This window comes from Carassius gibelio, chromosome B8 (assembly GCF_023724105.1).
Source record: "Carassius gibelio isolate Cgi1373 ecotype wild population from Czech Republic chromosome B8, carGib1.2-hapl.c, whole genome shotgun sequence".
Taxonomy (NCBI): domain Eukaryota; kingdom Metazoa; phylum Chordata; class Actinopteri; order Cypriniformes; family Cyprinidae; genus Carassius; species Carassius gibelio.
In genome coordinates, this window is record NC_068403.1 from 30594444 (window position 1) to 30666008 (window position 71565).

General features: G+C 41.2%; 4 protein-coding genes across 10 annotated transcripts; 2 read left to right on the forward strand and 2 right to left on the reverse strand.

The window, feature by feature from the left end:
* The first annotated feature begins 17625 nt into the window (after positions 1-17625).
* Positions 17626-19676, forward strand: LOC127963209 (pro-thyrotropin-releasing hormone-like). 3 transcript variants are annotated; one of them, XM_052562979.1, is made up of 4 exons: positions 17626-17699; positions 17955-18170; positions 18591-18901; positions 19394-19676. In XM_052562979.1, exons 2-3 carry the CDS (start codon positions 17966-17968, stop codon positions 18854-18856), a joined length of 471 nt encoding a protein of 156 aa, XP_052418939.1. In that variant the 5' UTR covers positions 17626-17699; positions 17955-17965; the 3' UTR covers positions 18857-18901; positions 19394-19676. The 3 variants fall into 3 exon arrangements, with proteins under 3 accessions (XP_052418939.1, XP_052418940.1, XP_052418941.1); XM_052562980.1 differs by having other exon boundaries at positions 17641-17699; positions 17992-18170; XM_052562981.1 differs by having other exon boundaries at positions 17653-17699; positions 17995-18170.
* A 4961-nt stretch (positions 19677-24637) lies between these two features.
* On the forward strand, positions 24638-30059 carry mbd4 (methyl-CpG binding domain protein 4). Of its 4 annotated transcripts, none has more exons than XM_052562969.1 (7): positions 24638-24756; positions 25563-25704; positions 26354-26413; positions 26605-26739; positions 27251-27400; positions 29608-29711; positions 29794-30059. In XM_052562969.1, exons 2-7 carry the CDS (start codon positions 25617-25619, stop codon positions 29866-29868), a joined length of 612 nt encoding a protein of 203 aa, XP_052418929.1. In that variant the 5' UTR covers positions 24638-24756; positions 25563-25616; the 3' UTR covers positions 29869-30059. The 4 variants fall into 4 exon arrangements, with proteins under 4 accessions (XP_052418929.1, XP_052418931.1, XP_052418930.1 ...); XM_052562971.1 differs by having other exon boundaries at positions 25569-25704; XM_052562970.1 differs by having other exon boundaries at positions 24706-24871; positions 25569-25704.
* A 343-nt stretch (positions 30060-30402) lies between these two features.
* LOC127963171 (protein disulfide isomerase Creld1) lies at positions 30403-40754 on the reverse strand. The gene is made up of 11 exons (XM_052562932.1): positions 40599-40754; positions 39171-39292; positions 37380-37462; positions 37144-37254; positions 35982-36073; positions 33718-33897; positions 33417-33512; positions 32697-32780; positions 32533-32628; positions 32322-32462; positions 30403-31538 (listed from the first exon to the last, which is right to left on the reverse strand). Exons 2-11 carry the CDS (start codon positions 39285-39287, stop codon positions 31318-31320), a joined length of 1221 nt encoding a protein of 406 aa, XP_052418892.1. The 5' UTR covers positions 39288-39292; positions 40599-40754; the 3' UTR covers positions 30403-31317.
* A 351-nt stretch (positions 40755-41105) lies between these two features.
* Positions 41106-51320, reverse strand: wu:fl23c11 (interleukin-17 receptor C). 2 transcript variants are annotated; one of them, XM_052562913.1, is made up of 16 exons: positions 51274-51320; positions 50537-50722; positions 49334-49361; positions 49129-49254; positions 48893-49056; positions 48459-48573; positions 48311-48346; positions 45222-45364; positions 45074-45136; positions 44604-44655; positions 44129-44352; positions 43909-43962; positions 43767-43818; positions 43564-43659; positions 43163-43201; positions 41106-43084 (listed from the first exon to the last, which is right to left on the reverse strand). In XM_052562913.1, the coding sequence occupies exons 2-16, from the start codon at positions 50639-50641 to the stop codon at positions 42372-42374; spliced, it is 2010 nt and encodes a 669-aa protein (XP_052418873.1). In that variant the 5' UTR covers positions 50642-50722; positions 51274-51320; the 3' UTR covers positions 41106-42371. The 2 variants fall into 2 exon arrangements, with proteins under 2 accessions (XP_052418873.1, XP_052418874.1); XM_052562914.1 differs by having other exon boundaries at positions 41107-43084; positions 45222-45361.
* Between the last annotated feature and the right edge of the window lie 20245 nt (positions 51321-71565).

A 71565-nucleotide genomic window follows, 5' to 3' on the forward strand; every position in this document is an offset into this window, starting at 1 on the left:
GCCGCTGGCAGATGATTTTGATATCATAGGTATTATCGAATTGCCTGAATTTTGAGAACATAGCGGACGTAGAGGAGTATAATGTAAAAGGAGCTCATTCAAATACTGAGGTGCTAAATCATTCAGGGCTTTATAAGTAATAAGGAATATTTTAAAATCTATACAATGTTTGATAGGGAGCCAGTGCAGCAATGACAGGACCGGGCTAATATGGTCATACTTCCTGGTTCTAGTAAGAACTCTTGCTGCTGCATTTTGGACTAGCTGTAGTTTGTTTACTAAGCATGCAGAACAACCACCCAATAAAGCATTACAATAATCTAACTTTGAAGTCATAAATGCATGGATTAACATTTCTGCATTTGACATTGAGAGCATAGGCCGTAATTTAGATATATTTTTGAGATGGAAAAATGCAGTTTTACAGATGCTAGAACGTGGCTTTCTAAGGAAAGATTGCGATCAAATAGCACACCTAGGTTCCTAACTGATGACGAAGAATTGACAGAGCAACCATCAAGTCGCGAAGAAATATAGAGCTGAGTATCATCAACATAACAGTGAAAGCTAACACCATGTTTCCTGATGATATCTCCCAAGGATAACATATAAAGCGTGAAGAGTAGCGGCCCTAGTACTGAGCCTTGAGGTACTCCATATTGTGATCGATATGATACATCTTCATTCACTGCTACGAACTGATGGCGATCATATAAGTATGATTTAAACCATGCTAATGCACTTCCACTGATGCCAACAAAGTGTTCAAGTCTATGCAAAAGAATGCTGTGGTCAATTGTTTCAAACGCAGCACTAAGATCCAATAAAACGAATAGAGAGATACACCCACGATCAGATGATAAGAGCAGATCATTTGTAACTCTAAAGAGAGCAGTCTCAGTACTATGATATGGTCTAAATCCTGACTGGAAATCCTCACATATACCATTTTTTCTCTAAGAAGGAATATAATTGTGAGGATACCACCTTTTCTAGTATCTTCCGGGTCCCGGAAGCTTGTCGGCAGGCTATTGAGGAAGAGGTCCAACAAAGGCTGAAGTTGGGGGTAATAGAACCATCCTGGAGTCCGTGGTCCAGCCCCATTGTGATGAACCCCGGCGAAAGACCCAGATACGAGCCTTCTTGGGTTATTACCGATGTTTTATCACCAACTTCTCCTCTTTAGCCGCCCCCCTGACAGACCTGACCAGGAAGGGGCAGCCAGAGAAAGTATGTTGGACTCCGTCGGCGGAAGAGGCCTTTGCCCAGGTCAAAGCGGCACTCACGTCCTTGCCAGTACTCCGTGCCCCGGACTTTAGCTGCCCCTTCCTGCTGCAGACGGATGCCTCCGACACGGGACTGGGAGCGGTCCTCTCCCAAATTCAGGAAGGTGAGGAGCATCCGATCATTTTAAATCAGCAGGAAGCTGTCCCCAGCTGAGAGGAAGTACGCCTCCGTGGAGAGGGAAGCCATGGCCATCAGGTGGGCAGTCCTGGAGCTCCGCTACTACCTCCTGGGCCGCAAGTTCACCCTGGTAACCGACCACGCGCCCCTACAGTGGATGGCCCGTGCCAAGGACACCAACGCCAGGGTGACTCGCTGGTTCCCAGCGCTCCAGGACTTCCACTTTGAAGTTCGCCATCGAGTCGGGGCCGCCAACGCGAACGCCGATGGCCTCTCCCGAATCTTGACAGCTTATGCAGATCTGTCGGGGGTCATTCCCCACCCTCCCCTAACTTCACCCCTACTCTCTACATATAGTCACAGGACCAGAACAACGCTTGGGGGGGGGGATGTGACGAGCATTCCCGGAGGAATCAGCATCACCCTGGCAACCAACGGAAAACACCTGCACATCCTCATCACCGGCTGATCGATCACAGCTGCTCCCCATCAGCCTGCACCCTCTTAAGCAGCACATGCGGCACTCAGAAAAGGTTCTCGAACCAAATGCAATGCTGGTCTAATCCCTCTCTCATTTCTTCGCAGAAAGCAGTGAGTGACCCGCAGCCCACCCACTTTGGAGCACGTCAGGACACCCACTTTCACCTTGATTGGCACCGAAGAGCACGGAGAGCACACGGGAAGCACCAGCCACCAGAAAGCGGATCAGCTCACTTCACCAGGCACCCTACACTTATAAATAAATCCACCCTCTGGGGAATTTAATTCACGCACCCTTTGTCGAGTGATTCTTCACCCCGTGACAATATATATAAGAAAATACAGGAGAGAAAGAAAATACAATTTGTACTTCTCAAAAAAAAAATAATAATAATAATTTCTTTAAATACCTCTTTTTTTCAAATACATTAAATGACTCAAAAGGGAAGTATAATCACATTTCTTTTAAAGGGGGGGTGAAATGCTTGTTTTCACTCAATATCCTGTTAATCTTGAGTACTTATAGAGTAGTACTGCATCCTTCATAACTCCAAAAAGTCTTTAGTTTTATTATATTCATAAGAGAAAGATATTCTGTACCAATTTTTCCCGGAAAAACACGACCGGCTGGAGGCGTGACATGTGGGCGGAGCTAAAGAATCACGAGCGCTGAGAGCGTTTGGAAGCTGTGACACCGTGAGGACAAAACAAACCATGGCTAACAGTCAGATTCAGCGTATATTTATGATCCAGAATCAGATCCCGAGGCTGAAACTGAACGAGAGCAGCAGCAGCAACGACTCGCTCTGAGTGGGGCTCGAACCCGGGTCTCGGCATGGGAGGCGGACGCACTAACAAGGAGGCAGAGATATTTTAAGAAGTTTTACTCACCGCCTGCGGTTCCAACACTCTATCGTGACCCTTTTTCGTTGGGATTGCATCATCCTTAAGAAATAAACGATACGCAAATCCGTCGTCAAACTGGGCCATGTTTGTAAAACAAGCATCTTCGAAATGCAGGGAACAAACACTTGCACAACTCCGTTGATGCTCTGTAAAAAATAAACTCCATTCACTGGTCCCTTAATGCTGTTTTTTTTGGTAATCTGTGCAGGGTTGTCTTGTCCTGGCAACCAAAAATACACTTCTTTTGTGACATTTCGCGACGCTCTCGTTCTGATCACTGAATGCCTCTGCTCTCAGTGCTCTGCTATACGGGAGCGCGCGCTCTTCCGGCAAACGTGCCCTCAGGACTCATATAAGGAAATTCCGCTCCATCTAACGTCACACAGAGCCATACTCGAAAAAAAAACTTTCCGAAACTTGTTACAAACTGGAAGGAGTATTTTTGGACAAGAAATACTCCTTCAAACGTACAACTTAATTTTTGAAACTTTGTCCATGTTTAGCATGGGAATCCAACTCTTTAACAGTGTAAAAAACTCAGTATGCATGAAATAGCATTTCACCCCCCCTTTAAACACCATTTATACAAATTTATGCATTACCCTTTTTGTTTGTTCCCTTCTAGGTTTCACTCGAATTTGATTGTTTCTTTGAAAAAAAAAAAAAAAAAAAACTTTTAGTCACCACCATGCTGAATTCACCTTATGGCTGAAAATCTTAAATTTCATATCATCCAAATCTGCAACGATACTCAGTTCCAAGCAATCACGACTCGCTGTAAGGTCTGTGCGGCTCGCCAGTCCTGACTCCATCCACAAACACGAGAATTAGAACAAAAACCAGGACTCCAATCCAGAAAGCATTAATTCAAAGCCAGCACTGGTTGATGAAATAATCAAAGAAGATAACAAACAAAAAAAAGAAGAAAAACAGGGACAAGAAAAAAAAACCTGATAAAAAAATACTTGTTAAATACTTGTTAGTTTTCTCCATAAAATACACGTCATTTAACATTGTTTGTAATGGTATCAAAAATGGCGATCACGTTTTACATACAACATGCAAGCATTCGTTCACCACATGTGGTCATAATGAAAAATACATTAAAAATAACTCAAACAGATTTCTCATTTACATTTCACTTATATGAGCATTTCATGAACATTTCACCCAGATGAAATAAAAGTGTAACTCACCAAGACCAGATGAACTTGAACATATAATCTGTTTTAGGTTATAAAACAGGTCTGAGGAACTCTGTTACCACTCTATCTTTTGCTCATCCTTCTTGCAAAAATTAAGTCTAATAAGAATAAGAATATCAAAATCAACTGCGGGCGGCAGATCCTTTTTCTATTTGGTGCCTAAACTCTGGAATAACCTACCTAACATTGTTCGGGAGGCAGACACACTCTTGCAGTTTAAATCTAGATTAAAGTCAAAGCAACTGAACAATATTAATTAGAAAAACATTGTGTCAATAATGCAAAATGACAGTTAAAGGCAGTTTACCATTGAATTAAAGACCCTCCTCTTTAGCCTGGGTTACACATAACACACTTAATACACTTCTAATATCCAAATCTGTTAAAGGATTTTTAGGCTGCATTAAGTAGGTAAACTGGAACCGGGAACACTTCCTATAACACCCGATATATTTGCTACATCTTTAAAAGTATGGAATCAGATGGTGGATCAGCACCTAGAAAGGACCTCTATTGCCCTGAAAGACAGCGGAGACCAGGACAACTAGAGCCCAGATACAGATCCCCTGTAAAGACCTTGTCTCAGAGGAGCACCAGGACAAGACCACAGGAAACAGATGATTCTTCTGCACAATCTGACTTTGCTGCAGTCTGGAATTGAACTACTGGTTTCGTCTGGTCAGAAACCCGCACTGTTTCTGCTTCTTATTTAGTCAGCCTGAATTGTGATGCTATTATCTCTCAATATCCTCACAAGACCAAGGCTTGCTCCGCTTGCTGGAGCAAATGATTACAGTGTGTGGCCTTACCTCACCATTTGTGGCACACACTATAACACCCACACAAGCTTACACATGTACACTCACAAACATTTTGTCTGGGCTTCCTCCCACTCAACAACACACACACAAATTCTCCCTAAAAACCAAAGATATTTGCCCATGCTTTTTGGAATTCTCACCTATTCTCTCTGTTGGACTCGCATTTGCTCAGAGCTTCCACTACAGTCTGATGCTCTATTGCTCTGAGCTTCTGTGTGTAACAGACAGATTGATCATGCATTCAAAAATAAAATTCTATGCATTTGTCTACAGCGTGTGTGTAAAGAACAAAATCTTGAAGTTCATATTTGTCTGCATAGCTTTGTATAGAAAAAGGAAAGTATAGGAAAAGATGCATCTGGCAAAAGATATGGTTCTTTTGCCAGATTTCCTTAGCATTTATTACCTTAGGTGCACACTATAGGGCTACTAACTAGTAACGTAACATGGTTACATATGATGTTTGAATATATCAGTGTCACAATACCATATCGTCACTGTTTTTTTTTTCTGAAGTCAAGCAATGTAGCAACATTACCACATTCATTTAGAATTTAGAGTAAGAACTTTCTGTTTTCTGAGTTTCACATTTTATTGTTTTCCCAAAAGAAATATTGAGAGTTTGCAGCTCAATTCATGTTTGTAATTGATAAGCATGGTTAACATTTAACACGCACCTCATATGATAAAGGAATTAGGTAGTTGTTTGAACATTACACTCTTGAAGCACAAAAAGATTTGAAACTGTTTCCCTGAAGAAACAAGTATTAGCAACTTCATAGCAACCCGTACCCCCGTGTCCATGCTGTCGTCATGGAGACGACCCCATGCTTCTGCTGGAACACAGTGCTGATGGGAGAGACGCTTACGCACACAGACTATTGCATGTGTGTGTGTGAGTGTTATCTTCAGGGCTGGAGCGTATGTGGGAGGGTTATACGTTTAAGCCTGTACCATGTTGAGTGTTTAGGCATCGTTTCTGGGAGTGAAGTGATATTCACTGTGCAGAGGTTCATTTTAGATTGGAAACTGTGAGGTGAGAGGTTTTTTTTCATGTCAGCAGAATAATATCACTGTTTGAAGCTCTGAAGCCTGGTTTCATCTCAGATGATCTGATCACCAGTGTTTAGGCCACGCAGGTCACAGTTTGATTGTGATTCTAGGAGATGGGCTCTGATTTGTGACTAAATTTCTTAAATGTACAAGTCATATAAAACACAAAATGCAGTTGAAAAAATCTGTAAAAAGTGTGTGAATTTAGTCCCAAGAAGTATTGAAGTAAAAACTGTAAAAATGCTACAGTAAAAACTAGGGCTGGGCGATAAATCTAACAATATGATCATGCGCATCTAGTCAGTAAATCTGGATCCGTAATTACCGCTAAATCGCCATCACCTGCTTTCAAATGGAGTGGAATGTAATAGACAGAGCAGTAGATTAATGACAAGCTACACAATATCGTGTTCATTATCTAAGGGGATTCATCTGGGATAATGAACATGATTGGGAAAGCAGGTGATGGCGGTTTAGCGGTAATTACAGAACCAGATTCACTGACTAGAGGCACATGATCATATCGTTAGATATATCGCCCAGCCCTAGTAAAAACTATTAATTGGTTAACGGTAAATTCATGTACTATATACGGTGAAAAACTGCATTTGACATTCCACTTATACATATAATGTATAATTTACAGTCAATAACCGTAAATTGACATTCCCAGAATTCCCTGCATACATTTCACATTTGATGTTTTTATTTGTTTAATTGTTTTTTAAATAACTGTTTCTTAGTTTTTTGTCAGTTGTGTTAATTAGGGTTGTATGTTACATCTAATGTTGTTAAAGTAATGTTTATTGCATTATTTTAGTTTCATGTGTGTCACCATGATGGTGTTTAGTGTTTGTGTGAATGACACTGTGCATCTTCTATATATGTTGGTATTTAAAATCTGCTTGTAATGAGCTTTTATCTTCAATAGGTTGTTATATTAACATTATATCAGTTAGAGAAATAAAAAAAAATTTAAATGTAAATTTAGGTGAATGTTTTTTTTTTTTTGTTTGTTTTTTTTTGTGGAAAAAAAATGTTTGGAAAGTATAGTATATTTATGACATTTTGGAGAGTATTTGTCAGGCTGTCAATGAAGTCCAAATTATTGCTACTAAAATCATTGTTAAAGAGCCAGTAAGATGAAAATTCTAAGCTTCCTATCACTGTTTATAAGTCCTGTACATTAGGTTTAAATCCATCCAAGGTTAAAAAACATTGTCATTTTGTCTAAATATCATATTAAAATTACCTCAATTCTCAGAGATCCCCAAACGGTTCGAGCGAAGCTGTTCAAAAGATTCAGTTTCCTTAAACCCCACCTTTCGGTAGCATACTGTGTTCTGATTGGTCAACTGACATAGTCAGGTTTGATTGGTTGTTCCGTATTCAAGCCGCGCTTCAGTTTGAATCTGAATAGCGTGTTCAGCGCGGGGGCGTGGTCACATTAGATATAATGATGGGAGACGTGAAAAACAGACATCGCGTTGTTTTCATATGGATTACTTTATCTCAGAATATCTGTTAGCAGCACTTGTTTAGTTTTAAAGAAGACATGTCAAGCTTTCTATAGATATCTCTCTCATGTCTCTTCGTTGAGTATTCACGGAGTTACACTTCATTTTAATGACGTGTTTGTAAATGACGATCAGCGCAGACAGCACACATACTGATAAGACGCTCGGGAGAAAACAAACACATAACTTCATAATCATACTTCGCGTTGTGATTCGGAGATGCTCGTTGGTCTAAATAAAGTTGTTAATGAACCCTCTTTTATGGCCAAACGCTTAGAAAATCCCGCTGTACTCACCGAGATTAGAAAAGCAGTCATCAGTGAAATGTTGTGAACACAACAAAAGGGATTTGTTGTACTGCTCTGGTATTGTGGTGAAAATGAATTTTAGCCATTGGTTCTTCTGATCTTCATTCATTGGCAGTGAAAATAAAACACACTGTCTCCTCGACATGATGCTCTCACACCAAACAGAGCGTCTGTGTGTGTGTGTGGGGGGGGGGGGGGGGGGGGGGCAGGTCAGAGGTCAGTTTCTCCCAAGACGGTAGGCGGAGATTATTATGCAAAGTGTTCTAGTGACGTACATAGAGATGGGCAAAAGATTTGAAATCTATAACGACTCGTTTCAGCGATTCAGAGTCGACTCCTTACTTTAGAAGCCAATAACTTTATAAATCGTGTACTTTTTGGTTTAATTACTTTGCACATTGTTTACACTGATGGACAGCTACATCATACACTGTAATACATGTCAGTTTTGATTTCCCATCTGTGTGGCTCTTTAATGAAATAGCATGCCGAATGAAATCCAGAGCAATAGCTGTTGCTTTGAAATGCATTAATATACATGAATTTGTTTTGTGGAATTTAAACTTCTATATCTACCATAACGTCATGCTTTCATAGTCTCCTCTTTTTCAGACACAAATTGTTGTCTTTGACTGAGGCAGTGGATCTGTGGTTGGGTCACGACTCTTATTGGAATGTGTGTGGTGAAGGCTGGCTTTGACTCAACTCATGTCACAGTACATCACCTCCTGACCTCTGCAGAAACAGCATCCAGACCCCGCCTTGCAGGTGTCAATCACACATCACCATGGTGACCCCTGTCAGGGAAGTGTCAGGGAAAATCACAGGAGAGTGGCTTATGCTGGTGATGGCAGGGTTTGAATCAGTCAAAGGCATATATTTAAACACTGTGTTAATGCAAATTTATTGAAGGGTGTATGCATCTCACCTGGAGAGAAATCTCCTGGATAACAAGCAGTTTAGACTAAGAGTGTGTGTCAGCCGGCATGGTCTGTCAGTCAGGCAGGGCTGTTTTAGTCCAAGCTGTCTTCTCTTGTCCTTGTATCTTAACGCATGTGGAGTGTCTGGTGACGTCTAGAAACTTCCAGAGAACTTACTGCGGTCCCTTAAGGAATCAACATTTACACTTCTGTCTTCTCCATATAGAAATATATACACACACTGGAAATAGTCATCATTTACAACATTTTCACATTAGAGGTCAATTCATTATTTTATTTATATATTTATTGCTCATTAAAAGTTGTGTACGTAAAGGGATTACAATTTTTTTTTTTTAAAACGTCATTCAAATATCATTAAAACTCACAACAGATGTAAGTGTAAGAGTACAAAGTCTAAACACACTGTTACTGCTGGAAGAAACATACTGCAGCTCCCACACACAGATCAAGGATCAAGCATGAACACATACAAGTCACCGCTGCAGGGAGACCACTCACCCATCCAGTCACAAACAGCCAGCCTCGTAACAACACAATTAACTGAACGCCTGTAATATAAAACAGAGGAAAAGATAAACAAATAGCTTTTCTGTGAAGCGGCAGTGGTTAGTAAATACTCTTCATTCAGACTGACAGGTGTCAGTACAGAGTCTAAGATCAAGGGCATTATTGGGAGGAATAATCCAGCTAAACTTAAGCAAAATCGAACTGAGTGAACCTTGAAGAAGCCATTTTTATCTGGATCTGACTATTATCATCTATTATCATGGGGTAATTTTCATTTGTGGGTGAAAAAGTCTCAGCAGTTAACAATGTTTAGACCGCAGCTACCTTCATCTTTCTTGTAGCTGCTGTTCAACTTGTACAGATGTCTCTGAATAAAGATATGTCCTTCTCCTTCTTTTTAAGTTGCTGGAATATGCAATGCTTTATAATAAGGTCTACCAGAACTTGATTGCATCAAAATATCCTGGGTCCTTCTGTGCATCTTTCTCATAATGAACGGTGACTTCTTACTTCTTACACACTTGAGTAAAAGAGTTCTGTGGTTTACTGACTGATGATTTATTGGGCCAATTTTCCTCACCAACATAGGTGAGATATGAAGATATCAGACGTAAAAAACTGAAGAAAAAAAACTAATGAACATGATTACAAAAAACAGCTTTTCTTCTTAGCATTCACACTGCTGCCACAATCAATAAAGAGGATTCTTTCTGTCTTTGTTCTGCAGGTGTTCTGGTCTTCATCAGCTGTGGTCTGATGAGATTGGATGCTGGAGTGAAGAAGCATGGATATAACCCCTGTTGTTCACACAGACATTAAAGGGGTCATATGATGCTTTTTTTAAAGATCATTATTTGGTGTATTTGGTGTAACAGAATATGTTGACATGCTTTAACATGATTTTTCAGATACTGTACATTATTGTAGGTCCTCTTTGCCCCGCCTCTCTCAAACGAGTCCCTCCCTCTGAAAAGCGCAGTCTGTTCTGATTGGCCAACTGACCCAGTGCATTGTGATTGGCCAACCACCGCAAGCATTAGCTTTTCTATAGTAAATGTAACCCCTCCGGTTCTACTCCTCTCACTCACTCCTAGCAGGATTCGAACCAGCGTTTCCAGCGAGCAAGACCAGGATTGAAAAACCACTGTTTGAGATCCCTTAATCCGACCCTTTACTAAACTTAACAACTACCTTACTAACTATTAATAAGCAGCAAATTAACGTGTCTAGTGGTAGAGAACTTTAATCCTAGAGCCTTAGTGTACTCCACCAAGAAATTATAAGAGAGATTCCTTTCTATTTGCGAGATTGTGATATTTGAAAAAAGTTTAGCGTCCCTGCATTTTTATTCAGCAAATCAGTTTGGCAGAACAGAGACAAGTTTAATATTCATGAGTCCAACAACCTCAAACGCAGCTGACAGCTCAGACAAGACAGAGAAGTATTCAGTAACAGTCACATTTAGCAAACTATATCAGACCTATTTATTGCTAGTCTTTTTACAGGAACAGTGAATAACCAATAATGTTTCGTGCTTAACTGTTAAATTATACGATAATTCTTCTCTTTTTTTTCTTTTATGAAAATTTTTAATTTTTGGATTCCATTATTTAACCCTTACTGTTGTCAAGTCAAGTCAACTCTCCTTTATTTATACAGTGCTTTTAACAATAAAGACTTTTCCAAAGCAGCTTTACACTATCAAAATAGAAAAAAAGTGTGTCAATGTAAAAGGACAATAATATGCACTCAGTTTTTGGTTAAAGGCAGTCCATCATTTAATTCAGTGATGTCATCATCTAGCTCAGTTCAGTTTAAATAGTTCAGTTTAAATAGTATCTGTACAATCAAGTTGATGATATCGCTGGAAATTAAGTTTACCAAACTAAGCAAGCCAGAGGCAACAGCGGCAAGGAACCAAAACTCCTGCTGCAGTCTGGAATTGAACTGCTGGTTTCGTCTGGTCTGAGGAGAACTGACCCCAACTGAGCCTGGTTTCTCCCAAGGACCTCTACAGCCCTGAGACCAGGACACCTAGATGAGCCACAGATACAGATCCCCTCTAAAGACCTTGTCTCCTAAGACAACAGTCTGACTTGACAACAGTTTTGGTTCTAAATAGGAAAAGGATCTGCCGCCCGCAGTTGATTTTGATATTCTAGGTATTATCAAATTGCCTGAGTTTTGAGAAAGTAGCGGACGTGGAGGATTATAATGTAAAAGGAGCTCATTCAAATACTGAGGTGCTAAACCATTCAGGGCTTTATAAGTAATAAGCAATACGATGTTTGATAGGGAGCCAGTGCAGTGTGGACAGGACCGGGCTAATATGGTCATACTTCCTGGTTCTAGTAAGAACTCTTGCTGCTGCATTTTGGACTAGCTGTAGTTTGTTTACTAAGCGTGCAGAGCAACCACCCAATAAAGCATTACAATAATCTAACCTTGAGCTCATAAATTCATGGATTAACATTTCTGCATTTGACATTGAGATCATAGGCTGTAATTTAGATATATTTTTGAGATGGAAAAATGCAGTTTTACAAATGCTAGAAACGTGGCTTTCTAAGGAAAGATTGCGATCAAGTAGCACACCTAGGTTCCTAACTGATGACGAAGAATTGACAGAGCAACCATCAAGTCTTAGACAGTGTTCTAGATTATTACATGCAGAGTTTTTAAACCATGCTAATGCACTTCCACTGATGCCAACAAAGTGTTCAAGTCTATGCAAAAGAATGTTGTGGTCAATTGTGTCAAACACAGCACTAAGATCCAATAAAACTAATAGAGAGATACACCCACGATCAGATGATAAGAGCAGATCATTTGTAACTCTAAGGAGAGCAGTCTCAGTACTATGATACGGTCTAAATCCTGACTGTTAATCCTCACATATACCATTATTCTCTAAGAAGGAATATAATTGTGAGGATACCACCTTTTCTAGTATCTTGGACAGAAAAGGGAGATTCGAGATTGGTTTATAATTAACTAGTTCTTTGGGGTCAAGTTGTGGCTTTTTTATGAGAGGCTTAATAACAGCCAGTTTGAAGGTTTTGGGTACATATCCTAATGACAATGAGGAATTAATAATAGTCAGAAGAGGATCTATGACTTCTGGAAGCACCTCTTTTAGGAGCTTAGATGGTATAGGGTCTGACATACATGTTGTTGGTTTAGATGATTTAACAAGTTTATACAATTCTTCCTCTCCTATAGTAGAGAATGAGTGGAACTGTTCCTCAGGGGGTCTATAGTGCACTGTCTGATGCGATACTGTAGCTGACGGCTGAATGGTTGCAATTTTATCTCTAATAGTATCGATTTTAGAAGTAAAGTAGCTCATAAAGTCATTACTGCTGTGGTGTTGGGAAATGTCAACACTTGTTGAGGCTTTATTTTTCGTTAATTTAGCCACTGTATTGAATAAATACCTAGGGTTATGTTTGTTTTCTTCTAAAAGAGAAAACCTACCCTTTTCTGTAGGATAGGTTACTTTCCCGCCAAGCAATACGAAATACCTCTAGTTTTGTTTTCCTCCAACTGCGCTCCATTTTTCGGGCTTCTCTCTTTAGGGTGCGAGTATGCTCATTATACCATGGTGTCAAACTGTTTTCCTTAAGCGTAAAGGAGCAACTGTATTTAAAGTGCTAGAAAAGAGAGAGTCCATAGTTTCTGTTACATCATCAAGTTGTTCTGAGGTTTTGGATATGCTAAGGAATTTGGATACATCAGGAAGATAACTTAAAAAGCAGTCTTTTGTGGTAGAAGTGATGGTTCTTCGATACTTGTAACAAGAAGTAGAATTTACAGTTTCAGTTATATGAAGTTTACACAGAACTAAATAATGATCTGAGATATCATCACTTGGCTGCATAATTTCAACACTATCAACATCAATGCCATGTGACAGTATTAAATCTAGAGTATGATTTCGACAATGAGTAGGTCCTGAAACATGTTGTCTAACACCAATAGAGTTCAGAATGTCTATAAATGCTGATCCCAATGCATCTTTTTCATTATCAACATGGATATTAAAATCTACAACTATTAAAACTTTATCTCGGATGTAAAATCACCAAACTCTTTAATAAAGTATGTATGGTGCCCTGGTGGCCTGTATAGCCAGTACAAAATACACCCATATAATAAGACTCGTTTCTCTGGATAGAGGAAGGCCCAAATACAAGGAGTTGCAATAATCTAAACATGATGTGATAAAAGCATGAAATACCTTAATGATTTAAGTATAGAAATAATCCATAGCTGATAAAAACTATTTTTAACAACAGAATTTATTTGCTTGGTTAAGCATAATTCAGAGTCTAAGATGACACCTAGGTTCCTGGGACCTAAGGAAGACTCGGCAGCATTTAATATAGATAATTCAACAGCATTAGCTAGATAACATTCACTAAACTGAGAAGCAGTAAGTGAGTTTATAAAACGGGAGTAGTAGCCAATAGGTGTAGTTAACACAGCAGAGCTTACAGCAGGGACATTAAAAACAATCAGCTTGTGATCAGAGAAGGAAGCATTTTCAATATTAACATTATCAATGCATGTCCCATATGACAATATAAGGTCGAGAGTATGACCAAGGACATGTGTTGCTCGATTTATGTGTTGACTTAGACCAAAGGAATCCAAGACATTACAAAATTCAGCAACAAAGGGTCGACCTGGGCAGCATAAATGTACATTAAAGTCACATAAAATTAACATATGATCATACAGAGGCAAGATGAAAGTTATAATTCTGAAAAATCGCTAATAAAAGCACTGTTCAGGTTAGGTGGCCTATAAATCAAGGCACAGAATAAAGTTGAAGTAGTAGATTTTAACACTGAACCTAAAATGACGAATAGGCTTTAACGGAAACAGTCATTTATGATGTATGCATTAATATAATGCTATATATAAATGATATGTGTATGTAGAAATGCATAGCTCTTAAGTGTCTAGAAATGTAAGTAATAAATTTAGTTAATTTTAATTTAAATGTAAGTAATAATAATCAAACAACATTTTTTATATTTATCTCTGAGAGCATCATAGTAAAAATATAGGGACATATCTAACAGTAGCACAATACTAACAACATAGTGCTCCATAGTGCAACGGACCACGTGTGCAGCATTTGCTGAGCCTGCAAACATCGCAGTAAGGTAGATCATATAGTGTTCAATGATAAGCAGTTAAAGTCCTTAGAGTAAAGAGTAAAGTGGTGCCATAATAGGTATTAAAGGTCCCGTTCTTCATGAAACCATGTTTCAAACTTTAGTTAGTGTGTAATGTTGTTGTTAGAGTATAAATAATATCTGTAAAATGCTAAAGCTCAAAGTTCAATGCTAAGCGAGATATTTTATTTAACAGAATTTGCCTACATCGAACGACCCGTTTGGACTACATCCCTCTAGTTCCTGCAGTAATGACGTCACTAAAACAGTTCTTTGACTAAGCTCCGCCTACATGAATACACAAACACTCCGACGGAGAAGAAGGAAGAGTTGCGTTTGTTGAGTGTGTTTGTCGCCATGTCGTCGAAACGCTGTTATTTTCATCTCTGAGTCCAATAACCTTTGTTTGGGCTTCCCAGGGACGCTGTACTTTGAGATTAATGGTTACAATTTATGTTTAACTCGGTTCCCGAAAATTATAATCCACATGTAAAACCATGTGCAGCACATTTTGCTGAGGACAGCTTCCTCAATCTCAATCAGTTTAATGCTGGATTCACACAAAGATTATTCCTGAAAGATGGAGCAGTTCCCTCTTTGTCTGGAGAAGGTGTTGTTTATGGACCACAACCGGTAAGTGTATTTTATTATTTAAGTTGGTGCATTTAACAGTTTCTGTAACTTATTACACAAAGGGCAACACTGTTTAGCTTTGTTAACTAGATGTTAGGGCTGTGCAAAAAACAAATGTGATTTTCATGCGCATCTCGTCAGTAAAAACGCTCCTGTGAATATAAATACATCTCCAGCACGTGTGTTCTAGCCCAATCACGTTAGCAGGAGGGCAGCGCACGCTCAGCTGCTGTCCAATCACAACACAGGAACCGCTGGCCCAATCAGAACTCGTTACGTTTTTCTGAAGGAGGGACTTCATAGAACAAGGAAGTCATCAGCCCGTTTTTGTTACAGTGAAAACAGCGGTATACAGATAGGTGAATTATGTGAAAAATACTGTGTTTTTTTACACGCAAAACATGAACACGTTATACTGCACACTGTAAACACAATCAAAGCTTCAAAAAAGCATGAAAAACGGGACGTTTAAATAAAATGTGCAATTTCTGACCAATACATAATGTTGTGTATTCATCTCTAGACCCCCAGATGTACTTTCTATTAGAGAATCTTTCTAAATAACCATTTGATGCTCCACAATGAACAACAATAGCATTTAGATTCAAGTGTTAATCAAGGATACATCTTCTTTCCAAACCATTGAAAGACATCAGGAACTCTTTGCATCGCAGTGATTTTGGAACACTGCAAAATCAATAGATGAGGAAAAAATAAACATTTTCCATGTTTACTAGACACTCATATCTTTTTGCCAAAGGATGTGTACATGCACACACACTTCCACAACAAACTAGAGCATCAGCTTCTCCATCCACAAGTTATCTTCACTAGTAAGATGAAGCAATGAAATGGCCAAAGAAAAAAACTAAACATACACTGATCATTATGTCTGAACAAAAAGTTTTTTTTCAGACAAACATTGACCGTTAGTTCGACGGCTCTCCGTCTCCAAATCGTGTGAACAGATCGCAGATGTTTCTAATTATGAGCATGTTTCACGGTTTATTGTTTCATTCATTCGGTGAGGGAAACAGACATCAGACTGATTTCGTTGTTTCATGTCATCTCATGCTCAGGAAGTCCGCCTAAATGTAAACCAATTAATTCCTCTTCTTTTTCCCACTGTTCATATGAAAAGATTGGTATTGACAGCTGAAGTATTGGACGTGACAGCGCATTAAGAGGCCTGATTTATTCCATTACACGGTGATTCCCTCGCTGCCCTTCTCCCATCAGCTGGCGACCGTATGAGAGTTTGTGGAGATGAATTCAGCGAGGCTTAGAGGAAGAACATCCAGCAGAATGATGTTTGCTTTAGGAATGAGACTTCGGTCGCCCGTCAGTTCCTGGCCCATTATATTCCTCATTGTAACTCTGAAAGAAGATTAGGGCTTCTTCGGGACGTCTTTAAAAGCAAGAAAGCGATGCAACACTCAGCTCAGACTAAATGTCATGTAAACTAGCAAAACCAGCTAAGAGACACAAACACGTCCATCACTAAGAGTGTGTTACTAACACACTCCACGTTCAAGAAACTCTAGTATTATGGCCATTTTTGGTGACACATATTTTAGAGCAGTCAGTTAAATCTGATGTAAGCACCTTCGTGATTGTTGACAGTTTCATTAGTAACTTTAATTTAATTACGCTTCTTTTTTCTAAGTAATTGTAAGTTTACAGTTACATTTATTTTATAATTAAATAATGTAATTTAGTTACATGTAATTAGTTTCTCCCCAACAGTGGTGACCAATATCCAGAGCAGTGTTTCGCTCATATACTGCAGAGTACAGTATCTAGCAACTCATGTCATCTGAGAAAAACTGAAAACATATCAAACATGCTGCTAATATATCAACAATACATTTATGAAACAGTATGAAACCTTTAAGTATATGGCAATATTTTAATATGTCACTTGTTAGATCATGCTAAGATCCAGTCCGGGACGCTGGATCCTGTCAGAAATGAGCAGTTTTGTCTCAGCAGAGTACAGCGAGTCCTGTCTGATTCCCAAAACTGTATTAACAGTCCTCTATCAACCAGGAAGTGGACTGAAGAAAAGCCAGCGAAGAGCAGGAGCTGGAGATGAAGTGCTGATGATTAAAATAGAGCAGAGTTTATTAGAAATATAGCATAAAAGACATATAATATAACTCTCTAATCAATAAATGAATCGATGAAATGGTTATCACGATTATTATAAATGATTATTTGATGAAATTGAAAAATAAAATGATGATAAACGATTATAAATTATTATAAGTCTCTGTTGAGACTATTTACATTTTTAAACGTTATATTTTATGTATTATCAATCAATTTGTTGTGTTATTTATTTTATTACGAAAATGTGATAATGGTGACCGCGGAGGAAATAAATTTGCGATGCACTAAAGGAAAACAATTATGTTAAACATTAGTCCCTTTCCAAATAAATACAAGTGACAAAAAAAGCTCTCATTGGTCTAAAGAAAGACATTTCTATGCCGTTGTGTGTTGGTGTGTGTCAGTTTTCTGAATGAACAGACCGTGTCTCTGCAGCACACTGCCCCCTACAGGACAAAACCTCACATCAAAGTCTTGAGTTCCGCCGCATGACGTCAGAGGGTCGCGCGGGGGGGCGAGGAGCGCCTATATAAAGTATCCGCGCGACTTCGACGCTTCAGTCCACTAACAGACGCGTCCACCGAGCATCATCAGACTCCAGGTAAAGCAGCTGCGCACCGCAGGTGAGAACACATCACAACACTTGTTACTCATGCTACAGGTACTTACTATTATAATAACTATAAATGATGCATACTTACATGCAAGTTATCCTGAATCCTAAGCCTAACCATATAGTAAGTACATGTAGTTCATTAATATTGCTCAGTATTTGAATGTATAATTAGAGTGTAAATGCAGTGCTCATTCTCTGACCCGAGTCCTGAGCAGACTGGTGTTGTGTGTGTGTGTGTGTGTGTGTGTGTGTGTGTGTACAGTCTCTTGTCACATGTGTCAGGTGCTGTGTGTCATCAGCAGGACAGAGCTTGTGATGAGGGCGGTGTGTGTGATCCTCTTGGCCTCTCTGACGGTGTGTGTGTCGCCCGGGGTCCAGACTCAGACCCTGCCGGGTGAGAGTGACCCGTCTCTGGATGAGCTGCTCCAGCTGCTCGGCTCCATGCTCTCACAGATGGAGGACCAGAACTACGCCAACGGTGTCTGCTCACAGCTGAACACATCTACTACAACTACTGACACACGAGACATCTTTTAACGGATTCATTGTTTATTCTCACAATATCACATATTCATTCAGTCACTATTCAAATTGTGTGTGTGTTTTGTGTACTATTATAATAACAATTAACTATGCATTATTACATGCAAATTATAATCCTAATCATACAGTAATTACATACAGTATAGTTAAATAATATTACTCAGCACTTGAATGTATAATTACACTGTAACCTTCTCTGCATGTAACAAATGGACAATAAAATACACACTGTGTAAGATTTACCATCAGAACAAGCACAAAGTTTCAAAAGAAACCAGTTATACTCTGTAGAAATGCTTGTGTTGACTTCTCCAGAGTTAATGTTCCCAGAGCTGAAGTCCTGATGTTTCTCCAGGAGAGCAGACGGCGTGGCTGGAGAAGAGACAGCATCCCGGTAAACGAGAGGAGGACAGCGTCCGGCTGAGGAGGCAGCACCCCGGGAAGCGTCTGATGCTGGAGGAGCCCAGCGAGCAGAGCCAGCTCCACAAGCGCCAGCACCCCGGGAAGAGACTGTGTGAGGACTGTGATCCAGCCAGCGTCCTGCTGGAGCTCCTGGACAGAAGCAGCGGCCAGGAGAAGCGCCAGCACCCCGGCAAACGCCTCCAGCTGGAGGACGAGTGATGGCAGCAGAGCTCGCTGAACTGTCCGAGCTGTCAAAACGGACAAGTAAGTGTTCACTGTGACATCCGTCTCCATCAGTTCCTGTAACAACATTTCAATCGACCAATCAGAAACGATGGAGAACGTCTCTCAGTTTCAGCTTATGATCAGGGTCAGGCACTTCTACACCCTTGTTAATCAGATACCATTTCCCACTGATTTTAGGTAGGAATAAATTATGGGTAGAGTTGCCCTTATGAAAATTAACCATGTTTTTACCACAAATAAAACCGAAAACCTATGTTTACTAAAATTCAGCCATGGTGGACTAACCAGATGGTTTTGATTCATAACGTGGTATTTGTAGTAAAACTGTGGTTACACAAACAGTAATCACAATACTGGTTAAAAAAACATGGTTACTACATTTTTTTTACTACAATAAAACCATGGTTAATTTCCGTATGTGTAGGTTTAGGGGTAAGGATTGGGTTAACATGTCTTACTTGGCAACGTTTAGTTTTAGCGTTCTCTTTTACGTGTCTCGTTTCGTTCCAGCAAGAGGGTGTTTCTGGTTTTGGTGTCTCGGCCCCTGCTCCACAGGTCTGGTCTGGCACACAGCTGTGCTGCTCCAGGTGCCAAACACTTCACTAATGCATGAGAGAAGAAACATCTCCTGCACCAAACAGAGCCGGGATATTTTTCTAATCCTTGCATGACTAGACCTGTACATGAGTTTATGGTTTATTTTTGTTCTGTTGATTAAGAGCATATAGATGATTATAATGTTGTACAATAAAATGCTTTGGATGCGAATGTCTGCTTTGAGTATCTAACATTCACAAGAAGGGAAAACTGTGATGAGAATGCCTCAGATTCAGAGTGGGTCAGAATCACACACACCAGTGAAACAGAGATGGAGAGCGCTGGCCCGTTAACAGAAGTCCATCAGCTCTCAGTTCAGATCTGCCTTCATGTTATAGTTCACTCTCCTCTCAAACTGTGCCAGTGTGTTTATCGTGTTCAGTTTCTATCCAGCGCATGCTAAAGGAAGCTCAGTTAGGAGAACAGATTTCACAAGACGTTCTGATTTCTGTCAGGTTTGATCTGGGTGTTTGAAACATCTGCTCCTTATTAAAACATTAGTCACAGTGTGCTGCAGGACTTCATAAGCTCATCATTCACAGCTCTGAGTTCTCAGGACACACATGAGGTGGATACACAGGTCAGGTATCACACAATCATCAGCAGCTAACAGAAATAACCCAGCGCTCAGAGACTCCAGCTGATGTAAACAGACTAGCTCACAACTTTATGCAGGGTCAGAGTCCTCAGGACTTATGTACAGTTCTGAGTGAGGAAAGAGTGTGATGTTTCATACCAAAGATATACATTAGGACAACATGGAGCATGTCACATGAGAGATGAAGAAAATAAAGCCAATCAGTCAGTAAATCCAGTGTAAGGCCCCAGCACAGCTGAAGCTCATCATCACGCTGGAGCATCTCCCCTGATCTCTGACTGACTGCTGATGATCCTCAGACTCACACAGTGCAGGAGCAATATACAGTGCATATGTTTACAGCAGAGGCTATGAGAGATTATTATGAGACTTCAGGATAGTAAACGATGCCTGATTGCGCTCACTAACTGGGTGATTCTCACGAAATCGTAGTTTCAAAGATTTCATATATGTCATTTAAAAAAATGTTTGTATCAACAAATTTTCTTTTTAAGCATTAAGAGCCGGGTCTGAAGTGTCAGTGACCATAAATTTAAAAAAGTTTTACTGACAATTTAACAACTTTTTGAACATATTTTCCAAAACGTCCTTAAAAATCTCATTACCGTAACACTCTGAAAAGTCCAGTGATGTAGGGAAAAATAATACATTTTCACATTTTTAAAAATGGTTTATTAACAGTCATGCACAGTTACTTGAAACTCTGGAATAAAATATATTTTTATAATAACATTTTTATGTGATTTTCAATTATTTATCTCATTACCGCAACACCTTCTGCATTTTGCAGCCAATTTTTTTATTTTTTTTTTCAGTAAAAACTGAAATATTTTCAAAATGATGTTGCAAACCTGAAAGAACATAATGTATAGATTCTGCACATACATTTAAAAGCAGACTACTATTTTTCAATTTCTTAAATAAATCTTAAAAGAACACATGTTGCGGTAATGATACATAGGTTACGAAAATGAGGTTCATGATTTCGGTAATGATAATAGGCATATTAAGTATGTGGTATAGTCAAACAAATAATATTTAATGTAGAAAATAAATTAGATAATATTGGCATAAATTATTCTGCAGTGCTTCATAACTAGATAACATAGGGTATAAACACCAGGGGCCATTTTCACAAAATATTTTAAGTGAAACTAAATGTTGCTCCTAACTCCACATCTTTAGGACTCTTCGACTCTTCTTCGAGTATTTCATGAAGTGTTTTTATGTAAAAAATCAGCTCTTAAATCTGTGAAAAGTTAGTGGTAGTCAAGAGGACACCTAAATCACAAAGACCAAATCCTAAACAATCCTAAAATGGCTGTTTCCACAGCAATCCAGTTTGGATTTATTTTACCTTTATACTAAATCTTACTGTCATATCAGCCATAATAATTCTAGTCTGTTATTTAAAAGGCTGCTTATACATATAACAATTATTTATAAGATGCAGACATGTAGAGGCTGACAATTAGCTGAACATATGCTTGTTTAATTAGTGACACTCTAGTTCAAACTTTATTTGAATATTGCAACATTTTTATTTTGAAATCTTTATTTGATTATGGCAACATGATATCTCATTCTACAATATTTCTATTATAAAACAACTGACAGAGACCCGTCCCTTATCAGCCAATCACTGTGGGTGTAGTTAGTAATCATGCTGACATCATCCATACCAAAAAGGTCATCCTCACTCTTCTTCTTAGCTTAAGATTTCTCCCCATTCCTTAGTAAAATTCTGTCACAGCTGCTTTATGAATAAGTTTTATGAGAAGCAGTTTAAAGGGCACCCTGTGGTTTTCCACAAAAATAAATACTTAATAGTGTAATGTAAGAAAACAAAGAAGACTAATATTAGTTTTGTAATTTTAGTTTCATTATTAAAAAATTATTCACAATACATTACAAAATAATGTTTCTTATTTCATTTTATATTTTATGTAATAATCATATAATTATGTAATAACTATTTATTAATAGTCACTGACAGTGGGAATGTAGTCTTTGATAACTCAAGTGGATTTTTTTCTTTCTACTGAAAGAGTTGGTTCTGGTAAAGAGTATACCCAAGTGTGAACCTAAAGTTTTTCCAAAATCGCTCATTCCTAAAAAGATGGTTCACAATATATTTTTCTTTTTTCCTTAAAGATGTTCTCATTCAATTTAACCCTAACCATTCTATAATAATTGTTTTTGAATTAGAATTTAAAACTGCTGCATTCTTTCATATTTAAATACACTGCCATTCAAAAGTTTAGCATCAATAATAAAAAATAAAAAAAGTTTTTAAAGCCTCTTCTGCTCATCAAGGCTGCATTTATTTGATCAGAACTACAGTAAAAACAGTAATATTATGATAAAGTGATTGTTATCTTTTTAATATACTTTAAACCAGAATTTTATTTCTGTGGTGACAAAGCTGAATTTTCAGCACCATTACTCCAGGTTTCAGTGTCAAATGATCCTTTAGAAATTATTCTAATATGACATTCAGCCAAGTATGGTGACCCATACTCAGAATTTGTGCTCTGCATTTAACCCATCCAAGGTGCACACACACACACACACACACAAAGTTATGTTGCTCAGTATAAAAATCATTACACTTATAGAAAGTCCTCATAATGATAGATGCACCAACATTTGTGTTGGCTTCCCAACCATTTTTGATAACTACTCCTGCTGTAACCTCTAACCCACAATGTCTCTCTCCTTCCTGGGGTTTGGTGGGTTGGTATAAACGTTTTGTCTGAAATTGGTCACCCTAGCCTTTGCTTAAGCTTTTTTGTTTTGTTATTAAATAATATTTAATTTAATAACTCATTATATATATTTAACAATAGTCTGTATGATTAAATTCTCATTACCGAAAAATAGGTTCTCTCTACCGCAACTGGCCTTAAATTGTTGCGGTGAGTGAAAATGGTGTTGCGGAGGATGAGGTGTCCTAGCATGTTTTGTTAACAACAGAGAAGCCATGATGATTTAGCTAAATTTTTACTCTGTGTATATAATCAGTCATTAATGAAGTATATTTTCATAGAAAATTTGTAATCTAATATTTTTCTAAATGTGGAAAACTACCCGTTTCGGTGATGATAATCAATTTGTCGTGTAGACGTTCTGACAAGAGAGTTTTACACTTTTAACTGGAACAATATGAAGATATCTGCCTACCTTGTTGGTATTTCGAAGGTTCTGCCTCATGTGTTGCTTAATTTAAAATCAAGATTTATATTTTAAAAAATTGTGTGCGTAAATGACCCTCAAAAAATATTGCGGAGGATGAGAACATTAGTCATGGACACTTTATATTTCCACTATTGTATCATTATTATTATACATGAATATTCAGTCTGTCATTTTTCTGTCATGTGAAAAATTATAGAAGAATATCCATTTACTTTTTTCAGAATATTTTAATTGTAATTTGTTTAAATTACAACATAACATAAGTTAAGATACAGCTGGACGCATTGCGGTAATGAGAATTTCAGCAGAAAATGCAATAAAATGCAAAAATAATTAATTCCTATGTTGAAATTACTCTTTGTGCAAGGTGGAGAACAGTATTGTCTTTATTATGGTGTTTTTAATATATTACTAAATTGCATTTTTAATATCTAAAATCACTAGTGACATGGCGTTTCAACTGTTTCGTGAGAATGACCCAACTGTCCTTTTAAAATAAGCCCTAAAAAGGGATATGCCTGGGGTCATGGGTCACAGTGACTCAAAGATCTTCACAGTGCTGAGTTCCTCACTTCTACATCATCTGAGGAAAGACTTTGGTGTACTTTACTCCACTATCATTTGGGGGCAGACTTATCATTATTAAAATGAGTGTACAACAGTACATTTCTTTTACTACTTCAGTGTGTGCTTTTAGAATAAAACAACTGGTTTAACAGAGGTTTTAACTGCATGTAGCTGTGATGTCCAGGTGCTTCTCTGATCTGTGTGATATTGGGCACTTAAAGGTCATCCGAAGGAGATCTTCAGTAAGGTGACCAGATGTCCATTTCCCAGGGACACGTTCTGCACAGGATTTCCAAATTGCCTAAAATAACCAGGTTTTGCTGTTTGAGCTGTGGACACCTCAGGCCCAGGACATCTCTAAAAAAGAAAGAAAAAAACAACAACAACATGTAGGTATTTTAATTATAGCCAATGTTTTACAAGAAGAGGCCCAATTTACTTGGATTCAGAATTGCTGACAATATTACCGGAGAAACAGGATTCAGTATTCCATAAATGGTTTATTACACATATGTCTGACCTTTAAAAATACAGAAATGTCCCGTAAATCTACAAGGGTTTAATTCTGAAGTGCACCTCAGAGTCCTGTGAGTGTGAATTCATTTTAACACAGTTATATCTTAAAAGCAAAATGTTCTAAGAAAACATTGGTATTATATTCTTTATTTTCGTAACACAATGCATGAATTTTCGCATGTTTTATATTTTCATTATGAATTCGTTCTAAAAAAAGAAAAAAAAAAAAAGAACATAAGCAGCGGTATTATCCTCCGAGGCGCTAGGTGTCGATAGAGCGGAAGCCTCTGAGCTTCCGCTTCTGGTGTGTACGGTCAGAGTCAGAGCAGAGCCCGTGAGGAGTGCAGGTCAGTGATCTGATCCCGGGGAGAATGAGGCACTCGGAGGACAGCAGCAGGTGCGTGGTTTATCTGTCAAGATGTGATCCAGTCCGATCGCATTAGGAGGAGACCGAGACAGCACCGACTAAAACACGGGCTTCATGTGATACAGAAACACAGAGACATCGAGAAGTATGTTGAGTCTAGGAAAACCACCAAATCAGTTGTGGATTTTTAGTATATCGAATTTCTTTTCAGAAAACAGGCAGCATTGTTTTAATCTCAGTAGAATTATCCGAGAAAATTTCTGCCAGTATAATGTTGTGAGAGACCTTTAAGTCACGAAGACTGGAAATCGCTGCCCTAGAAACGCCCCGACAACAGCCTAGTAACACCCAAACAACAGCCTAGTGACACCCAAACAACAGCCTAGTAACACCCTAACAACAGCCTGTAGCAGCCCAGTAATGAGGAGTCAGAAGAGCTGTGGTGTGTTCAGTGTTTGAGCTGCTCTCTCTCTCTCTCTCTCTCTCTCTCTCTCTCTCTCTCTCTCTCTCTCTCTCTGTCCCTCTCTCTCTCTTTCTCAAATTCAAATTTTCAAATGAGCTTTATTGGCATGACTTGCACAGTATTGCCAAAGCATTGTACATTACATGAATAAGGAATAAACAATTATATTATACATAAAACAAAAACAGATTCGTAAAATAATTAAGTATATGTATACTTTCTCCTTTTTTTCTTCAAACGAGAAACAAGTAAAAGACAACAACAAATAACAAAAAAATAAAATAAAATAAATACAGTACATGTAATATTAATACTGTAATATTTATTTATTACAGTATATGTATTATTTATGTAAGTACTCTCTTTCTCTCAGTCTCAGTCCTCAGGGAGAGATCTTCCAGTGCAGGACAGGGCTCCTCAGACACTGATGGACACAGAGATGTCTCAGACTCCACGCAGGAGAAGAGTGCTGACCACAGAGCCTGCAGACAGAGAGACGTGGTCACGAGAGCACAGTGAGATCCCCCTCATCACAACAACACACTCACTGCTTGTTTTTGGCCTTTTTTTGCTCAGTTTGTCAGAAAACGACTTCACTCATGTTATTTTGCTTCTCAAGGAAATTAATCTTGATTTAGACATTTGCACTGTAGAAAAAGACCACGATGCACTTGTTTCTCAGCTTCAGTAATTACTCATTCAGATGCAGTGCAGGACTGTTGGAAGCTGTATCTTCAGTCCTAAAAATGAAAATGAGTCCACGTTTTACTCACTCTTGAGCATCCTAAGTGAATATGAGTGTCTTCTTTCAGGCGAACCTGATTGAAGTTATATCATTAAACATCCTGGCTCTGTGTGAGGCACATTTTATTATGGATGGATGCACTTTATTGTGCTCCTTTTGTGAAAACACCCATCCACAGCCATTATAAAGCTTGGAAGAGCCAGGATCATTTTAATATAACTGACTGGATTCATCTGAAAGAAGAAAGTCCTATACACCTAGGATGCCTCGAGGGTCAGTAAAGCATGCACTGTCCCTTTAAATGTCCTCTAGCAAGGCATTGACAGGTGTTCAGTGAGGATTGTTTGTTTGGGATTCATGCAGGGATGAGCTATGATCTAGTGCCTAACACACGCAAATGGATGTGTTTCTGTTTTTAGGATTGAGGTCATTAGCAGAGAAACGGAAAACGAGTCCATACTTCAGTGGAAAGAGTGAGGGTAGGTGATTGAGTCTCTAACAGAGCTAAAGGAATGATGTGGCTGTAGCTGGGCTTGTTCAGATAGTATTTCTGCAGATAAACCCAGATATGATCTGTGGTCATAATGCATCGTGTCTGATTAGGAACGCACATTTACAGCTCAACTCAACTCAACTCAAAGGAGACAAGTTTAAAAGCTTTCTTCCTCAGCTCTCAGTGCCCCGAAGCGCAAGGCCTTCAGGAAGTGGACTCCACCACGCTCGCCCTTCAACCTGGTGCAGGAGACGCTGTTTCACGACCCCTGGAAGCTGCTGGTGGCCACGGTCTTCCTCAACAGGACCAGCGGTACATAGCACATCCACAAACTCTGCTCGTAAACACTCTTGACTCCGTCTGATGTGAACATAAACAGACTGTGTCCCCGGTCTTAAAGGGACAGCAGCTGACAGAAGATCACTCACTGCTCTTGACTAAATCACTTTAGTAGCCGTAATAAAGAGTAATGTCAGTTTATTTTATATCCGCTTGAAAGAATGAAGAATAAGGTAAACAAGACCTTATCAAGAATGCCTTATTAGCCATTGGTATTTAATTGAAAATGATGAGTAGTGATTTTATTTAAGTTTAATATAAAGGCATGTTGTGTGCAGTTAAATCAGTGTCTGTCATGATAAACCCTTTATGTCAAACCTATATAATGAGTTTTAGATGAATGCTTAAATGCATTACATTAAGTAAACCCCTTAGATTTTAGTTAACTAAATTTATTGTAGATTTAGTTGATTATAACTAAAATATGCCTAAAGCAAACAGTGCTGGCCAGTAGGAGTCCTGAGGTGTGTGTGTGTGTTTGCAGGTAAGATGGCGATCCCGGTGCTGTGGCAGTTCTTCGAGCGCTATCCGAGCGCAGAGGTGACGCGGGAGAGCGACTGGAGACCTCTTTCTGTCCTGCTGCAGCCGCTGGGTCTCAGCACGCTCCGGGCCAAAACACTCATCCGCTTCTCCGGTGCGTGCCTCCATCTGAGCTAACGTGTGCTGTTCATCCTCACTCTGAGCTAGCGTGTGCTGTTCATCCTCACTCTGAGCTAGCGTGTGCTGTTCATCCTCACTCTGAGCTAGCGTGTGCTGTTCATCCTCACTCTGAGCTAGCGTGTGCTGTTCATCCTCACTCTGAGCTAACGTGTACTGTTCGTCTTCACTCTGAGCTAGCGTGTGCTGTTCATCCTCACTCTGAGCTAGCGTGTGCTGTTCATCCTCACTCTGAGCTAGCGTGTGCTGTTCATCCTCACTCTGAGCTAACGTGTTCTTTTCATCTTCACTCTGAGCTAACGTGTGCTGTTCATCTTCACTCTGAGCTAGCGTGTTCTTTTCATCTTCACTCTGAGCTAACGCGTGCTGTTCGTCTTCACTCTGAGCTAACGCGTGCTGTTCGTCTTCACTCTGAGCTAACGCGTGCTGTTCGTCTTCACTCTGAGCTAGCGTGTGCTGTTCATCCTCACTCTGAGCTAACGCGTGCTGTTCGTCCTCACTCTGAGCTAACCCGTGCTGTTCATCCTCAGTCTGAGCTAACGTGAGCTGTTCATCCTCACTCTGAGCTAGCGTGTGCTGTTCATCCTCACTCTGAGCTAACGTGTGCTGTTCATCCTCACTCTGAGCTAGCGCGTGCTGTTCGTCTTCACTCTGAGCTAACGGGTGCTGTTCGTCTTCACTCTGAGCTAGCGTGTGCTGTTCGTCCTCACTCTGAGCTAGCGTTTGCTGTTCGTCCTCACTCTGAGCTAGCGCGTGCTGTTCGTCTTCACTCTGAGCTAACGCGTTCTGTTCGTCCTCACTCTGAGCTAACGAGTGCTGTTCGTCCTCACTCTGAGCTAACGCGTGCTGTTCGTCCTCACTCTGACCTAACGCGTTCTGTTCGTCCTCAGTCTGAGCTAATGCGTGCTGTTCGTCTTCACTCTGAGCTAGCGAGTGCTTTTCGTCTTCACTCTGAGCTAACGCGTGCTGTTCGTCCTCACTCTGAGCTAACGCGTGCTGTTCGTCCTCACTCTGAGCTAGCGTGTGCTGTTCATCCTCACTCTGAGCTAGCGTGTGCTGTTCATCCTCACTCTGAGCTAGCGAGTGCTGTTCATCCTCACTCTGAGCTAGCGTGTGCTGTTCATCCTCACTCTGAGCTAGCGTGTGCTGTTCATCCTCACTCTGAGCTAGCGTGTGCTGTTCATCCTCACTCTGAGCTAGCGTGTGCTGTTCATCCTCACTCTGAGCTAGCGTGTGCTGTTCATCCTCACTCTGAGCTAACGCGTGCTGTTCGTCCTCACTCTGAGCTAACGCGTGCTGTTCGTCCTCACTCTGAGCTAACGCGTGCTGTTCGTCCTCACTCTGAGCTAGCGTGTGCTGTTCATCCTCACTCTGAGCTAGCATGTGCTGTTCATCTACTCACGGGTGACTCCTGTCTTCAGTAGAGCAATACAGAAGAGTGTCATCACACCGAGCAGAGATATGAAGCTCTGATGTCCTCACACTGCACACAGTGGGACTCTGAAAAACCTGTTAAGAAGTCATATTCTTGCATTTTATTTAAATAATACATTCTTAATAATACTATTACATTTCAAAATAAAGGAGTATTAAGTAGAAATATAATTATTTTATAGTAAACTTTAAAATAATGCTAATATTTAGATTTATATGAATTTGATCATTTTCAAACTTTAAATCGGCAAGCTTTTAGTCGGTACAGGCTGCTCAGCTGGGTCCAGTGCTGCTGTGTGAACAGCGTCTCAGTGGATTGCACTGAATCGTATACAGTACCGTTTGTCAATCTAAAATGATAATTGTGCATTAACAGCTATAGATCATGTCGAATACAAATGAGCCGTCTGAACTAGTTTTGTTTTTGGTCATGCATGCGCACTTGTGTTTATGTCTGGGTCTTAAGAAGCAAATAAGTCCAGCTCGAGGATAAGAGTTAATAATGGTTAGTTTCTTGCACAGACCAGTCGTTTCACTTCATAAGACCTCAGTAGGTCGAGTATTACAGCTGTGTTATTCTTCTTATTTGACTCTCGAAGTTGAGTTGCATAAGTTAATTGAATGATTTGAATAAACAGTTAGTTTCAGCCAGTGTAAAGACTGGTGCTTACATGTAGTGTACACACTATATATACAGTATATATCAGTGGACGTCTCATGATTGTGTGACATCGTCTTTTTCTTTTTCAGATGAGTATCTGAGTAAATCGTGGCGGTATCCCATCGAGCTCCATGGCATTGGCAAATATGGCAACGACTCGTACCGTATCTTCTGTGTGGAGGAGTGGAGAGAGGTACAAACATACACTACTTGAGTTATGCTCTTGTGCAGCGGCTCAGAGAGAGAGTGAGTGTGTGTGTGTGTGTGTCCTGCAGGTCACTCCAGACGACCACAAGCTCAACGACTATCACGCCTGGCTCTGGAAGAACCAGGAGCAGCTAGGAATCTGATTTTCTATACACTCCAGGATATCTGAATAAATCATAATGTGTGCAGCACACATGTGAATCAGTGTCAGTAACTCACCAGAGTCTGTCTCCTCAAAACATCTGATGTTCTTCTTCTGTCATCATGTTGGTTCATCAGTTCAAGAAAAATGGCTTATGTTGTGTAAAAAATAAATGGACTTTTACCTTTTGTACATGCTTTGGCTTAATGAAGTTTCATGAATTGATGGTTTTTAAAGTCAGTGTTTTCCTTTTGTGTAGTAGATTGTTATCGGAGTATTTGTTGAGGGCACTGATTGACTGAAAGAGTTTAAAACAAGGCTTTGGTGGCACCCATTGGTAAGCTGTTTCAGAGCCAGAAAAGCTTGTCACATTTTAATGAACCTTTAAGAAAACCTTCTTTGCAACAGTGCACTGAAGAATCGATCACAATTCAGATTTCATGTTTACTTTAAAAACAAGTTCATAATGCTTGTAAAAGAGTTCAGGTGGTTTCAAACGGGTTTTGTGTCACCGGTTATAGATGAGGAAAGCGAGTCAAGTCGATAGTTTTTTTTATTAGATCAGCGTCCTCCACCCTAACCTACAACAAGTGATAACTCCAAACGTAATTCACATTCACACTGGACAAAAATAAATATGACAAACAAGATAAAATAGTTCCACATGTTCATCTAAAGCATGCAGATATGATCTGATCAGTGCACTAAAGCTGAAACTGAAGCTGTGTGTCAGTGAAACCACGAGTGCTGAATCTGCAGATCTGAAACAGTGCTCCACAGCCAGGGGAAATCAGAGCGCTCTAAAACTGTGGTCTCAGTGACGTCCTAAGAAAACATACTAGTAAAATCTCACAGTTCCTAGTTGTGCTCGGTGGATATTGCGTTGTGTTGAAAGCCACGGTTATGAACGAGCTCACAAACTGGTCTAAAAAGAAAAGAAAAGAAATCATATCCAGTGTTGATGGAAATTCATTGATCAAAAGGTGTGTGAGCCCTGTTAAAACTGGTTTGCTTTGGATGTTGAAGACATTTTACTTGATCTCTCTCACACACACACACACAGATCCTGGTTTGAGAGCGAACACGCTGGACATCTTCTGTGACCATACTGCATTCATGCATTTGGGAGCATTTCAAACTCAAAGTCTTTCAAATAAATGGTTGCATGAACTGGGACGGATTGTAAAAAGGAGCACAGGATCCATGTATAAATGGGTGTACATGATGATAATGTGTTGGGAATGGCAGCATGTACAGTAGCTCTACCTGAATGAGTCTCATACAGTCCGTCTCTCGGGGTTTGGACACACACATCCAGTGCTAACCGTGCAGAGACTCATGGATACAGCAGCAGCTGAACTGTTGAAACAGTGTTATAAATGAGCTTCATCATCCACAGAGCCTGTGCTACACGTCCCTGATCGATAGCACTCCCAGAGCTCGGCGTCCATCAGCGTCCCTTAAGGAAGCCGTCCAGCACGCGGTCACCCTTCTCGGACAGCCAGTATCCTGCCATGGCCGCCAGTCCTCCGATGAAGATGGCGGTGAAGACCATGTCTCCTTTGGCAGCTAGAGTAGCGAGAGCACAGATGACCACGCCGAAGAACATCTGCTGGAGCACGAGCACTTCGTCATCCGTCATGTCATCAAACAAGCCCTTCTCCGGCCCCGCTGCGAGGACACAATCAGAGGAGGTTACACTGCATGTCTCTCTGGGTAAGAGCACAGGACAACTCATTTACTCAGAAGGTGTCACCATATAAACCCTATCCACCCTTTTCTCAGAAGTAGCCCTATGGCAAGAATTAACAAGAACTGTTTGCACTATAAACCAGTGTGTTCATGATTCAGATTTATTAACATGGTAAGACACACCCATTTTCGATATAAAGCAGCAAAATGATCATAATCAAATTCACGAGCTTCCTTCAAGTACTCCTGGTCAGAGTGTAATGGACAGTGTTATATTCATTACTCTCTTTCACTTCTAGACTGATAAATGAAGAGCACAGAATGTGCATCAAGGCCTGTATTCACAACATCTCAGGGCTAAATGTAACTCATTACTCTTCAATTGAGGAGAGAATCTGACCAATAACGGGTGTTTTTACTCCTACATTGTGCTCTAAGAGTGTGTCACACAGTGTTGAAGCACTAAGAGGATCTGTGTAATTTAGACTGAGCCAGTAGAGCACAAATAAAGAGAGGCTCGAGTCTCCTTTAAAGTTCAGCTACAAGACTTCTTTCTGAATTAAGTTTTCTTCATTGGAGCCCTTAATTTTGAACTCTCAAAGTGAATTAAATAGAATAATTTAACATCAAAATTTAGACCCCCCCGAATTCTTCATTTGTCTTATTTCCTCTAAATTTTGCAATAAATATTGTATGCTGGGCTTTATATCATAATAATATCACATCATGAGATTGTAATATGGTGTGTAGACTGTAACTCACTCGGTGGCAGGTTCTCCACACAGATGCTGTCCCGCCGAATGAAGCCCTCGGCACACTCGCAGCGGAACGAGCCCTCCTCATTAACACACGCTTCGTTGAGTCCTGGGCACGCGATGGCTCTCTCCGAACACTCATCGATGTCTGAGAACGACAGAGACTCATCAAGCATCGAGTGTACCAGCGCTAATGTAAGGTTTAGAAGTTGTGTTACCTAGACACTTGGCTCCAGTGAGTCTGAACCCTCGAGCACACTTCTTACAGCGAGCAGGTCCGCTTCCCATACAGCCCACACACGCCTGATCACAGCCTGCACACAGATACATGAGCACACACTCCAACACACACCTGCACTCCGAGCATTAGCGTGACACTGACCTCTGCACTCATAAGAGCCGTCCGTGTTGAAGCAGTACGTGTTGGACGGACATCGAGCCAATTCAGTGCCGCATTCATCCACATCTGCAGCACACACACACACACACACACACACACACACACACTATTTCAGATACACTGAACACAAACCTGGAGGCTTGTGACTGTCCCATAGACTGCCATGATAAATAACAGTGTCAAGGTCCAGAAAAGGTATGAAAAGCACTGTTTTATTTCAAATCAAAGCTAAATTCAGGTAAAAACAGTGCATCCTTGTGGTGCGGAGGACACAGAAGAGCACACACAGCACGCTGATGTGGAGACACAGAGGAGGATTATTGAATAAAGTCATTATTTCTGTTTTCTTCGCTTACAAAACGTGTTCCCGTCACTTCATATAACCCTGATTGCACGTCTGATGGCAGATGGACTATTCTGATGATGTCTTTCATTATTTCCTGGACCTTGACACTGTTATTTACTGACAGTCTATGGGACAGACACAAGCCTCCTGGTTTTCATCCAAAATATCTTAAAATGTGTTCTGAAGACGAACAAAGCTTTCACAGGTTTGGAACGACAGAGGGGTAAGAGATTAATGACATCATTTTCATTTTTCAGTGAACTAACCCTTTAAGACGTTTCACCTCTAGCATTAAGTCAGTGTTTGATAGTTTGAGTCTGAATCTGACGTCACACACCGGGACTGATCTCACTCACCCACACACTTGCTGCTGTGAAGGATCCACCCAGGCTTACAGTCCAGACACTTGCTGTCTTGTGGTCCTGTGCACTTTTTACAGGAATGATAGCAAGCTACGTACAAGAGAACAATGTAACTTACAGTCAATATATATAACATTGCCTGAGCAGGTCAACTGAAATTCAATACTTGGGATTGACAACATTTCTTTCTTTCTTTTTCTAATCTCTAGTCTCGCTTCAGCTGAAGTGTAAGTTTATCAGCAAGCAGGAGTGCAGAATACACACTTCACACAAGAGATCAGACGAGAACAGTTACCTGAGCAGAGCGGCTGTGTGTGATTGGAGCTCTTCTCTCTGTAGTATCCGTCCGCACACTCCTGACACAGGACGCCCGAGTATCCCGGGTCACAGACACACTCTCCATCTCCCAGACGTGTGCCCTCGCCCTCACAGCGGCCCAGACCTCCACACACCCCTCCAGAGCCTGACGGACACGCTGCACACACACACACACAGACACACACACACAGACACAGACACAGACACACACACACACACACACACACACACACACAGACACACACAGACACACACACACACACACAGACACAGACACAGACACACACACACACACACACACACACAGAAAGACTGATCAGCATGCGTGTGTGAATGAAGGGGCCAAATCGAAGTTTTTATGGTTTCTCACTGTTTTATGTGAAAAGGTGAGCTGTTGCTTTCAAATATACACGTTTCATATCATTATTGGATGCTTTAATATAATCGTGCATACTGTATGTTGAATCATTGCATGCAATTACATAAACTGGTGAACTAAAGGCGGGCGTACACGGTGCGATTTTTGCTGTCGTACGAGTTCGCATGCGATTTTTTTCAATCGTGTGGAAATCGCGTATTCTCATATGGTCGCGGCTCGTATCATTTGCGATGAATTACGAGCCGAGCAGAGTGGCTTACGAGCACTTCCCGACCTCCCGATCATTTTTAAACATGTCTAAAAAGTTTGTGAGCTATCGGTTTGAATTCGTGCCATTTGTGCGGTTGAACGAGCCGATTTGTTGATTTATCTGAAGTTGACCAATCACGAACTAGGAAAACCACAGAAGAAGAAAGACGAAGACGGCAGCTGAAGTCTGATGTTTCTAGCAACGTATTCCAATGCCTTTTTAGTTCTCTCTCGCTCTCTCGCTCACACACGCATATGTAGTTTACAGGGACTCTCCATAAACGTAACGGTATTCTGTATATCCCCATACACTACTTCTATCCATCACGAAAAATGCATGTTTAAAATTTCTATTAAACACCGTATAGTATTTTTTAAAGCCATTTGGTTTACGAGAGCACAGTAATTGTCCTCATAAACCATGTTTACATTTTAATACCCATTTCAGATATTTATAAACCATATACAAGAACACACACACACAGGGTAACCAAACGTCCCGGTTTCCTATTGCTGAAAAATAACCTGTACGTGTAGGAAACAGTCACGGCTCGTATCAATATTTTATTTGCAGTTATGAGAGAGGGAGAGCAGTTATATTAGGCGCGTTCCCCTTGAGGCACCGCTGCACGCACAGAATGATCACCTGTATGACATCAAATTACGGCGAGAGCGATTCGAATGCATTGGATATGTATGCTCTCTTATCGCTCTCACGGTAATGTCATACAGTGATCCTTCTGTGCGTGCAGCGCTGCTTCAAGTCGAGCGCGTCTATCAACTTTGTGCGATTGCTTCTGGAATTCGCAGGTTGTAAAATCGTGTCGTATATCATGTCGTCCGTACGATTTTCAGATAAACTCACTCGTGCCGTGTGCGTTGACATACGATCTTCCGACCATCCGAATTCGCACCGTGTACGCCCGCCTTAAGTTGAAATGTAAAAGAACGGATCAGATTTCCCTGTTAATTTATGGATTAGGGACGACAATGTTGTTTGTAAAGTTCAGTTTCTTGCACAGACTGATTGCTTCACTTCACAAGACCTCAGTATATCATCAGGAGCCACAGGGATTCATTTCGTCTTGCATGTTTTTTTTTAATTGTGTGTGCTTTTTTTATTATAATTGACTGATTGATTTTATGAATGCTAAAAATCTTCTTGACTCATCTACTGAAGAAAGTAAGTCACCTCTATCTTGAATGGCCTTAGGGTGAGTCTTACCCTTTAACAGTCAACATGACCCACCCACTGCTTCTGTGGACAGTATGGGAGAGCCAGTCAGTCTGTGTATCAGATACATATTAGATCTGTTTTGTTGTAAGGCAGAGATACTCAAATTACCTAGCCTGGGGGCCAAAATTACAAAAAGATGCTAAACCAGAGATCACTGATTAAAATGACAAGGTAGCAGAAATAACATGATTTTAATTTAGTTTCAGAATGTGCAAAACATCAAAATCCAGCGACGACTTCACAACCAATTCTGATGACCCTGTCTACTAACACAATCCATTACTAGACCAGCATGGGGGAAAAGTTGTTCCAGTTTCACACAGAGGCGTGTGTGTTTCAGCTGTACCATCTGTGTACTGTGTGTGTGTGTGATCACCTGCACATTCAGGCCCGTAGTGTCCAGGTGGGCAGCACAGTCTGAGCTCCTCAATGCACAGCCATTGGTACAGGTCTGGAGCTTCCTGCTGTCTGTAACCTCACACACAACATCTCGCGTGTCAGTTAACAATTAGGCACACTTCACGCTAACATCTTATAGGACATTAAACACACACCCAGGTGAGTTTACTCAGAGTAAACAGACTATAATTCATTCTGTCAGGATATAGACATAGCCATCTTATGCTCTGAACAGAACCTGTTTGATCAGTCTTTCTTTTTTAAAAATGTAGCATTAAGCAAACCGTACAATCTTTGTTCACAGTCATCAAAAACGTCAGTGTCCATGAAGCATGGCACAGAGAGTAAAGAGTGAAAATGTGACCCTGGACCACAAAACCAGTCATAAGAGGATCATTTTTTTCTTTCCACTGATGTATGGGTAAGGACAGGATAGGACAATATTTGCTCGAGATACAACTAGAATCTGCAAAAAAAAGTTTAGCAATGAATTTTGAATTACAATTTTTAGCTTCACCTGCAACTAAAGCAGAGTCAGAGGTGTGGAAAAGTTTTGACTATTTGCATAATGCGAATAATGAGCCAGTGGGTTATGTGAAATGCAAAAGATTTGACATTCTGTTAAAGTACGATGAAAAGGAAATTCATTGCTGATAAGGCATGTTTGACCCTCCAGTGCCCATGATCAACCTACAATCAAATCATTTGTTACAGCATCAAAACCCATCCCTGCAGAGGTGAAACAAACGATGACGGAGAAGTGTGTCAGCTTTTGCTGTAAAGACATTAGGCCTTTTAATATCATAAATGGCGAGGGGTTTGAAGAGCTGGCGCAAGAACTAATTAATGTCGGGGCTGTGTATGGGAGGGTTCCTGTAAACTCTGTTATTCTCCACCATGTGACACTTGTGAAGAAAAGAGGGAAGCTTTAGTACAGAAACTTAAGACTTTGTTGAAGGATTGCACAGTCGCAATAACCACAGACATGAAAACTTATTGGAAAATTAGTTATTTGACCTGCTTTTATCATCTGATCGTGGGTGTATCTCTCTATTAGTTTTATTGGATCTTAGTGCTGAAAAAACTGAAAGAACATTCACCAAATATGTAAATCACCATTACACAAAGAAGACAGGCACCTGTGAAACCACCACGTCTCCACCTGGTCCTCGATCTGCTCCAGCAGCCTGTTGCAGTCAAAGTCAGACTTGTCACACGCAGCCTCTACGATCTCTAGCAGACGTGTTTCACTGCGCACACACACACACACACACACACACACAACAGGCTTTGAAACAAAGGCTTGCAGACCAAACATTAAGATCACATATATAAGGGATGACTCTGTTCTGTAATAATCAGTACAGATGTTTACCTGCGTGCATATTTTGCCAGTTTCTCCTCTTCCCAAGCCGTGTTCCCTCCTCCGAAATTCTTATTGGCTGTTCGCTCCAAACCCTAACGAAAGAAGCACCATCATCTGAACTCAGCATATAAAACCTTAACACTGGGTTTAGAGAATGATGCATCAATTACACAACGGTGTAGATTCACAATATACATGCAGAGGTTTCACAGGTCAGACTGAACAAGACTGGGATTTTGATGATTAGAGTAGTTTCTCAGGACTCACAAGTGTGACTGTAAGTCTTCTGTTTTGGGGACTTTTATATTAAGATGTTTTATTTAAATCATTTTAAATAGTTTATTATTATGTTTTGTTATATGTGTATATAAAAGAACATAGATGTCTGCACATTTACTATTCATTAAATAGATTTTTAAAATGGCAAAAATTGCAGCTCTAGAAAGTATATTTACAAAAAAAGGACCCGGACTGTGCCTGATGAAGACCGACTGGTTGAAACACTGTCTTTTTCATGTGTGTGTGTGTGTGTATATATGTTTGTTTCATCATATAGATGGATCCTGTTGAAAAAACAGCAAATGCTGGTTAGATGTGTTTAGAAGCATGTCTGCTAGTTCGAGCTGGTTCAAGCTGGATTGAGCTGGTTTGAGCTGGTCCTCAGTATCTAGCTCCTGCTCAGGACCAGCTCAAACCCCAGCATCCATGCTTCTAAACACACCAGCGCAGTATATGCTGTTCAGGCTTGGGAGGGTTACTTTAAAAATGTATTCTGTTACAGTTACTAATTACTTCATGAAAAAAGTATTTTGTAACGTAATCCAAGTATCACAATATGAAAGTAATGTAACTGATTACTTCTGGATTACTTCTGGATTACTTCAAGGTCCAATATTTCTTTTTTTAAACCAACAACATTTATTAATTAAGAATTTCACAGCCCTGAATTAATATATATGTAAAGTACTATACAGACCTCTAGTGCATGGTATTGGTATTACAGATTTTGAAGAAAATATAATTAGAATGAATTTTAAGGAAATGTTTCTTCAACAGGAAAATAGAGAATACAAATTAATTTTTTTGTACAAGCAAATATAATAAGAACACAATTTTTTGACAATGGAAAATGTTTCTTCAAAAGGACAATCAAGAATACAAAAAAAAAAAAAAAAAAAAAAAATATATATATATATATATATATTTTTTTTTTTTTTTATCTTTGCAAATATAAAACTAATTTTTAAAAGTGCAAATGCTTCTTTAGGTTGGATGTCGAATTCTTCGATGAAGAGTGTTTTCGTTGCTGGAAGGCACAGTTTGCACTGTTCAACGTTGTTCGCAATTTCTTCTTTTTAAACAAAATAGCAGCGGAATATCCCTGAAATGAACGTGTTTTTGAAGCAGTGATTCAATCTGCGTCTGAGGAGATTGCGGACAGCTGTTATTTGCGCATGCACCAGCGGGTGGCACACGTGACTCGCGTGAGTCATTAATCAAGCTGCGCTTAATATAGTGTTATTATGCCAAAATATTGATTTATTTCGTTTTAAATGAAACCATTGTAATCCTGAAAGTATTCCCTCTTTTTTCAAAATGTAACTATAATCTGATTACTATGTTTTTTGACGTAACTGTAACGGATTACAGTTACTGGATTTCTGTATCCTGATTACGTAACGCCGATACATGTATTCCGTTACTCCCCAACCCTGAAGCTGAATCTGCTATTCGACTCTGAGGTAAGTGAGAGTTCGTGACATCAGAATGAGCAGTAGCTAGTGAATGTGATGCCCAGACCTTGATGAAGCGCTCCGTGAGTGTGCGGCAGGTCTGACAGGGTGCCGTCCTCACCGTCCCCACAGACAGGAGCGAGCAGAAGACCAGCACAGACACCAGCGGCCACGACCAGCACATCCCTCCTGCACACACACACACACACACACACACACCAGCCCAGGCTTCTCACAGACAATCACTTACTGTACTACCATTACTGTATGAACAGTTTTATAAAGAAATGTCTCACTAAACTAGAAAAATGTATGTTCAACCTGAATATTCCTGAGATATGCTACAGAGGTAAACAAGAGAAGGGAATGCACTTAACAACGTGAATTGTTTTTGGGATAAAATATTGGAGATTGAACCTCTTGATAACAGGTTGTGTTTATTACAACTTTGTCCTCTGAATATTAAAATGACCCAACATGAAAGATTGTTAAGTCTTAATGCCTAGCCTCAGAAAAGATGACCTATTTTTGAAAAACAAACTTCATATATTTTGGTCCATCTGGAAAGTGTTCTATGAATTTTTGGGAGAGTCTAGATGGTGACCCTTTTGTGGAATTGATGGACATTGAGAGTATACAGAAAAGTGTGTTATTGCTGTACTTTTATTTCTTTTTTATGGGTATTTTTTTCAGTTATAATGAAAACATAAATTTTTGTCTGAACCTCTATGACAAAGTTTGAAAACAAAAATTGTAAAAAAAAAAAAAAATAATAATTATATTTACTATAGCAATAAGCTTTATTTATTATTATTAATTTTTATTAACTTTCCCATTCCTGCTATTTTACAATTTTTGGTTACACTATATTTTAAGGTGTCCTTGTTACAGTGTAATTATACATTTACTGAGTAATATAAATTAACTTCATGTACTTACTATATGATTAGGTGTAGGATTAGGGTTCTTGCATCTAATTAAGCGTAATTTATTGTTATTATAATAGTAAGTACATCAGTATCAAGGGCACCTTACAATAAAGTCTTACCAACTCTTTGAATTCCATGATATTGCCCAACGGTTCCTCACTTTCACTGTTATGTTGACCACATTAGTAATAAAAAGAGAAGTGTGAAGTGTGGATCTGACTGTAAACCCGAGACTGCCTCGAGCTCTCGTGGCTCTGAAACGTCACTTCCTCTTCCTGTGTGAGATGTGTTTATGGGCTGATCTGATGAGAGATGTGATGCTGATGCTGTGTGTAGGCCAGAACAAAGATGACTGACTGACTGACTGCTGGAGTTCACCTACTCTCGCAACACTACACCTCTAGTCTTAATTTAAACGCTGTTATTCATTGCATTACTCCTCTACACAAGATTCGTTAAACTGCAACAATGTTACCGACGCTGCACCGAAACACGGTTTCATTCACAAGCTTGTAACTGATCATTATGTAGGCCGAAGTGCGATGATTTTCGTTCCGTATACTCACTTTGTAAGACTGCGTTTGGGCGGTGAGCAGCTTCCAGATCCTGTCGACAGAAACACGTCTTCGAGGAGCAGTTATAATAAAGATCTCGCTGCACTGAACATCTTCTAGTTCATTCTGTGTGTGCTGCGGCTGATCGCTCAAGCCCCGCCTCCGTCTGCAAACGACCAATCCTTATCAAGCAAGGATTCTGATGCGCCAATCACAGACCGCCGTGTGCCAAAATGAAAGTAGTGGATCACGCCTCGTCATCGCCCAGCAGAGCGAATAACATTTTATTTAACTTTACGGCCATATATATATTTTTTTTTGATCAACAAAATAATATTTTATTATGACTATTTAATTATTATTATTATTATTTGCACACAATGGACTGACGTGTTAATATATAGCAAGTTCATTGTGTGTCAGATTGCATGATTATATCTCTTAACGTAACTTAAAATATAATTTTAATGCACTTCAGGCCATTTAATTAAATAAAACAATCCCAAATGGTTAAACTTTTTTATTTTTTTTTTATTTTTTTACAATTAAACCGATAAAGAGACTGGGACTAGTTGTCACAATGTTTACTGTAGAGGCACACAACTTAAGTCACACATATAAATAAATGAAAATAAAACTTGACAAAACACAAATCATTAATGTAACCCTACATCTGATTTAAAAGCTTACATGTACATCTTATATGAGAGATATAGCTTATTACAGCCTTGGTGCCCCCTCTATCCTCCAGAAGCCATGGCAGTTTAACTGTTCAGCACTTAGAGGAAAAAGTGACTCCTCTCACTACTGAACCTTTTTTCTGCCTGGTTGTGTCAAGAGGGAGCCCAGCCGGTCTGTCGTGGTTTCTTATGTAAGACAAGCTCCGGTCCATCCTGCAGACTATATTCTGAGCTTGAGATAAGGTATATGTTCACACATCATATATACATTTTTACATCAGTGTCAGACAATGTCAAGGGCACACGGTGTCTTCCTGTCTAAAGATGTGTCCCATTAGCAAACTGTAGACAAGATCTCATGGGTGGAAAAGCTCCATTGTCTATTGTCAATAGTGATATATATAAAGCACAGCTCACACATAAGTTCAGCTTTCTGTCGGTGAAGGAGCTGAATCCACATGATCCAGATGAAAATGCCAAACTCCAGATCATGGACTCCTTCTGAAATGACTGGATTTCACCTGTGAACTTTCACTGAGCTACATGTGAGCACACATTAAGAGAAGACTGCACTAGAAATGTGCTGAAAATGCCCTGTCCCTCAGTCCATCTGAGATCAGGAGGAGTGTGTTTCTTCATCAGGTTTGGAGAAATGTAGCTCTGCATCAGTGTCTCATCAAACAGCTGATAAAAACATCCCAATAATCCACAGAGCTCCAGTCCATCAGTGAACATCTGGAGAAGACAAAAGCTGAAACACATCCAGCATTAAGATGATTTTAACTCAAACACATAGAGTCTATAATCCATGATAACACTTCCTCCAGTGAAAAAAGTGTTCTGGTCTGAATCAGGAGAGAAATCTGCACAGATCAAGCAGCGATTAAACAGATCTGAACAAATCTGTGTCTGGATTCTGATGTGAGAGACGACAGGAGATGCACTTCTTCACTGGAGGATGTGTTATTATGGATCATGGACTCTTGATGCTGGATGTGTTTCAGCTTTTGTCTTCTCCAGATGTTCACTGATGGACTGGAGTGGTGTTTGTTATCAGTTTATTGTGGTTCCTGACCTGATGTTGTTACACCACCTGACCTGATGTTTAGACCCATCCTTCAGAGCTTGTTTTGGTGTGGAGAGCAGGGCTCGTCTGGTCTGTGTGTAGCGGGACAGTTTCGTCTGCCCCAGGCTCTACAGAGACCTGAGGGAGCCCTCGGAGCGAGCGGGACACTGCTCTGGACGCCAGCGCTCGCCCCCAGCGCTCTGACACCCTGTGTCCCTCGCCAGCCCCTCGCCTCAGCTCCATTATGAAGTCCAGACTCTGAGACGGCAGGCTGAACAGAAGCAGCTCCCTGAAGAACTCCGGCAGCGCCGTCGCAGGGCTCTGTCCATCAAAGTGGACCAGCATGAAGCGCTGTCCAGCTCGACCCAGCAGATAGTCGGCCAGAATGCAGCTCAGCGATGCGTCGAAGACCTCGGAGCACGTCGGTGACTGGACACCCCTGTCTACCCACGTCTGTCTTTCTTCTTCTGGTCTCTGCTGGGCGACTCGACAGCCCCATTCCTCGGCCCGCTCACAGGCCGCCTGGGTCAGGACCAGCACCGCCTTGCCCCCGCGCCGCTGAACCCGGTCCAGACAGGAGTGCAGCCAGGGCACGGGTCCCAGAGCGCTGATCTCTGAGCGGCTCCACAGGTCCAGAGACACGCTGAAGCCCACGGCGGAGAGACTGGAGCACAGACGGCACACCAGGTCAGCGACGGCTCGGTCAGCATCGGGAGGACACACCAGCAGCACCTCCACACCCCCCACAGCAGCTGAAAACACATGAGCGTCACTCACAACAACTACAGGAACTGACCAGCGAGAGAGGAGAGAGCATGAAGGAAACTCACGCGTCACATCGTCCACCTTCAGCCATCTGAACACACAGCCTGTTACAGAGAGAGAGAGAGGGTTATCAGCACTCCAGCTCACATGATACACACTATACACCATAATCAGATTGTTTAATGGGGTTCAATTATAGCTGATCCATTTCAGCTAATATTGCAGCTAATATTATTATTTTAATATGAGAGAAGTCTCTTCTGGTCACCAAGGCTGCATGTATTTGAACAACAATAAAGTATAAACTGTAATATTGTGAATTATTATAACTGATATAAATGTGAGTATCTGTTAATGTGTAATGTATTTCTGTGATGTGCAGCAGTCTTCAGTGTCACATGATCTGCAGAAATCATTCTGATCTGCTCATTACTCTCCTGTGTGAGTGTGATCGTGTAGTACTCACTCTTCAGTGTCCCCTGCACGGCGTAGGCTGCCAGCACAGACAGACCCACGAGCAGCACACACAGCACCAGCGGCACACTCCAGCGAGCCCTCGACACTGCAGCACAATAACATCAGCTGTCACTAAATCACTGCTTCAGCTGCACTGTACTGTAGCACATTACAACTGCTCTCTGATCAGAGATAATACATTAGAGTTCTTGCCTTCAAAAGGACACACTGGTCCCAGGTAACCATCCATTCCTGCCACATTAACCTGGACAAGAGACACAATGCTTCCAGTTCCCCAAAACACACAGGTATGTCAGAAACAGACTGCAAATGTGATCAAATATGTATTAGGTACCTGCAGACACAGTGAAGGATGACGATCCACTTGTAGAAACTCTCCTTCTAACTTCTGCAACGGACAGAAGAAAAAATAAAGTAAGTATCGGAGAAGTGAATGGTTTTCTCTAACTTATACTGTAAGTGAAGCCTCGCCATAATTATTGCTTACAGTTCTTGTTCTTATGATTTTAATGGACCGCTAACCTGTGATATTAAACTTCACATCATGTTCTTACCCAGTGTCTGTGGTCGGTCTGCTTCCAGCTGTCGTTCAGCCGGGTGAGGACCGGAGATATGCTGCTGACCGCCTGACAGCTGCTGTCCAGTCCTGAGCCCTTCCTGCACAACCACAGCTGAGCCTCCAGCCTGCAGGGGGCGCTGAGACTCCACACCAGAGCCGGCTGCTGGAGACGAGTCTTATTCTCTGCCAGAGACACGGACACGCTGGAGCCTGACACAGCTGAGGACCAAACCAGAAGCAGACAGACACTCGTGATGTTACAGGGTCTTTGCAAAACAAACAAAAGTCCCATTTAAAGCATATGAGCTTACAGTGGAAATCTAGAGAATGGAGGTTTTAAAGTGTTTATAGTGCCTCTCTTCATCATGAAATGAGCGTGTTCACTAGAAAGCCACTTCCAGCCTGTAAACTCTTTGATTTTATCAAGGTGTGGCTATATAATCAGAATATGTTTGAATGCTGAACTGTACCTGATTCATTCAGAAATGGGCAATACTCTCTTCGGAGAAACTGTCCCCAAATCTATGCCAAAGTAGAAACAGAAAAAGCATCAATTAAAAAGCAAGACGAACTGGAAAAAACAATAACATTACTAGCTAATATTTACTTTCTTGGTAGACATGATGTTCACGTTCAAATATAAACATTGCTGTATAAGCTTTCAGTCTTCAATGTAACTTACAGTATATAACACATTTACTCTTTATGTTTGCATGTATTAATTTAATATATGATGCGTTTCTATTTAGTTGTTTAGTAATTCAATAATTAAACTTTTCCTTAATCCTCCCTGTAGCTTGTACAATTCTAAACCATGTCTGAAACTTTGTATGACAAACACTTGTGTTTTCCTGTCTGTTTATGATGAATCACTTGTATTCCTCTGAAGTGTCTACTAAATGAATCAATATACATGTAAACAAAGGTTTGGTGGCATTACCTCAAAGCACAGACAGGGGGCGACAGAGCCAAGTGGAATCTTAAACTCATGGCTGGCATTTTTCTTTACAAAGGAAGAGACAGACAAACAAGTTCAAACTTAAATGAATCAATTAAACGTAAATGTATGAGAGAGCAGCGTGACATACCCATTCCACCTCAACACAGTGTCCCTTCCTGTCCAGCTTCTGGCACACGTTGAACTCCCGAAACCTCTCTTGGTCTGCGCTGGTCACATACAGTATCACTGCTCCGCTCACCATATCAGTTTTCCTGAGCAGTGTGGGAGCTGCTGGAGAACACAGATAATGAGAGGAGGTCCTGGTGGCCCACTGATGGACATGCACTACACATCTGTGAGAAAACCTCTTCGACTAGATTTCTACCTCTTGGACCTTTAATAATTTTGCCACCCTTGGTGAATATGAGCAAAATAGACTAAACAGTAAATATTTGCTTTGGCAATTTTGTCCTCTTGTTCTTGGATTCAAAATAATCATAAAAATGTTTTTCTCCAACATTTGTGTGCAACAAAATGACATATATTAACAGTGAAGCAGTTATGTGAAGCAGCTAATGAATCTATAAGAATCACAGCTGGAGACTGCAGACACTGATTGATTTGTAGGGTTAGAAAGTCTACAAACCTACAAACAGACCTGTCACATGTTGCTTGTTTGTTTGTTTGTGTGTGTGTGTCTCTATGTGTGTGTGTGTGTGTGTGCGTGCGCGTGCGTGCGTGTGTGCCTGCGTGTGTGTGTGCGTGTGTGTGTGCGTGCGTGCGTGCCTGCGTGTGTGTGTATGTGCGTGCATGTGTGTGTGTGCGTGTGTGTGTGGCCGCTCACTGGACCACATCCATCTGATGTTAGTTCTTATATTAGTTCACTTCTGTTCTCCTGTCTATAGTCCCTGTGTTTCCCTTGTGCTTTGTCAGTTGTTGAATGTAAAATAAATAGCGTTTATTTCACTTCTTCATATTTTTGTTCGTTTATATATACATGTTTTTTTTAATGTCATCTTAGCTTTTATCATCTATGTGTGGTTTTTGTCTCTGTAAACTGTAAGTTTGTGACACTAAAGCAAACTCCTCGTATGCGCAAACATCCGTGGTAATAAACTTGTTCAGTTTACCCATGCTTTTGTTCCTGGTTTTCTGTGTTTCTGGTTCTTTGTTTATTTTTACTTCATTAAACCCCCTCCGCTTCTCTGCAGCTGCACCTATATTACAGAACAACTGGATCTAGCAGGAGTCCTTCTGATCCTTCTTCTCCCACAGACGGGAGTTTCTGGACATGGCCTACCACACGCATTTTACAGACAATTCACTCAGAACATTTTATCGTGCTGGACATCCTGTTGATGGTCCTTGAGGGATTTTTCAGCAGTTTGTGTGCCCCAGCTCTTCAACTGAATGGATCCCTCTTACTGTGAGAGAAAGGGAACAGGATCCATCACCTTAATATTGCTTTGACACAGCCACACTCTTGAGCTCCATGACTGCTCTGACACAACCCTGTCCATAAACTCTGTGTCTCCTGATCCACTGTTGTGGTCTTCTGCTCCTCTTTGGCCTCCTGATTGTAGTTAGTCTTGTTAACCCCAGCGTATATAAACTCTTGTGTTTTCTTCTGCTCTTGTTCAAGTCTTGTCCATGTATAGATGTTGGCCTTGTTGGTTCTTTGCATTTTTAATGAAATCAGGCTCCAGTTCACCCTGGTTTCTGAGTTCACCTTTGTGATAAAGTATGGTGAAGCATTTAAAATCCACAGATATTAAATTAGCATCTAAATAACCCTGTCACAGAAGTAAAACTGGGCTTCCAGCAGGCAACTGATGTTATAGCTGTAATAACTCAGGAAAGTAAAGAGGTGCAGGGTTCCTGATCACCTGAGATCCTTCTGCAGGGAGGCATGAGTAATAAACTCCAGTGTCTGTCATGTAATAAGACTTGAAAGTGAAAGTCATGACATTTGCCAAGTTTGGTAACCCATACTCTGAATTGGTGCTCTGCATTTAACCCATCCAAGTACACACACAGCAGTGAGAAGTGAACACACCGTGAACACACACCCATAGCAGTGAACGAACACACACACAGCAGTGAGAAGTGAACACACACCCGGAGCAGTGGGCAGTTATAGATCCAGCGCGCAGGGAGTAACCGGGGGTTCAGTGCCTTGCTCAAGGGCACTTCAGTCATGAGTATTGAGGGAGGAAGAGAGCAATGTTCATTCACTCTCCCCCCCTACAACTCCTGCCAGCACTGAGACTCAAACCGGTGATCTTCTGGTAACTAGTCCAGCTCTCTAACCATTAGGCCACAGCTGCATTTGCAGGAGATGCAGTAGGAAGGACAGCTGATCGTCCTTGCTGTGGTAAACCATGTGTACCATTCTCCAGAAGTGTCCGTCCCTTTCTCCCCAGGTGTGTTTGATGGTGGAAGAGTGGAGTAATGTCCATGAGGACGACACACACACACACACACACACACACACACACACACACACACACACACACACTCTGTTCAGGCACTCATTACTCTCTTCTGTTTGTCAAATGCCAGTGTAACTTGTTCAGTTTATGTCTCCGTTGTTTAACTTTTTATGTTTTTTCATTTTAAGCAAACATTTGCACATTACGAAATTAGCAGGAAATAAAATCGGTTGAAGTCGAGAGAACATTTCTCTCTTTATATATATATTTTATTTTAATTACAAATAAAATTTCTTTCAGTTATTTTACTTTTATAAAAAGTGTTTTGAGTAATAAACTATTATAATGTCTATTTATTTGTCAAGTGTTTAAACTGTGGGGAAATGATACAGTAACTGATGTAAGGACTCTTCTGCTGCCAGAACACTTACTGAAACATCTGAAACAAGACCTTACTATGTGTGCACTACCTCTTCACTCTTAAAGGCAATAACCAATGTGTACTTTCATGACACTAAACCAGAAACCCGTGACTTTCCCCTGAGCTGCCCTAGATGAATCCATTTTATCTTTTGGGTAAACTCTTCCGTAATGGATTAGTGTTTGTCAGTAATATTTGATTTCACAGTAGCTTCAGTTGCTGCTTTTTACACAAGGTGTATTGGCATTCACTGAGGCAGTGTAAACTTTAAAGTGCATTCAGTCTACACACTTCATCAGAATACATGATGCCATGGAAATCGAACCCGTGACCTGCAGCTTTATCACTCTACCAGTCACGTGAACTTGACACATGATAACTTACCTTTACAGAAGATGGCATCCAGACCCTTGGAACACGCTGTCAAAAACAGAAAGATGTATTGATGCCATCCATCAACAAGTGTTAAGCAGTCATTCATGCATCTCAAATACAGCGTGAAAGAGGTGAGCATGTTTTGCAGCATATTTACCTTCCTCTTCTGAAGGGAGAACGACACGTTTAGTGGAGTTTGAGAATGAAGAATGGACTAGGACGAAACTGCCGAGTTCTGCCTTCGATATGTTCACCACAAAAGACATCCAGACCTACAACACACATCTGATCAACACTTCACAAATCATAACCCAACTAGAAAAGGTTTAATACTGAATTTAAATGTCAGCTTGACAAAGGCTCGCCCAACAGTGGAAAACTGTCTGAAGCTGAGGCTTTAAGTCTAGTCTTGAGAGAGCTTGAGGTATGCAAACCTGGCCTTATCTGAATACTTGAGCAGATTAAAGAGAGATATGAAAGAGATCTGAAAGCTGAAATATGGTGCTAGAGTATTGCTATGCCTTCTTCTTGCTAGACCACTGGTATGTGATAGATAGATGGATAGATGGATAGATAGATCCTGTGTTTGACCTGCAGTGCAGTGCTGTCATCAAACGCTGTAGAGCGGACTGTGAAGCGGAGCACCCTGGAGTGGCGCTGTGAAGAGTACGTGTAACACACACTAACATCGACGTGATGCATGTCCTCCGTCCCTTCTTCACCACTGCCATCACTTGTCACAGGCTGATCTGCACCTGACACAGCATCGACACACCTCAAGAAATGATCCTGCGGTTCAGAGAAACTCTACTGCGATGATGACGCACCTGTGACTGTGACGTTCACCAGGACTTTCAGGCACAAGCTCCAGGCCTGCTGCTTCTGGCACTGCACAACGTAGGCGTCTAGACTGCTCACCAAGACATGCTCGTCCTCCAGAATACAAGGGCCACCTACCACAGGACAATCAGACAAATGAAGCCAGTGAAGTATCTGCCATACGCTGACTCACACATTAGTCTGTTTTCTTACCTGCTTTTACTCCACAGTGAATGATACCCTACAGAGACAAAACAGTGAACAAACATTCACTCACATCAGCAACTTACACGGAAAGCCATATATTCTTTCAAAAACATGCACAGGTCACATATCATGACAAAATCGAAATGTTTTTCTCGAAGACAATAACACCTATATTTCAAGACCACCGAGACTCAGGGATACAAATATTAAAAATTACATTAAGGTCTACATTACTGTCATTTCAATAAAACAAACCTGTATTACAGTTGTATATGCATGCAAATGTGGTGGCATTTTTTGATATGCATAGATTGTTGTAGATAACAGCATGTCTCTACAAAGCTCATGTGTGCGTGCATGCAGAAAATTAAACACATGCACACAACTCTCCACAGCAAACAACAAAACATTTAACTTCCTAAAACTGACACAAATCCACCCACTCTATGACACACACACACACAAACACATGTAAATCTACCTTTCACACAGAACTACAAAAACGTTTAGATTCTCAAAACACTTCATTCTGCATGATTTATAAGCATGTCTCCTCATGAGGACCAAGACATGTCCCCAGAAAGACAATGATTTTGGATATTGGCATCTTTGTGAGAATTTATTTTTTCCTATAATGTATGGTTACTGAACCACACACACACACACACACACACACACACACACACACACACACACACACACGTTTATCTAAATGGGGTAACTCCATAGGCGTAATGGATTTTATTCTGTACAAACTGTATATTCTACACCTAAACCCATTAGGAAACTTTTTGCATTTTTACAGTTAAAAAAAAACAACCTTTGTTTACTTTATTTTATTGTAGTTTTATATTGGGGACATCCCCAAAGGGTGTTTTCTTTTTAGATTTTGCCAGCTTTAGCTCACTTTTGGATACAAATATGTCCCCAAACTATGGTTAAGTAGGTACACCCACACCCACACACACTTCCCCTCAACAAACAGTCAGATTCCCAGTAACTGTGTCCATGTAGAAACATGTCTGAGCTGGAACCTCTGCGAATCAACTATTAGCTAACAACAGTTAGAAAGAGGACGGAAACAGGTTTATTACAGTGTTATGGCTTCAGCTAATTGTAGCTACTTTAGTATTGATCTGCTTGTCCATTACTAACTTTAAAAAGTGAACTTTTTAGAAATACAGACGTGTTGAAGGTACTGTAGCCTACCTGTCCACAGGTGAGCACATGATCCTCACGGAGCTCGATCCTCTCCAGCGCCTGTGTGAAGATACACAGCGGCACAGAGACCAGCAGCAGGGGCCACACACTCATGACACACTCACACACACAAACTGGATGCTGTCAGGAGTCCCACTGAAACTCAACAGCTCCCGCCACTCAGTTCACAAGAGACTGAGAGAGAGAGAGGGAGAGAGAGAGAGAGAGAGGGGGAGAGAGAGTGAGAGAGAGAGAGACAGGGAGAGGGAATTTATCTAAAAAACCTTTCAGCTATGGCTTCTGCCTAATTAAATATTAATATGTACCATCAATACTTCAAACATTCCCTTACAAAAAACTGACCATGGATCTCCAAAAAATTATTTTAAGTCTCTTTACCTTATTAAATTGGCCTGTAAAAATAGTTAAAGAGTTAACTTTTAAAGGAGCTAAAAATGGCCTAATTTATTTAAAAAATAAAGTTAATGTAAAAACACACGTAGTCATGACTTAATTGATCATATGATTTTTTACAGTAAAATAATTATTATTCGAAAGATTCACATAACTGAAATGCAAATGAAAGCTGCTATATTCTGTGTTTGTGTGTGATCATGTAAAATCATTCATGGCAGGTTATTATCAATCTGAAAACAGATAACACACTGAATGTATTCATTAGTAAAGCAGGAACTGAATGCTGCTGTCTTTTGTTTTCCGTGGGTTAGGAAAGTGAAATGACTCACCATGTGTTCCTCAGGAGCGAGTGTTGGAGGTGTGTGGTGAGCAGAACTCTACAGCTGTTTTACAGGGAACTGTTTGGAATAACAAATATCCTCCTACTCCACCCAACATGAGCACATCAGCTCAAACACTTCAAACTCTTTCAGAAACACTCGCTCAATATTTACTTCAGAAACAGCTCCGTCAAATATAACTGAAATATTGATTTAATACGCTTAACGCTCTAATGCAAAGTGTGACAGATGAGATCATATATCATTGATGCTGTACAGTAAAACAAAAACAAATGCATAATCTTTTTTATTTATCAAATCCAGGCAGTTACAGTTAAATAATTATAGTTCAGTTCTTGCAGAAATGTTACCTGTCATGTACCAGTTTCTTGAGTTTACCATAAATGAAAAATGCTCAGATTGTTAACTTCAGCTTCACAGGAATGAGCACTGCGTTAACTTATCTTTTGATAACGCTTGTGTAGCTGCATAAACAAACTGCATTTCAGCTCCAAAGCTGATGGGCCATCTGCCTATTTAAGTTAGCACTAAATACCATTTCATCAAAATATTTCAACTGATAAGCAGCAGCATCAACTTCTACAGCTACGTAATGCTTACTCCCTGAGGTTACGTTAACCTCACATTGCATTAACTTAACACTGTATGGGGAACGATATCCAAGGTGAGGGCCCCAAAGGTTCTTATAAGATCAGAACTAATCTGGAATCAGTGAGACCCAGGCCATGATAGAGGAGTGTTCGGAAAAAAATGGCCCTAATAGGCCTGACCACCATCAGGGGCACAGGTTGGTTCAGCGGTCTTAAAGGGGTCATTGGATGCACATTTTCCACAAGATGATATGATTCTTTGGGGTCCTAATGAAAAGTCGGTAACATAGTTTGGTTAAAATTTCTGTGTTAGTGTAAAACAACACCCTTTTCACCCTGTCAAACACAGCTTTGTTTTCAGCACGCCGTTCGAATCCATGTTGCTTTAAATGTTAATTAGCTCTGCTGACTCCGCCCTCTCTTCCAAGCCGCTCTCTGAGACTGTTTACTTCAGCCACATTCATCGTGAAACTTGCTAATTAGCACATTATTAGGAAAGGTGATTTGCAAAGATTCATTAAAACACCTTACACTCACTTCTGTATAAGCTGGATCCTGAACGATTCACGGAAACATAGACACATTTATGTAGATTGAGGGAGTGATCCCTTCAGAAACTACAGTAATCTACTGTGACTTCAGCGGCTCAGATGTTAGGAGTAAATGATGACTGCTTTGTTCATTATAACATCCAACTTCCGAAAACAATCTCTTAGGAGTCATTCTTGTCCACATCTGCTCCAGCGCTGAAACACTTGAGGACTGATGACAGTCACTCAGGGACGGAGCTCAGGTAAAACACCAGTCCAGTCTATGCTGAAACACTACGGTCAATTAAAGAATCGGGCATCTGAGACCGGCTCGATTTGAGAAAGGGGAACTGATTTAACGATGATATAAAAAAACTAGGTAGATTTTTATCATTATAGGGTGGTTATGTACACACAATGACAACACACATTTCAGTTCAAACAACTTGTAAAAGTGTGTGTACCACCTGATGACCCATTCAAGTAGATGGTGCTGCAATTTGGCCAAGTATAGTGGATGGCTTTGAAGGGACCTGAGTACAGTGGATAGATCCTAGACAGTAATGGTATGAAGGTGAGGCAGATTCAGTCTCCCTTGAGAATTGCACAGATAAGTCTTTCGTTCCTGCTGACTGGCCAGCCACAAGAACATGGTTCACATGTTCTGAATTTGACTCTTATCTTTAATTTTTCCTTTTCTTTTTCCCATATATATATTTGTACTACATTGTGACGAGTGGGGCGGGGCCAAGGGCTGTGGGAGCAGGAGCGAGGCCGGTGGAGTGATTGGAGATGAGCGACACCTGCTCGACCCACCGGTCTCGAGTCCCACGGAGGAGATGGAGGGATATAAAACTGGAGTGACGACAGTGAAGGACAAGAGAGGACTAGGCCTGGGCTTTTATCTGTGTTTGCTTTTTATTTATACGCATCAGTCATCCGTGAGGGGCTGATGCGCTGTTTTGTGTTTATTTTGTAATTAAAGTTTCATTTTGATTGTCCGCCAGTTCCCGCCTCCTTCTTCCTGATGATTATGGAGTTTTTATCATTACATAAATATTCCACAATTCCAAGCAGACTAGAATACCCATGCAAGTGCACTATATTACCCTTACACCTCCTGGTCAAGGTCTATAAGTAGACCTCACTTCCTTCCATTGTTTCTCTTCCTTTGGTGAGGTGAGGGTGCTTGAATGGACACCCAACCATGTCCTTTAAATCCTTTCCTTACGATGTGTTAAAAATGTTTGTTGAAGAATTGAGTTGATTTCTTTTATTGTACTGTTTGTAGTGACTTAAGGCCATCTTGTACATCTTGTATATTTTGTACATGTTGTACATCCAGTTCATCCTGTCCATCCATTAACATTTGTCCATCTCCATGCCATGGGAATTGTCTATGAATAATCATCCTAAACTACAGGTATCTGTCCTGTGTTTTAATCAGACACGCCATCAAGTTTCTACACCTCTGATGAACTTTGGATATAATAACATCTGGTATCCTTCAAATGGTCCTTTGGGCCGGAGAGTAGAAATTTGGTGGAATGGATTAACACTCAAGACCGGCAATCCGGCACAGCCTAAGAAGGAGAAGAACTCCTGCCCGTTTTGCTGACCATCTGAAGGATCTTCCCAGCTCCTGGACTTCATCCAGCATTGTTGTATGATGACTTTAGCTTGCGTTTTAAAGGGGGAGATGTAACCCAAGGGGTCATACTGACTGGCGAGGACTTTATATATATTGAGCAGGGTTGTTGCTTTATACTCCACAGCTCAGGATCGATACCCCAATGAATCAGAGGGACAGTGCCAACTCAGACCCAGAGCTCCTTCTTTAGGATCCAAACAGTCTTGATTGATCCACAGTTCAGCACTTTCAGAACTGACTTCAGGAGGAAGGTGTCTGACAACATCAGGCTGGTTACTTGCCCACTGTCTGATTTCAAATCCTCCACTCATCAGTAGAGAACGCATTTGGTCTTGGAAGTTTTTTTTTACAGTTTGCACAGTTGGGAAACTCTCTAAACAGTTGTCCACATAGAATGACTGAAGTACAGAATTCACTATATCTTCATATCCTTCTTGGTGATCATGGACATGCCTTTGTAATAGTGATGGGCATTTCGGCTCTTTCTCGTGAGCCGGCTCGTTTGACTCAGCTCACTGAAAAGAGCCGCCCCTTTTGGCTCACAAACGGCTTTTTAAAAAACAATAATGTTTTGACTATGATTGGTGTGAAAACTATTCTAATTAAATTATTAAATGAAATCATACTCACAATTTCTTTAAAAATGCATTCATTTGTTATGAAAAAAGAATACTTTTAAACATTTGCATTTAAATGACAACTTTTGAATGTATAGAAACAACATTACAAAACAAATACAATCTGAATCTGAACAACATAATAGAACCCATATTAAAGAAAAATAAATAACTGAAAGGATTAAACTGGTCCCTCTTTTTTGGCATGTTATATAGTCAACATGAACTATCTCACTAGTTATGTTTTGTATAACTAGCATGAACACACACACACAATGCTGATCATATTTTTATTTTATGAGAGATTTGCATTCAGAAATGCAAGCTGCCTTAATTTCGAGCTAATGATCATTAATGATCTCATTTTCCTGCTTTTGTTTTGTTTTCAAAAGCTGTTGTGTTTTTCCTCTCATCTCCTCCGAGTTTGACACTTTGTGTGGCGTGTGTGTGTGTGTGTGATGGCTCGGCCCCTCCCTCATGCCGTATAATTGGTTGAAAACTTGTGTATGATTGACAGGAACAGAATGTGAGGCTGATCAGACAGTCAAAATATATATTTTTTTGTTCTTTGAATTAGTCATTTATTTTAAATTAAATAAAATGCATCCATTATTTCATTATTACATAATTATCTAATTTCTATAGGCTATATATATATTTTTAAAATAGAGTCGGCTCCTCAGATATGCGAGCCAGCTCCCGTCATTCACCTACAAGAGCCGGCTTTTAGAGTCGGCTCATTCGCGAACGACCCATCACTACTTTGTAAAGCTTATATTGCACAACATGGACTACATACTGTGCCAAAGGGCAAAACTTGCCTAGATTTCAGGTGGGTTTGACCTCTGCATGTTGCACCACAGGAAGAATATAAAAGAACAGTCTTCTGGTAGTAGCCTAACTTGGTGGAAGATAGATTTTATGTCCCCACTAATTGCCACTGGGCACTGATGACACCAGAGTAAGACACCAAGGATAGGAGCAATTGAAAACTATTATTTTCTTTCCATTATGTTCCACGATATGATGAGGGATATACCATGACTCATCTGATGAGTCATGAGAAAGTTCCACTTTGGAAACATAACCAGATTTATCCAACTTAGCAGTTTCTTGGTCATACGCAGCAGCAGTTGTGGGATCTCTCTGGAGGCGACGCCCGATACATCAGAGAGAAGACATAACTGCATTTGGTGAGGCTCATAACTTTTGTGCGGAAGCAGCATGCAATAACGGAGTGGTATACCTTTTCACACCATCCAAATCAACTATTTTAGACTTGGAGGCCAACAAGTCCATAGCTCTTTGGTCCTAACAATTACCTTTTCATTCCGGAAAGGAAGGATGTCTACCTTCCATAGTTTCTCCACATCGTGGCGAAGTTCTTCTAATGGATTAGCAATAGAAAAAAAACACTGCATCTCATCAGTGTTAGGAATCGGTATCGGGTCTTGAAGAACCCAGCTTGACCTGGTCTGGATTGCTGCTGGAGATTTAGGAGGCCCAAAATACACCTGATCGACTGGGTTTCTCAGGTGTGGATAGTCTGCACCAATAAGAATAAGTGGTTGGACATTAGTGAAAGCTGGAAGGGGTAAGTCCCGAAGATGTCTGAAACATCTCTGCTAGATCTCAACAGGATAAGTCTGTTCTGCCAGTCCCAATCTGGCGGCAGAAAAGGCATTGGAAATGAAATACTTCTTCTCTTTATTGACCATGGAGGATATCTCAAAGGTTACAGAAGAGCCTTCAAGTGCAATAGTGTCTTGACGTACAGTTCTGACGATTAGGGACTTGGTTACCCCATTAAGGCCCAAATAATCAGATGCTTGAGGTACCAACATGGTGTGTTCTGATCCATCATCCAGGACGGCATAGGTTTGCAAGGATCTGCCTTTGTAATGGAGAAGAACTTCAACAACTTTATGCAGTACCTTCCCAGAACCTCCAAGGCGACTAAGATAAAATGTACCATTATCCTGGTCGCGACAATTAATTCCATGAAGAATAACATAATGTCTGCCTTTGCACTGTGGACAAGGCTTTTTCAAGTCACAGTTCACAGCTAGATGTTTAAGCCCGCATCTCCAACATATTTTGTTCTCTCTAATCCATGCATCCTTCCTGCTGTCATTTAAGGATTTAAAATAAGTGCACAGGCCGATGAAATTGTCTCTACTGGAACAATATGCGCATGAATACTTGGAACTCCATTCTCCCTCTCTCATATTCTGGGGTTGCTTAGCTGTGGATCTTGGCTCAACAGAATTACCGTTGACTCCGTACAAGACTATTCATGTGTTAACATAGGTCTTTGTTTGAGGTTTACTCAGGAGTGGTTTTGGAAAGTCACTAACCTGATCTGTCATTGGTTGAGACTCAGCCTCTTCTTGGAGCCAGGCGGAAAAGGTAATGAGGTTGAAGCTTTGACCCTTTAGGATTGTACGGGGATAATGGGCAAAGTTGGTCACATGCTCTGTGGGCAGTTTACCGAGTAGTTGCTGTACATGAGAAGTGCAGTTTAATTCAGATTTAATTTGGTCTTGGCCCAAAGATTGGAGCATGCCAACCAAAGCTCGAACCTTCAGTGTGAAGCTACTTTATGATTTGCTGTCACTTAGTCTCACCCTGGTGAGAGCTAGGATGGCTTTGATTTCTCTCAAAGGACCTCAGATGATGTCAACCCTGAAACAACATACAGAACTACCAAAGTTTAATCACATTATATAATCACTGCAGTTAATAGTTGATTACATGTCATTAACTAACTGCATGATTTCTGTTACCAGATGTGAATTGAATATTTTTGGAGAAATAGTTAGCCCATATGTGTTACGTCAATTCAATTTGAGTAAACCATATTCAAAGGGAAACACCATGTGCTGTTTTTACTCCTTACTACATACAGGATATTTTTGTCTTACAGACTATATTTAAAGCATAATTTGGGTATTTGCTATAACATGTTTCCTTGTTAGTTGGTTCTTAGGTAAATCTTGTTCAGTTTGCAATGACCAGTGATATGAGCAAAGCTACTCAAAGCAAAGCAAAACAGAATTCCTGCTGTATTCAAAATGGCATTATCAATACATATGTGAAGAGAAGTGACTGTCCTCAAGCTCTCAGGCCGTTCTTAGCATCTATGTGAAACAAACATGAGTACGCAAAACAGCACACGATAAACAACCTGGGCTGCGTTTCCCTAAAGCATAGTAAGCTTAAGTTAATCATAGCTCCATTGGTTTCAGTGGGTCTACGATGTACTTAAGCTAACCATGCTTTTGGGAAATGCAGCCCAGGTTGTTTATCGTATGCTGTTTTGCATACTCATGTTTGTTAGTCACGCACAGCATAGTTACTATATGGGTCTTATGCAAATACACTGATCCTGAAGCACTCATATTACATCTTAAAAGCTGTTGCACGTTTGAGCACAAATGTTCTGAAAAAGTACTGGCAAATGAAGTGTTTGCATTGTGCATAGCACCAAATGATGGTGTCATTTCTGCCTGAATGAACATTCATTTAAAGCAACTGAACACTGTGTGCACTGCCAAAACAATTTTAGTGATATTTCAGGGTCATATGAACTGATTATCTCTAGATAATATCTTTATGTTATCACAGATACAATTAAAAATGAAAAAAATTAATTTGAAAATGCATTGTGCTGCATCTGCCCTTCATTTGTAGATACTGTATGCTCAGGCCAAAGTGAAAACTTGTGTTATTTGCTCATTTCATTTCAGATGTGACTTTCTTTATTCTGCTGATAGTGTTCTGAAGTCACATGGTATGGTGGCTTTCAGTGGTTGAGTGGTTATCAAACAAAGTCACTGTCCTACTGTAGCTGTCAAACCTTATTCAAGCATGTGTGCATAACGTCAATGTGAAGTAAAATGTACCCTATTCACAGCTTTAAACTAGGGCATATCATCACTGTTAAAAGATAAATATGTATTTTTATGTTTTATCTGATCAAATAACCTCTGAAAAGGGCTGCCACATAACCCTTTTCATCCTCCCACATTTCTTTCAGTTGAATACCCTGTGTAACTCAGACATAAGTCATGATATACAAGTGCAGTGGGCTGGAAATGGCATTTCATGTTTACCTTGAGATACAACGGGTCTGACATCAAACCCTAGTTTAGCTCAGTTTGATCGAATGGTCACTGCTTCTTCTGTAATTTCTTTGCTTGGTAATGTTGGCTTCAGCAGTTCTTCTAGAAGCCATGAATCCTACTGAAACCCAACACACTTTCTGTCACTGGGACGTTGTTGTGTGAGCAAATGGATGGATGCGCTTGATAAAAAGAGTTTTGGTATAATTTGCCTAACATCCAGCTTTCGGTTATTACGACAGACGGGAGCAGTAACGCTCTGCTGCCACGTGATGCATCTGCAAAGCATGTCAGGCCGTTGAGAAAACTTGTTAGGCAGCATGTCATCAACAAAACAGCCGTGCACCAAAACAGTTTTGATTGCTGCATAGCTTCAGGGGGAAAATACCTTTCTGACATCCACAAGAATATATAGATGTTTCCCTGTATGTATGTATCCCTGTTACTTTCTATTAACTTTCTGACGCATTTGATGATATACATAAACATGCTCTTGCTGCTGCACAGAAGAATTTGCATGTATTTTACTGTTGGTCAAATAGCTCCAAGATGGTTCCTGATTCTACCCAAAAAAAAAGGAAGATAAGATCACTGTGACCACACGAAAACATGTCAAGTTGATCCATTTGTCATACAAAGACAGAAAGAAAACATCATTTGTCTTTTTTAACTGGGCTGTAATCAGCTAAACTGGAGTTTTAATGTCTGATGCTACGTTTATTTAAAGCACAGAATTGCTGATTCTGGTTTACAACTGTATCAAGTTCAGCGGTACAGTACCAAGACAAGTCTACTGAAGCAGGTCTTTATACAAAAATATAACATGTTTACATATGAAAACAGATGTTATCTGCTGGAGAATTTCTTATCTTCAGCCAGCAATGTGCGTTGCTGGAGGGAGTGCTTACTGTATATTTATTGCTGCCTTCAGCTAATATAATTAAAATTAGCAAAGAGTACAAACAGCAGCATGTGTCACAGATCTCTCAGTTAAGACTATCCTCGACTTTAATGACATTTAATTCTGTGCATTGTTCATTTAGCAGACACTTTTATCCAAAGCGACTTACAAATGAGGAAAACAACCACACACATCACAGGAAGTACTTACAATACAAAGTTTCAGACATTGTTCAGATTGGTAAAAGCTAAACCACGAGGTGTGACCTCGGCATCCTGGCTAAATTCGCCTATTGGCCTCTGACCATCATGGCCTCCTAACAATCCCCATATCTGCTGATTGGCTTCATCACTCCGTCTCCTCTCCACCAGTAAGCTGGTGTGTGGTGGGCGTTCTGGCGCTATATGGCTGCCGTCGCATCATCCAGGTGGATGCTGCACACTGGTGGTGGATGAGGATATACCCCCTGTCTATGTAAAGCGCTTTGAGTGCCTAGAAAAGCGCTATATAAATGTAAGGAATTATTATTATTATGAGAATGAAATACAGGCTTTATTTATGAAACATGAAAGGCAGGATGAATTCTCCTGTACACTGGAGGAAGTTTGAGGTGGACTGCCACAGGAATAAAGATTTTGGTGATAGTGAATGGGCCAATAAATTTGGGAGCCAATTTATTAGAGACGGAATTGAGAGGAATGTACTTATTAGTAGAAAGCCACACTTTTTGACCCACGACGTATACGGGAGACCTAGACCGGTGGCGATCGGCTTTAGCCTTGGTGCGCATCCCCACTAGGAGTAGAGTCTCGCGGGCTCTAGTCCAAGTGCGGTGACACCTCTGGACGAAGGCGTGAATGGAGGGGACCGCGACTTCGGATTCCAGACTGGGAAAAATAGTTGGCTGGTAACCTACACTACACTCAAATGGAGATAGGCCCATAGCTGATATTGGTAAGGTATTGTGGGCGTACTCCACCATTGACAATTGTTGGCTTTAGGAGGAAGGATTCTTGGAAAGCAAACATAGCAACACCCTTTCCAAATCTTGGTTGGCTCTCTCGGTTTGACCATTGCTCTGGGGATGAAACCCTGAGGACAGACTTACAGTCCCTCCCAGTAATCTACAAATTGGGGTCCCCTGTCAGAAACCACGTCTATCGGAAGGCCATGTAAACGAAAGATGTGATCTACAACGGTCAACGCTGTCTCCTTGGCTGAGGGTAATTTGAGCAAGGGAATAAAGTGGGCAGCCTTCGAGAACCGGTCCACCACGGTCAAAACTACCATGTTGCCCTGGGAAGGCGGGAGGGCGGTACTAAAATCTAGTGCAATGTGGGACCAGAGTCTCGAAGGGAATGGCAGTGGTTGAAGTAACCCATCAGGGGGTCGATTGGAAGTCTTACCAGTGGCACGAACCAAGCAAGCCAAAACAAAACTGTGAATGTTGTGAGCCATAAGTGGCCACCAGATTTGTTGCTTGACTAAGAATTTAGTACGGTTAACTCCTGGATGACAAGCCACATTAGAGCAATGCCCCCACTGGATGACGTTGGACCCCTCTGGCACAAATAACCGATTTGGTGGGCACCCGGACGGAGGCGTTACCCCTTCTAAGGCTGTCTTAACCTTTGATTCGATCTCACCACTAATGTCTCAGGAAAAATGCACTCGGGAGTGGACGGGCGTTTGGAATGGTCAAAAATGCGTGACAAAGAATCGGGTTTAATATTCTTGGAACCCGGGCGGTACGAGAGAGTAAAGTCAAAACGTCCGAAAAAAAAGTGCCCACCAACCTGCCTGGAGTTCAATCTTTTGGCAGTACTAATATATTCTAAATTCTTGTGGTCGGTCCATGCTATAAAAGGAACCCCCGATCCTTCTAACTAGTGGCGCCATTCCTCCATTGCTATCTTGACTGCCAACAATTCTTGGTTACCAATATCATAATTGCATTTGGCAGGGGATAATCGATAACAGAAAAACACGCATGGGTGCATCTTGTCGTCTGAGGGAGAACAATGAGATAACACCACCCCTACCCCCACCTCCGACGTGTCGACCTCCACCACAAACTGACGTGATGGGTCAGGGGTGATCAGGATAGGGCTGAAACAAAGCAGCTCTTCAGTTTGGCAAACACAGCCTCGACCTGAATGTAGTTTTGGGGGAGGTCAAGGCGGTCAGAGGTGCGGCTAGTTGGCTGAAGTTGCGAATAAAGCGCCGGTAGAAGTTGGCAAACCACAGAAACCTCTGTAGGGCCTTATGGGAATCTGGACTTGCCCACTCTACCACAGCCTTAACTTTCTCGGGATCCATGCCTCAGTCGACACGATATATCCAAGAAATGGAACAGACTGTGCATGAAACTCGCATTTCTCCACCTTGACAAAAAGCCCATTCTCTAGCAACCTCTGAAGCACTCGTCAAATGTGCTGCACGTGTTCTTGGAGAGAAGAGGAAAAAATCAATATGTCGTCCAGGTAGACATATATGAATTGATCGATCATATCTCGCAGCACGTCATTGACGAATGCCTGGAAGACCACTGGGGAGTTGGAGAGCCCAAAGGGCATGACCAAGTATTCAAAGTGCCCCCTGGGGGTGTTAAAAGCGGTCTTCCATTCAAATGATAAGCATTACATAAGTCCAATTTCGTGAAAATCGACGGTCCCTGCAACCTCTCGAAGGCTGAAGACATCAACGGCAAAGGATAAGTATTCTTTACCGTGATGTTGTTCAGTCCCCGGTAATCAATGCAAGGTCGCAGCGATCCGTCTTTTTTCCCCACAAAAAAGAACCCGCCCCCGCTGGAGAAGAGGAAGGGCGGATGAACTTTGAAGCTAGAGAATCAGAAATATATTTCTCCATAGCCTCCCTCTCTGGCACAGAAAGTGAATATAATTTGCCTTTAAGCGGAGACTTACCTGACAGTTAATTTATTGCACAGTCATAGGGACGATGCGGAGGGAGAGAAGCAGCACGAGACTTATTTAACACTTCTTTCAGGTGGAGGTACTCTGCGGGCACATTAAACAAATCTACTGCCTCCTCCTGAAACACAGACTTGGAAACAGATGGACAAGCAGAAACTAGACAAGACTCATGAGGATGGAATTTAGTTGCCAGTCTATCTTGGGGTTGTGTAAGAGGAGCCAGGGGTGACTGAGGACTATGGGTGCAAGAGTAGAGTCAAGGATGTAGAAGGAGATGGTCTCTGAGTGGTTGCCTGATGTGATGAGTGTGATGTCTTCAGTGATGTGAGAGATGACCGGTAATCTGTGTCTATTAAGGGCGCGAACCATGATGTGGTGCGTGACGGGGCTGAGGGGAATGTGAAGTCTGTGCGCTAGTGTATTGTCCATGAAATTACCTTCAGCCCCAGAGTCAAGTAGTGCTTGACAGTCATGAATCTGTGTTGACCATCTTAGTCTTACCGGGAGGAGCGTAGATGATGATTAGGTCTTCACGGTGGAAATCCCACCCGATAGTAGCCTCATACTTACTACCGGGCTTGGCCTTTTATCGGACAGATGTAAGCGTGATGACCGGTCCCCCCACAGTAGAGGCATAGGCCCAGGGACTTCCGCCTCTCCTTCTCCTCCCGGGAAAGCTGAGCTCGCCCTACCTGCATGGGCTCGTGATCGTAGGAGGGGGTGGCCGCGCCCCCGCTGCTGACTCGCACGTCTGTCTGGGCCTTAGGTGTGGAGCTGGGTAGGTTCCTTCGCTCCACTCGCGTCAGACGTGCATCTACCCGCAGCGCTAGTTAGATGAGCCCATTAGCCACATTTCCACTGTCGGGCCAGTGCAAGCCAGGGCTTAAAGCGGGCCAGGCGAGGCTAATAGCCTCGGGCCAGTAGCACCGAGGCCAGAATAGCGCAGGGTTTCCAACTGATTTTAAAAAGTCTTTAATGCAAAAGTTATATAGCTTTTATCTTTCTGTAATGATCTGCAGCGCTGACGCTCTCCAGACGCGGAGAAACTCCGCCTTTGTTCATAACCCCTCCTCTAGCCCCAGCTGGCCCGCTTTGGCCCAAGGTTTTGTCAGGCCAAAAAACCCTGGCCGTTGGCCCCGAGGAAGCCCCGGGGAGGCACGATCAAGCGACTGGCCCTGGCACGCACTAGCACGTCCAGTTTAAGCTCGCCAGTGGAAACGCGGCTATTGAGTGAAGTAGGAAGATCCAGGGCGTAGATTTTCTTCTGGATGCGGTCAGCCAGCCCATGCAGGAACATGTCCCACTGCACCTCCTCATTCCAATCACACTCTACCGCCAGAGTACGGAACTCGATGGAATAGTCCGAGATGGATCTTTCACTCATAATTCAACTAGCATCCTCGCCGCCTCCCTCCCTTCGACGGCCCAATCAAAGACCCACCTCATCTCAGCGGAGAGTGTCTGGAACGAGGCGCAGCATGGATCTTGGTTCTCCTACTCCGCCGTTCCCCATAATGCCGCCCTAACAGTGAGCAGGGTCAGAACAAAAGCCGCCTTGGCTCGTTCACTGGAGAAAGTTCTAGGTTGGAGAGAGAAATGCATATCGCATCGGGTTAAGAAAGCTCTACAAAAGTTAGGCTCATATCTCATAGTAGGACTCCAGAATGGGGAGACGTGGTACCAGCTGGGAGGAGCCTCTGGTGGTGTGGGAGGAATGGGCGGTTTTAAGCGGCGCAGTGGGAACTCGTAGAAGCTGTAGTTGTTGGGTGAGCTCGGACACCTGCGCCACCAAATCCTGAACCGCGCGACCAGTGTCGTTAAGACTCCTCTCCTGGGAGTCCATCCTCCGAACACTGGCGCTGAGAAATTCCTCCAAGGCAGATGACGGGTTACTCGCTGCCTCCATAGTTGGTCAGATCGTTCTGTCAGGTGAGCGATAAAGGACAGGAGGCAAATGCGAGTACTGAAGATTTATTTAAGATGAGTAATGATGAGGAGATGATGGTGGGTGACGCAGGGACCTCGACGGCAGCACAGACAGGTAGGAGGTGTTTGAGTGCACTGGTGGAGGTGGTGGTGGTTAATCCTTGATGATGACTGGTAATCCAAGGTTGACCGAACTGGAACAAGACACGTTGCAGTAGTACAGGAGGAAGAACAGACATGAAGCACGGAGGACCTCAAACAACGATCTGACAAACAAGAGACGAAAGACAGGGCATTAAGTAGGCTGGTTGAATGAGCTGCAGCTGCATGTAACACCCACATGAAACAATCATCATGACGTAACATGAGATGAGCTGGAGACGGTGCATTCATGAACCGTGGAACAAGGCTCCGGTTGTAATTTTAACTGCTGGTGTTGCTATTGCACAGTGTCACTTTAGGAAAAACTAGTTATTTAAACCTATTTTAAAAGTCACTATATGTATTATCATTGTTAAATTTTCAATTTTTTCTGCCTCCCTTTGCGCCCTACAATTTCAGTACATTGAAATACATTCTTCTATATGTATAATATATTCTATATTCTCTTTTTCCTCTTTCAGGTCTACTACGGCATGTTGGAGCAACAATTTTAAAGAGAATCTCTCTAACAGTTAGTTAAACTATCGATAGGTTCATAGCTAACTACTTGAACACATCTGGGGGTTATTCCAGGAAGCAGGTTATGGGACTTACCCGGGTAAGCTTAGGAGTAAGTAAGTGGATAACTGGAGATAAATGGAGGTAACTTTCGGGGTGTTTAAGTAATCATAGCAACTGACTCTCTGAGGATAACCTGCTTTGGAGCAGGTTATGTTGCAGGGTTAGTTTGCCGATGTCTTCTTATTCTAACAAATATTTGAAGGTGCGCTATAGTTTTTATAGAGAGACGTTAATTTATTTAACAAACCTACTAAAACCACACATCTCAAACGTGACAAACCGTGGGTCAGTGCGTAGCGCCGAAAAAATTATTTGTATTGCTCTGTGCTTTTTTGCTACGGGGAGTTTTCTCTACAATGTGGCCGATGCAGAGCACGTGGGAAAGGCAACAGTGTGTAGAGACGTTCGTACAGTATGTATGGCAATGAAACAGTTTCTACACTCTTTTGTACAGTTTTTTGGCCATAAACCTGTGCGCTTTATTAAAGAAGAACTACAGAGGGTGGGAGGTTTGCTCTCAGAAATTCTGTCATCTACTTCAATTAAATTACATTTCTTAATATGTTTATTTTGACTGCACACACACGTAAAGGCTACACAGACTTCTTAAACTTGTAATTAATCTTAATTTCAGGGTTCCCAAACATGATTGGGTGCATTGATGGGTGCAAGATCCAATTATCTAAGAGGGAGACTATGTTGATAGGAAGTCTGTGCATAGCATTAATGTGCTGTTAAAAGCTATATTTTCGCTCCTTAAGATTGGTGTTACAAATAATAAACGTATTGCTCTCCACCGGGAGTAATATGTGATGCAACCCACCTCATCACTAATGTTGAGGCAAAATGGCCTGGGTCTGTACATGATGCAGAATATTTAGAGAATCATCTCTGTGCAACAAATTTCAACAGGGTACGTTTTGTTAGACAAATGCTTGTAGTCTTTATTACATTTACAAAACACCTCAAACATTACATAACACTTCTATGGTTACATGCTGGGGGACAGAGGATACCCTTGCCTCCCCTATATGATGACACCCTACCCTGATCCTGGACTACAGACACGCTTCAAACTGTCTTATAGCAGAATACAGGCCAAGGTGGAGATGACAATAGGCATTCTGAAGGCAAGGTTTCAGTGTCTGCGTGGGCTCAGGGTCACTCCAAATAGGGCATGTGACATCACAGTTGCTTGTCTGGTACTTCACAACATTGCCACAATAAGAGGAGAGAGGCTACCCCCCGTCCTGATGAAGAGGACCTAGAACAACACCCATTGAATCTAGCAGACCACAGATATGGCAGAATGTTTAGAGACATGATTTGTCAAAATCACTTTAATTTGTGTTCTATTTCTTCATATCCTGAAATAAAAGAGACATGACATATTTGTATTTATTGCTTTATACACACAAAATAAAATAACAGATTCTTGAAATTACAAAATAAAATTACAGATTTTCACCTTATGGTGATGCTCCAGTAGTTATAGTTCAAGTTTGGCCTTTTTAATGGCCAGCCTTTTCTCCTCTAGCTGAAGCTGAATAAGGTCCATGTCCATATCAGTTTTTTTAATTTTCCTTAATAGACATACCTTATACAGCTCCTTTGCAGACAACTAGGAAGGCAAAGTAAATAAGATGGTTAAAGAAGAAAATCTGCCACATAGTACAATGTATGTTATGTAAATTAGGACAAACAGGGACAAGTTCTTACACTGCTAAGATTGTGTAGAGGTAGATGGACCCTCATCTGCATGTTCATCCCCAGCTTGATTCTGTCACAGGACAAATTACACATTTTTCACTCCATCCAAAAAGCTATGCATTGTCCATTATATGCATCATGCCTCTGTGGGTCTCCCTGCACTTTCTAATTCAGTCACAGCAGATGTGGTCTCTTCATCATCATCCTGGCAGACAAAGTGAAAGATCTAAAAGCAACTGGTTCTTAAAATGCATCACTAACCATTGTGACAGACTGTGTGGTTTCAGGAGGATCCAATAATACAATGCGTCCATCAGCATTTTGCCATCCTTTTGCCAAGCATTCGAATAATGTATCTCTTAAATTGTGAGTGTAGTTGCATCTGATCAAATGTGAATTCTTATTCTTTAGCTTGGGTTAAACTAATTAATTTTACTTTGTTGGATCAGCAGCTATGCTAATGGTGTCTCTATGTGTTTCTCTGTTTCTGCTGGGATCTTCATCCCGTGGTAACTAGGATTTACACAAGTTCCAGTCTGGATCCAGAACACCTGAGAAGAGATGATGCTGACTCTCAGAGGACCCAGATGATGCTAACCCTGAATCAACAAACAGAACTAACAAATATTGCTACAAGTGTGACTGCATCATATAATAATTGCTGTTAATAATGTTCATCGTCTGGCTGACTATGTCTTGTATTAATCTTTCTGAAAAATCCTGTGATACGAGCACAAACTGACAGTCGCCACTTATTAGCTACTGCTAAATATTGTAGAAACGTAATTTTCTCTAAAGTTGCTTTGTAATGATTTGTATCGTAAAAAGCGCTATACAAATAAACTTGAATTGAATTGAATTGAAAGAGCCAACTCCTCAGATTGGGTGAGAGGGGGTGGAGCTGGAAAACTATTCAAGTTACTTTAATTAAGTAGTTTTTTCGGGTACTTGAACTTTTTTGAGTATATTTTTAAAGCTGTACTTTTACTTGTACATAAGTACAAATTAAGCAAAATAATCTACTTCGTTACTTTGAAAGGTCCCGTTCTTTGTGATCCCATGTTTCAAACTTTAGTAAGTGTGCAATGTTGTTGTTAGAGTATAAATAATATCTGTAAAATTCTAAAGCTCAAAGTTCAATGCCAAGCGAGATATTCTATTTAACAGAATTCGCCTACATTGAACGACCCGTTTGGACTACATCCCTCTAGTTCCTGCAGTAATGACATCACTAAAACAGTTTTTTGACTAACCTCTGCCCACAGGAATACAAAAAAAGGGGGCGTGGTCTTGTTGTGCTCGCACTGAGAAGAAGGAAGAGTTGCGTTTGTTGAGTGTGTTGTTTGCAATGTCGTCGAAACGCTGTTATTTTCATCTCGGAGTGCAATCACCTTTGTTTGGGCTTCCCAGGGACGCTGTACTTAGAGATCAATGGTGACAATTTATGTTTAACTCGGTTCCCAAAAATTATAATCCACATGTATAACTATGTGCAGCACATTTTGCTGAGGACAGCTTCCTCAATCTCAATCAGTTTAATACCGGATTCGCACAATGATTATTCATGAAAGATGGAGCAGTTCCCTCTTTGTCTAGAGAATGCGTTATTTATGAACCACAACAGGTAAGTGTATTTGTCACGGTTGGTAAACCGTGATCTCGGGTTTTACACTATGTGTGTGGAGTCTGTGTGTTTTGTGTCAGAATGAGCACTATGCAATGTCCGAACTGATTGCACTATATTTTCACTGTTTTTTATTATGTAAAATCATTTCCTAACTGTTTTAAATTCATTTTAAATAATATTTTAATAATTTTAAAAGTTTAGAAATTGCTTATTTTTTTTTTCTTCATTATTATTTTATCTTCTTTTACTTTTATGTAAAGCACTTTGAATTACCATTGTGTATGAAATGTGCTATATAAATAAACTTGACTTGCCTTGCCTTGCAGTTCCTGTGTCACACTCTCCTGTTGCCAACTCATCATCGCACCCCAGATCATCTGTGAGCTCTGCCTCTTCCTGGACTTTGCATTCTCGTCAAGATTACCAGTATCACCTGTCTTCGTGTTCATTGTTTGTTTTCTATTAAAATTCATAAACTCGCACTTGCTTCCTCCCACTCATTTGACGATTTGTTACAAAACGCTTTGACCCACTATGGAAGCAGCGAGCACCACTTCTCTCACCGACTTCATCCATCATAGCGTCACCCGTATGGATCAGCAGCAGGAAAGTATTGTCAACAATGGACGTGCTGTCCAAGTGCTGGTGACACAGGTGTCTGAGCTTACCCAGCAGATCCACCAGCTGACCTCTCCCACTGCGCCACCCACACCGCCCCCCTGGACCTCTCCGATGACCACTTACGGCCAGAACCTCGTCTTCCGGCGCCAGAGAGTTATTCTGGTGAGCCAGATTTCTGCTGAACATTCCTAACCAAGTGTTCCATTCACTTTTCCCTACAGCCTCGCACCTTTGTGACGAAGGAGTCTAAGGTAGCTTTTGCTCTCACATTACTCTCCGGCAGGGCCGCCTTATGGGGGACGGCGGTGTTGAAGAACCACCATCCATGCTGCACCTCGTTTCACGCCTTCTCTGAGGAGATGAGGAGAGTTTTCAACCGGGCCGTGGCCCGGCAAGGAAGCCGCTCGACAGCTCGTGGATCTCAGACAAGAGCATCTTTCCATAGCGGATTACTCCATCAAGTTCCGTACCTTGGCGGCCGTGTGCAAGTGGAACTAGGAGGCACAGTGGGATCGATTCCTGCATGAGTTGGCCGTCCGAGTTCATCAGGAGATCTATCGAGTTACCGACCAGTCTCAACAGCCGTGTGGATGCTCGGATTAACCGTCTGGGAGCGCAGGCCAGTCACACACGCCTTCTCAACTCTCCGGAGAGTGGTAACTCGAGGCGAGAGAACATGGTCGGTCCCGTCATCGATCACGAGCCCATGCAGGTGGGTAGAGCTCGACTATCCCAGGAGGAAAGAGAGAGAGGCGGAGGTCCCAAGGACTTTGCTTATACTGCGGTGGCTCGGGACATATCCTTCGCATGTGTCTGGTAAAAGAGCCAGCCCGGTGGTAAGTTTGAGGCTACTATCGGGTGGGATCTCCACCAAGAAGTCCTCAACCACATAATCGACTCTTCTTCCGGTGAAATTGCAGTGGGACAACAACACTCACACCTGTCACACCCTTCTGGATTCTGGAGCCGAAGGTAATTTCATTAACACTGTCCTTACACATCACCTGAACCTTCCTGTCCTTCCCTTGTCTCGTCAGATCCACGTCAGTGCACTCAATGACCAGGAACTGCCACACGTCACCCACACCACTGAACCTATAACTCTGCTCACCTCAGGCAACAACACTGAAACCATATCCTTACTCCTTATGGACTCCGCTGTAGCACCCATCGTTTTAGGTCATCCCTGGTTGGTCAAACACAATCCACAAGTGGATTGGGGTTCCAACACTGTCACCTTGTGGAGTGAAAATTGTCATGAGTCTTGTCTGGTTTCTGCTTGTCCTGCTTTGTCTGTTTCTGTCTTCAAGGAGGAGACCATGGTTTTGTTAAACGTGCCCGTTGAGTACCTGGACCTTAAGGAAGTGTTCAGTAAGTTCCGTGCTGGTTCTCTCCTTCCGCATCGTCCCTATGACTGTGCCATAGATTTAGTTCCAGGTAAGTCTCCGCCTAAAGGCAAGCTTTACTCTCTTTCTATTCCGGAGAGGAATAGAAAGAGATTAATTGGCCCACTTCCTGTCACCAAGATCATTAGTCTGGTGACAATCCGCCTCAAACTACCTCCGGTGTACAGGAGGATTCACGCCATCTTTCATGTGTCTAAAATTAAGCCCATGTTTTATTCACGCATTAATCCGCCTACCCCGGTTCCCCCACCACCGCGACTCGTAGATGGGGAGGCAACTTATTCAGTTAATCAGATTCTGGACTCGAGACGGAGGGGACGAGGATTCCAGTACTTGGTGGACTGGGAAGGTTACGGTCCGGAGGAGAGGAGTTGGGTATCTGCTAGGGACATACTGGATCACTCCCTGATTGATGAATACAATCAGCAGATAGGCCCATATGGGAACTCCAGGAGGTGTTCCTAGAGGGGAGGGTACTGTCACGGTTGGTAAACCGTGATCTTGGGTTTTGAAAGGTGGGTGGAGTATGTGTGTTTTACGCCAGCACTGATTGTTTCATGTGGGCGTCTTCCCTAATTGTTCATCAGCAATAGCTGCCACTCATTACCCTTCCCTATATATTGCCCTGTCTAGCATCTTGTGTTTGTCAGAGCTTTGTTAGTCATTCCGTGTCTCATGTTCTGCCTTCTGCCCGTGTTTGTTCTCATCATTGGATTTTCCTGTCTTCCCGGAACCCCTTTCATTCCACCTCATCACTGGATTACACCACTTACCTTCACGGCTCTTCCCCCGCAGTTCCTGTGTCACACTCTCCTGCTGCCAACTCACCATCACACCCCGGATCATCTGTAAGCTCTGCCTCTTCATGGACTTTGCATTCTCATCAAGATTACCAGTACCACCTGTCTTTGTGTTCAT

Excerpts from the sequence above, each read along its gene's own strand:
- LOC127963209 (XM_052562979.1), top strand. The coding sequence starts at position 17,966 with ATGTGTCAGGTGCTGTGTGTCATCAGCAGGACAGAGCTTGTGATGAGG. Across the intron at positions 18,171-18,590 it reads GGACCAGAACTACGCCAACG|GAGAGCAGACGGCGTGGCTG; the intron begins GTGTCTGCTCAC and ends ATGTTTCTCCAG.
- mbd4 (XM_052562969.1), top strand. The coding sequence starts at position 25,617 with ATGGACACAGAGATGTCTCAGACTCCACGCAGGAGAAGAGTGCTGACC. Across the intron at positions 26,414-26,604 it reads CTTCAGTGGAAAGAGTGAGG|CTCTCAGTGCCCCGAAGCGC; the intron begins GTAGGTGATTGA and ends TTTCTTCCTCAG. Across the intron at positions 26,740-27,250 it reads CTTCCTCAACAGGACCAGCG|GTAAGATGGCGATCCCGGTG; the intron begins GTACATAGCACA and ends GTGTGTTTGCAG.
- LOC127963171 (XM_052562932.1), bottom strand. The coding sequence starts at position 39,287 with ATGTGCTGGTCGTGGCCGCTGGTGTCTGTGCTGGTCTTCTGCTCGCTC. Across the intron at positions 36,074-37,143 it reads GAGACGTGGTGGTTTCACAG|ACAGCAGGAAGCTCCAGACC; the intron begins GTGCCTGTCTTC and ends GTGAGGTTACAG. Across the intron at positions 32,629-32,696 it reads CGGCTCTTATGAGTGCAGAG|GCTGTGATCAGGCGTGTGTG; the intron begins GTCAGTGTCACG and ends ATCTGTGTGCAG.
- wu:fl23c11 (XM_052562913.1), bottom strand. The coding sequence starts at position 50,641 with ATGAGTGTGTGGCCCCTGCTGCTGGTCTCTGTGCCGCTGTGTATCTTC. Across the intron at positions 49,362-50,536 it reads ATGTGCTCACCTGTGGACAG|GGTATCATTCACTGTGGAGT; the intron begins GTAGGCTACAGT and ends TTGTCTCTGTAG. Across the intron at positions 45,137-45,221 it reads ACTGTGTTGAGGTGGAATGG|AAAAATGCCAGCCATGAGTT; the intron begins GTATGTCACGCT and ends TCCTTTGTAAAG.